Here is a 72,089-nt window from a genome sequence, read left to right as displayed (position 1 = left end):
TGTGTGTTATTCATTATTTCTTTCTTTTGAGATGGGCGCGCCTGGTTAAGAACAATGTACCTTCCCGAACTATTGCTATTCCAAGCTTGTTGTACGTAGGAAATGTTGGGCTAAAACAGCTCAAATACTATTAATATGGTGGGATATGTTAGAGTCCGCATAGTTTTTTTTCAAATACATCATACCACTAAGAGTATTCAACTTTTTATAAGTAGTCTATTTTTCTTTTTTTACTTTCCATGTGGGACTTTGTTCACACAGACCCAACAATCTCCCCGTTGAACTAAGTTTCACATCATCATTTATGAGCTAATTTGGAGATTAACTGTATGCCACCTATATGATCCCACTAATTACTACAAATGTTGTTTATGTGTGGCAAAGGCACTAAACTAGCCCTATGCCATACTTAGTCATCTTTATACTCGTCCCGCCGAAATTATTGTTGGGTTAAAATGGCCCAAAAATACTCTTAAATATATTGTAATATTGTCTGTTTTAGGCCAAGCCCGCATAGTTTCTTTCAAAATGTCTCACACAATTAAGAGTATCCTACTACTTATAATTAGCTTATTTTACTTTTCTATTTTTCATGTAGGACTTTGGTAACACACACCCAACAGAAAATAGAAGAACATTGTTCACTATGCATCGTGTTCTTTTTAATTATCTACCATATTATAGACCACCAATACTGATAATGATAAAGTATTTACAAACGTACAAAAAGAAATTCACCAAGTAAATGAAATGGCTCATGAAGCTAACTAAAAAGTTGAAAAGGAAACGATAAAAACAAGGGAATTTTTTATAGGACCTGAACTCTACACTTAAGTGATGTAAGGTAGAATTACAACCTCGAGGTTGATGTTGAGTAAATATATATAGTGTCTCGCATTCATCATATATTGGCATACGGAGAGGAGTTTATATAGGTTTTTGCTCATCCTTTGTTGGTTAAATAATCATTTATTTTACAGCTCGATATATGTTTATAAGATCAATAACCAATTTATTACCTACATCATACTCTCTTGGGGTGTGAATCTTTCTCGGACCCTGTGTAATGCTTCTTGCACCAATCTTCTTCTTTTTTTGTAATATAATTAGTGTTAAATTTGAATTTAAAAAAAGAAAGAAAGAAATGAAGGTGAGTAGTTGTGAATTGAGCACCTATGAGTTGTTGTATAGCTCATCCCCTATCAAGATCTAATAAGGTTAGAAAGACGTACTTTAGGGAGTACACAAAAAGGGGAAGATATATAATTATGTTGCTTAACGCAAAGACAGCTCCCTGCGGGGGAATTCAAGAGAGAGTTGCATAGTAAAGTTACTTCAACATACAACACTATCGTGAAGCTGCCAATCCAACCACTTGCCTTTTTAGAATCTATATATGCAAAATCCATTAGTCTCTCCTTAAATTCATCATTGGTGCTTTCTCTATTTTATCACTAGTAACATGAATACATATCAAATTATTCATAATTTATAAGTTGTTGAAATATCATTATTGATACAACTGTAAACATTATAGCTAGTTTAAATGCTTAAATTGCCTCTTGGTAGGGAGTATTTCCATTTTCAACTAGAGCAAATTTTCTCCTTTTTATTAGCTTACAGCTAATTAGATGATTTTGAAATAACTCTCGACTGAAGAGTCATGTAGAGGTATAGCTGGAAATCTAGGATGGTATGTTTAAAGGAACAAATTTAACTACGCTTAGCATTCCCAATAAACACATATATACATGCGTCTTCACATATACTATTTTCACTCAAATCTAATTAATAATCACATTTAACCTCAAATTTATTCATAATCATAGTCAACTAGTGTAATTTGGTATAAATATCGAGTATTCCGTCTTTAACTTTCCGTTTCCTTTTCCGTCCTCCTTCCCCCACCCCCACCCCCTCCAAATATAATACTTAAAAAAGTTTGAGGAATCGTAAAAGCCCAAAGCAGAAAAGTGAAACTTCTTTCCTTAAAAAAGACGGACTAGACTAATTGGTAAGCTCACAAACATGGAAAATTATAGATTTCAAATCTTGCCTTTAGGCCCAAAAATCGAAATAAAGGAAATAAGCGACCTTGGCCCATACTAATTGTATACTCTCTGTGAGTGACACAATAAGAGGTCGTTTGATTCAAGGGTTAGTAATGAAAAATTATAATGCATTGTTTATATTATGATTACTAATTTAAGAATTGTTATGTGGGAATTAATAATTAAGGATATTTTTGTTTTTAGTTACTTCTATGAGTCTATCCATGTATTGCAAATATAGATATTCTTATTTCACATTTTATACTGCATAAAATGACATACAAATTCTGGCACAATTTATGCATATATTATGAGTGTGGAGTTTTATAGGACCAACCAAATGATTATGCATTGATTATTTTCTGACCGTGGAGCTCACTGTGGTGACTGGTGACCTTTGAGCTAACCTATTTCTGGGTTTCACTCTTTTGGTTGCAGTTAACTCTAGCTGGCTAAACAATCATTGACCTAGCGCAGGTAGGCCAAATTTTGGGCAAATTCTGCCGAGGGCTCTTTTTGTCAATGATAGTTTAGCCCGTATAAAAACTTCCTACCCTAATTTTAGCAGCTGTCTCCCTTCGGAAAGAAGAGACACTACGGTTGAAGCAAGATTAACCTCGGAAGAGCTTTGAATCCGTTCCAACAATGATTCAACTGAACTTCTCTGATTTTATGTTGTTATGGATACTGCTTTGACACATTTTTTTGAGTATGCACATAGGTAGCAAGGTTCTGAAATGAATCTCTTTGTGTACTAGTAAAATCGGGGGAAATGTTTACCCAGATTCCCCGATGAGAGAGCGGATGGGGAGCATGGATCCGCGAGATTATAATCGAGGTCAGAGTCCTTTCGTATCGAGACCCAGGAAGAGTGAACGATATATCCGACATAAGACATAGTAAAGCAACGCGCCCCTGGCTGAGTATAAATTCTAGACCTCGGGAGACACGGTGAACAGTTATGCATGGTGGATAGAGGGCCGTAATACTCGCCCTCAACCGGATATCACGGCGAAAATCTCGCTCGATGTCAATTATAGATCAACAATTACCGGAAAAGAAAGATTTTTACCTTTTTTAGACGTATACTAGGACTGAAACTCTCTTATTATATAAATGAGAAGTTTTTCTTTAGTCTAACACATTGTAACACGTAATTCAAAGCAATAAAGGTTTACTTTTGTCTTCTATCTACTGTTAAAGACATTACTCGCTTATTCTGTTCTTTATCCGCGATTGGGCTTGAACCGAGGGTCCAATCGAGGACGAGCTCATTATTCAATCTAAATCAGTCATGGTATTAACATTGTGATTGGTTTGATCATTTATTTTCATCTTTAATTTATTTATCTGTTATTTCTTAATTATTCGTATTGAATTAAATCACGTATCCTTTAAACCGCGTATAAATTTAATTATTACCTAATTTTGGGGTAAACAGTTTGGCGTCCACCGTGGGGCTAAGATTAATAGTGGTGATTTGATACGAATCTCCATAACACACCCTATTTTACGTTATTCTTTGAAATCTTAAATCCAAGTCAGCCTAAAAATGTCATACTCTCAGTCGGCTCACTTGAACCTTGACGTTGAATCAGGCCATCAAAGCGAAAATAATAATGTGGTACCCAGCAATGATGCGCTTCCTGCCGATCCCAACGGTGTCCCAGCCACCGACCTGGTTGATGCTAACTTGTAGGTGACCATCAATAACAATTTGCCAACTGATCTCGAAAACAGTATTCGCGGGGCACCCCAACTAACAGCTCGGAAGGTGAAGGTGATGGGGTGAGCCTACGGCTGATTTTTGAGATGTTGCAGGCTTAACAAGCAGCAATAGCACAACTGCAGAATAAAAACCAAGCCCCCAGGGTCGAGCCCGAACAATCCCGGGAAAGCACTCGAAGAGGCTAACAAATTACCGAGAGACCGGATGAAGCCGAGCCCGGGGTAAATTCCGAGGTCATGAAGATGCTCGAAGAGTTGACAAAACGGGTGGAGTCAGGCAAGAAAAAGATTGAGGCTAATGACAAGAAGGTAGAAACATACAACTCTAGGGTCGATCAGATCCCGGGAGCACCCACGATATTGAAGGGATCGGACTCTATATAAATTATCCAGAAGCCCTTTCCTCCAAGCGCGGCACCAAAGTCGATCCCAAAGAGGTTTCGTATGCCCGACATCCCCAAATATAATGGGACCACGGATCCAAACGAGCATGTGACCTCCTATACATGTGCAATCAAAGGGAATGATTTGGAAGACAATGAGATCGAGTCGGTGTTGCTGAAAAAGTTTGGGGAAACCTTGTCCAAGGAAGCAATGATATGGTATCACAACTTGCCCCCAAATTCCATTGACTCATTTGATATGCTTGCAGATGCTTTCGTAAAGGCCCATGCCGGGGCCATCAAGGTCGAGACTAGAAAGTCAGATCTTTTTAAGGTCAAACAAAGGGATAACGAGATGCTCAGGTAGTTCGTGTCAAGATTTTAGATGGAACGGATATACCTACCACCGGTTGAGCCGTTCAAGCATTCACTCAGGGGCTCAACCCCCAAAGCTCCTTGGCCTCTCAACAGGTAAAACAGAATTTGGTGGAATACCCGACGGTAACCTAGGCCGACGTCTACAACAGGTACCAGTCGAAGATCAGGGTCGAGGAAGACCAACTCGGGTCCTTTCTGGATATGTTTACCGCCGGTGATAGACCTAAGAGAGACATTGATCAAGAGCTAAGACCGGTTCGATATCTATATCAACCATACAATGCGGATCGAAGGGGAAATGGATCCGGGCATCACCCAGCAAGGAACAAGAAGCGAAACGATTGAGGACCTAGTGGACGAGGCCTGATGAGCAAGAATGGATTTAACAGGTCGCTCAGAAGTAGGGAGTCACCAAGGTTATTAAAATATAACTTCAACGTAGACGCTGAAAGCATCGTGTCAGCCATAGGGTGCATCAAAGAGACCAATTAGCCCTGACCGTTGCAGTCTGACCCAGCCAAGAGAGATCCTAACTTGATGAGTAAGTATTACGGCACTCACGATCATAGGACCAAAGATTGCTGACAGCTAAGGGAAGAAGTTGCTCGACTGTTCAACAATGGATACCTCCGAGAATTCCTGAGTAAACGAGCCAAAAACCATTTCAGAAATAGGGACGCCAACAAACAGGTCGAACAAGAAGATCCTCAGCACGTGATCAACATGATCATTGGGGGAGTCGAAGTCCCCATAGGGCCAATGATAAAATGCACTAAAGTATCTATTACGAGGGAAAAATGCACCCGAGATTATATTACGGAGGGAGCCATTTTGTTCAGCGACGAAGATGCTGAGGGCATCGTGCAACCTCACAACAATGCACTGGTAATATCCGTACTTATCAATAAATCTCAAGTTAAACGTGTGCTGATTGATCCAGGTAGCTCGGCCAACATTATCAGATCAAGGGTCGTAGAGCAATTGGGGTTACAAAACCAAATCGTACCAGCAGTCCGGGTATTGAACGGATTCAACATGGCGTGTGAGACCACAAAAGGAGAGATAATTTTGCGAGTAAACACCGACGGGACAATCCAAAAAATAAAGTTCTATGTGATCGAAGGGAACATGAGGTACAACGTCCTATTCGGAAGGCCATGGGTCCACAACATAAGGGCGGTACCCTCGACCTTGCATTAGGCGTAAACATTTCCCATATCGGGGGGGAGTCAAAACGGTCTACGGAGAACAGCCGACCGCAAGGGAGGTGTTTGTTATCGACGAGGTAATCCCGGTTCCACGATTTTAACATCAAGGAACACGAAACCGATAAAAAAGAAAGAGATTAAATAGTAATCACTAATACCGGCCTCAGCCGAACCAGAGAAATAGGAAGAACGAGGAGCGGATGATGAGGATGATTACGACATCCTGAGATCATTTGTAGCTCATGATGACACTGATGCCACCAAATCAACGGTTGAAGAATTGGAGCAAGTCATATTAATCGAGCATCTACCGGATCGAAAGGTATACCTGGGCACAGGGTTAACCCCCGAGCTCAGGAAAAAACTTATTGATTTTCTTAAAGCTAACGCTGATTATTTCGCTTGGTCCCATCTAGACATGACAGGGATCTCATAGGAGGTAACCACTCACAAGCTGAGTTTGGACCCAAAGTTCCATCTGGTTAAGCAGAAGAGGAGACCGCAGTCCGAGATCAAACACGCGTTCATCAAGGATAAGGTATCCAAACTTTTAAAAATAGGATCCATCCGGGAAATTAAGTACCCAGATTGGTTAGCTAACGTAGTGATAGTACCTAAAAAAGGAAATAAACTATGGATGTGTGTGGATTATAAAGACCTAAACAAAGCATGTCCACATGATTCTTTCCCTTTGTCTAACATCGATCGAATGATCGACACAATGGCCGGGCATGAGATACTCAGTTTTCTTGACACCTACTCCAGGTACAACCAAATTCGAATGGACCGGAACGATCAAGAAAAGACTTCTTTCATAACTAAATTCGGCACCTACTGCTATAACGTAATGTCGTTTGGATCAAAGAACGTCGGTACAACCTACCAACGCCTAGTAAACCGGATGTTCGAAGAACAAATAGGGAAATCAATGGAAGTTTATATTGATGATATGCTGGTCAGGTCCCTACGAGCAGAGGACTATTTGAAATATTTGCAGGAAACCTTCAACATACTAAGGAAATACAACATGAAGCTAAACCCGGAGAAGTGTGCATTCGGGGTTAGATCGGGCAAATTCCTTGAGTTCATGGTATCCAATCGAGGGATAGAGATCAACCCTGACGTCAAGGAGGTTCAAAGACTGACCGAGCAAATAGCCACATTGGGCCGGTTCATCTCGAGGTCCTCGGACAAGAGCCATCAATTCTTCTCACTATTGAAAAAAAAGAATACTTTTTCCTGGACTCCGGAATGCCATAAAGCTTTGAAATAACTCAAACGGTACCAGTTGAGCCCCCATCTGTTGCACATTCTAAAGGCAGACGAACAATTGTACCTCTACTTAGTAGTTTTCGAGGTGGCGGTAATGGTGTCTTAGTCCTGGAGAAAAAAGGTGCGCAGTTTCCTATTTACTATGTTAGTAGAACCCTAGGCGATGCCGAATCGAGGTATCCTCACCTTGAAAAGTTAGTGCTCGCTTTGCTAAGCGCTTCTAGGAAGTTAAAACCGTACTTTCAATGCCACCCCATATGTGTCGTAACTTCATACTTGCTGAGGAATATCATGTATAAGCCCGAGATCTTGGGCCGGTTAGACAAATGGGTCGTGGAGATTAGCGGGTATGATATCGAGTACCGACCCCGAACTACCATAAAATCTTAGATTTTGGCAGACTTTATGGCTGATTTTATGCCAGCCTTAATACCCAAAGTCGAAAAGAAATTACTGCTCACCTCGGGGGCTAATTTGGGAATCTAGACCTTATTCACGGATGACGTCTCCAATGCGAAGGGGTCCGGGCTCGGTATTGTGTTAAAACTGCCTACGGGAAGTGTAATTAGGCAGTTTATTAGAACTATAAAATTGACTAACAATGAAGTTGAGTATGAGGCCATGATTGCAGGTCTAGAACTGGCTAAGAACATCGGGGCCCAAGTAAGCCAAATGCGACTCCATCCTCATCATAAACCAAGTCAATGGAACGTTCGAAGTAAAAGAAGAAGGGATGCGGAGGTACATGGACAAATTGCATGTGACCCTGCACCAATTTAAGGAATGGACTCTACAACATGTACCCCGAGATCAAAACAGTGAGGCCGATGCACTGGCCAACTTGGGGTCGTCTGTCGACTCCGATGAATTCAGCTTGGGGGCAATGGTACAAGTGATGAACTCGGTGGTAGAAGAAGGTCACGCCATAATAAACTTGACAAGTTTGACTTGGGATTAGATAAATAAATATATAGACTACCTGAAGACAAGAAAATTGGCTTCGGGTCCCAAGGAATCGGCGCACCAAGGCTGCCAGATTTTGCTTAGTCGAAGGGGCATTATTTAAGAGATCCTTTTTCTGCCCACTAGCCAGATACTTAGGGCCGGGAGAGACAGAATATGCCATGAGAGAAGTTCACGAGGGCACTTGCGGGAACCATTCGGGGGTAGAATCCTTAGTTCGGAAGCTAATCAGAGCCGACTACTACTGGAATAAAATGGAGAAGGACACGAAAAACTTCGTGCGAAATGCGACGAATGCCAAAGACACGCCCCGATGATTCATCATCTGGGAGAGATACTCCACCCGGTCCTGTCACCATGGCCGTTTATGAAGTGTGGAATGGACATCGCCGGTCCCCTGCCATGGGCACCCGGTAAGGTTCAATTCATATTATTCATGACTGATTATTTTTCCAAATGGATCGAGGCTCATGCGTTTGAGAAGGTCCGGGAGAAAGAACTCATCGACTTCATCTGGGATCACATAATATGTCGATTTGGAATACTAGCCGAGATCATTTGCGACAACAAAAATAATTCATCGGCAACAAGGTAAGTAAGTATTTCGAGGATCACAAGATCAAGAAGATATTATCAACACCTTACCACCCTAGTGGTAACGGGCAAGTGGAATCAATGAACAAAACTATACACCAAAACCTGAAAAAGAGGTTGACCGGTTCTAAAGGAAAGTGGAAGGAAATCTTTCCTGAAGTCCTATGGGCATACCGTACGACTTCGAAGTCAAGTACCGGGGCGACCCCAATCTCTCTGGTCTACGGAGTGGAAGCCTTAATACCAGACGAGGTAGGGGAACCGAGCCTCAAGTTCTAGTATGCTACCGAAGAGTCAAACGATGAGGGCATGACCACGAGCATGGAATTATTGGACGAAAGGCGGGAGGCCGCCCAAAAGCAACAAGTGGGGAGGTACTACAACCAAAGAGCCAGCCTCCGACATTTTCAAGTCGGGGACTTGGTATTGAGGAAGGTAACACCACACACTAGGAACCCAAACGAAGGGAAACTAGGCCCGAATTGGGAAGGACTGTATCGAGTCATTGGAATAACCGGCAAAGGCTCGTATAAACTCGAATCGGGAAACGGTGTACAACTACCAAACAACTGAAACGTGGAACACTTAAAGCGGTACTACTGCTAAGGTACGAACATAATTCCTTTTAAATTTAGTTACATTAAGGACTAACGTATGCAAGTACTCAGCCAGGGGCAAATATTACTATTAGGACTGAAAGCACGTGTTGTACTCTTTTTTCCTTGAACATATTTTTTCCCGAAACGGGTTTTTTGGCAAGGTTTTTAATGAGGCAACAGTAAAACGTGCTACCTTAGTTTTAGAGACTGGCCTTAAATTGGAATTGAAGGTCGTTTGCTGGGCCATTACCCTCAGATTAAGATCTTTAGCAAAGGAAAGAAAAATTTTATATGTCGAAAGCCAAGGATTGATGGTTAGGATTCATTGTAAGGGTCAAACGGTCATGCGAACCATACCCATGTAGCTCACTCTAGCCACGACACAAGGCTTATGCGCCTTCGATCATGTACCATATATATAAAGCAATGAAAGAAATCTATGATTCCCTTATACTTTGTTACTACACATTTTGCTTCATCGATCCTAGATCCTAAAGTCCACGGGCTACCCCTACTCAGGGACTATCATTCGATAAAAAATTCGAATGGCCCGGGATATCGAATCCCGGAGGCACCAAGCCTATTAGGCAGTGCCCGAATACGAAAGGCTACGACCACCCTAAAAATGGCCCGAAGATGTCCGAAGTCCGTACCCAGAAAGTAAGGCCCTTACGTATAATCAAAACCTATTAAAAAGTTACCCTCAGCAAAAACATCGTCGTATATGACTATAACACTTAAGCATCTTAAAGGCCTTCGATTTTATCAATGACTCGAAGCCACGAGTAATCCGGGGTTGCCATCGAAATCGGGCCCCATTCGGACCTCCGAAGAACGGATGTTCCACACCATATTCGATTTTATGCTAAGGCATTAAAAATAATACACAAGTAAAAAATTGCAAATAGATGTTGAAAGGTAAAGATACGGTATTGCCAAAGGGGAGAATTTTATATATTTCAAAAAATATTTATAAAGGCACGATAAAACGACCCAAAAATGAACAATTAGAAAGTATACATGGGAAAACTAGAAAAGAACTAAGGCATCTACGCATGGTCTTCATCGGGGCTCGACTCGTCACCAGAACCGTCGGAACCCTCAGAGCCTTCGGGACCCTCAAGCTCATAGAGTTCCTTTGACTCAGCCTCGAGTATTTTGGCTTCTTCGATCTCGGTCGATATGTCAAATCCTCGAGCGTGAATCTCCTCGAGGGTCTCTCTCCGGGATAGCCATTTCACATACTCAATTTTCATCTTTAAGCGGGCCTCGGCTATCTCCACACCAGCCTTATACTAGGCCAGCATTTCCTTGACGTCAGAGGAATCAATAGAAGTTGCCTCCAATTTGGATCTCAACCCGATATATTCTTGGCCGAGGGCATCCCGTTCCATGACGGCTGAGTTCAACGGTGCCCGAAGTTCATCATTTAGACGAGACCGCTTGTCGGTCTTGTCCTTTGCCACCCGGAGTTGGTCCTTGAACAATGCCATCTCCTCTTTTGCAACCTCTTTTTTCGAAGCCAACAGGTCAATCCTGCTCTTTCACGACTCGGTTGTAGCCTTGACCTCATCCATCTCAGCCAGAAGCTGGTCGATCACGTTTATCTTCTCTTGGAGCTACGAAGTTGCGTTATTAGTCACCACGAGTAGCTTCTCATTTTTAGCCTCAAATATCCTTACCTTCTCGACCAAGTCGCATGCTCTCGCTTCAAGGATGAGGCCTCTTTCTCAGAATTGAAGCCCAAACTTATTAGGGTCCAAATGTTCTCAACTTTAAAGCAAGCTTGAATACTATATTTCTAGAAACATAATTAAGCATATAACTTTTAAGGACTAATTTATATTATTATTTATAAAATTTAAAGGCAAATAAATAAAATCATATGAAATAAGATAAAAATAACATAGGAAATAATAAACTTTTAAAGCAAAATTTCCAATTAAATGAGTTTTCAGGAACAGGTACAATAACTCAGACGAACGCCAAACAAGCATAAGCGAAGAAGAACATCAAAGCTAGTGAACGGAGCTCCAACGGAATTCTCGACCTCGACTATTAACTCCACTGTTTGGCGTATGAAAAGGGATGTTTTGAAGTATTTTTTGTTGGGTTTTGGGTGATGACTTGCTGGATTTTTCGAAAGAAAGACGAAGAAAGAATTACACGAGTATAAATTCCCTTAGCGTAGAAGAAGAAAAACAATTTCTCTCAATTCCCTCCTCCCTTCTTTCCTTCCCTTTTTCTTTTTTCTTTTCTCTCCTATTTATAGAAAATATTTCGGAATATTTCAGATTTTTTAAAAAAAATTTATTTTATTATTATTTTTTAATTAAAAAGAATTCCCACTTCCCATTTTTCTTCTTTTTTAAAAAAAAATAATTCTCCACTTTTCTTTACTTTTATTTTTTAATTAGCTCGGCTCGGAGAATTGGGAGGTCCTTGAGAGCCTTGTCTTGTTGTTCACTAATAGCCATGTACATGTCCTTCTTCCAGATTTGCTCTTTGAGCTCGAACTCGAGCTGGCTGATTTCCAAGAGGGACCGAATGAAGCTTTTATGATGAAGCATTGAAGCCTGAAAAACAACAAATTCATTAGAACATGTCTAAAATGAAGCGAAATTCGCAAGGGGTACGAAGGATAGACGTCTTAACCGGTTCAGTGCCTGTTGTACCTCGTTGAAGAGGATCGACGTGTCTACTTTATTCATGTTTGCTTGGTCCTCCTCGGTCACCAGGCAACGAAGGTAGCTGGCCATCCCCGAGCATCCGTTGGGATAGTAAAAATGACTGTTCTCTTATGGTCTGGGTCCACGCTCGGGGCAGGGAACAGCTTCACTAGTTTCGGGATCGAGCTCGGCTCGCCCGCTCCTGATGGCACATCCTTCTTTGGGACCTCTAGGTGACCAAGCCCAAAATAATCCTCCAACACGGACATGTCCATGCCATCGAAGAATGTGTTGAGGGAATCATCTGGGCCCGATGTCGTCTCGTTTGATTTCTCTTTACCCGCTTGAGACTCTTCGAGCATGGACTGCGTATAGGACGGCTTCTCCACGATGTCAATGACACCAACTACCTCATTCGGGATAGAAGCGACTTCTCGAGAGGCTGCAGCCTCTGTCTCTCCCTCTGGTTCCCGAGCTAGAGGGGGATCGACCCCGTGGTCACCTTTCCCGGTTGTCGCCTGCTCCCCCTCATTGAGGGATGACTTTTGAGCGATGAACACAAGGTCATCGTCCTTGGGATAATCCCTGAGCCTAGAGGGAATCACAATCCGGTACCCTGGACTTGGTGCTCTTTTTGCTTTTTTAGACCCGGATGGTCACCCTCTTCTTCTTAAACTTGGCGTCCGATGAGCCCGAGGACTCACTCTTCTTTTTCTCTTCCTTTGTGGCAGCCCCAAACTGTCCCGAAGCGGAGGGATCGGCGAGCGAGGACGGATCCTTGTCCTTATCCAGTGACATGAGCTCGGTGGTCTTGGGCAAACCTGTAAAAAGGAAGAAGACTTAGCGATGTATAAGTCAAGTGTATGAATGTAATCATTCGGGAGAGAGCCTCACTATGGGAACGTGCCTCACACTTGCCCTTCGAGAGCTTGCACTATGCATGCTCGAAGTAGGACATATGTTTGCAGATCCTCTCGATCCACTCCTTGAATCGAGGGACTACATTAGGAACCCGAGCAACTACTGCACAACGACAAACACAAGCATTTAGGAAAAGAATAAAAGGGAATGCCAAATACTCGAGAAGGGGAAGATTTACGGGATGCGTTCCATTTTTAGGGGAATGGTAGAAATTCGGAGGGGATAAGGTCTTCAGTTTTCACCCTAACGAACCTCCTCTACTAACATCGATCTCGGTCCTTGTCGATGCTCGAGAACGGAGCCTTACTTGCTCGACGAACGACCTTGATCAACCCATATCGGAAGATTCGGGGAACTATATAGACGAAGAAGATGGTCGAGGGTGAACTGAGGTGCTTCGGTGTTGTTTATGAAGTGTCGGAAGAGGATTACAATCCTCCAAAAGGACGGGTGAATCTGCCCAAGGCAGACCTCGTACCTTTTACAGAAGTCGAGGACTACGGGGTCCACCATGGCGAGAGTGAAGGGGTAAGTGTAAACACTTAGGTACCCCTCCACGTGAGTAGTGATGTATTCGTTGGGCTTAGGGACGACCACCTCATTACCCTCCCAGTTACAGTCTACCCAAACTGTGGGTAGTGTCTCCTCAGTAACGGAGCATATGTACCTCCATGCTCTCTCACCTCAGTCCTGTTGACTCGAGACCTTCTCGACGTTAAAGTCATTCTCAATAGAGCATCCCCCGGGGACGAAGCTCTTTAAGGGAGGCTCCTGGGACATCTCAAGAATGACCACCTTAGCATATGTGTCCGGGTTGGAAGATGAAGGGGTGCTTTGCTGAGGCACGGATTTGGAAGTTTTCACCATCAGATTCTGAAAATATGAAGGTTTGAAGAAAATATATGAGGATTTGAAGGTGAGATGTGTAACACCCCGTAAATTTGGCTTAGGTATGAATGTTTTAAATGAGTAGTAATGTTATATTTTGGACATGTGAAGTTTTATCGGTATGAGTATGGGTGGAAATGGTTATTTTAGAATCAAGACGGAAAGTGAGGTGTATAAGATTCGATAAAATCGACTATGTTTATAAAAGGTCTGTCTTGCAGCATGATGTAGTGAAAATGTGTAAGGAATTTGAGAAAACTCAAAACACGAAAGTTGTATCTCTTTGAAATAGATTTCCAACGATATATTGTGGAGCCCGAACGGATCTCTGTGTAAAAGGTTATGTGTGTTTTATAGATCAATGCGCAATATGCGCGCCAAGTGCACGCCCAGATGGTCCAGTGCATGGCCGCGCACTTGTGGCAGAGTTACTGTCTTTATGCACGTTAGGTGTGCGGTTGGGCCTTCACGTGCGTGGGAGCGCACCTGGGGGGGGGGGGGGTCATGTTTTAAGCCTTACTTTGCCCCCCACACCCCAAAACGTAAAAACTTGCTCTAGAAAGGGAAGCTCTCAAGAACCTACCCTCCCCCAAGGTCCCTCCATCATCCAAGGTGAGTTCTAATGGTGATTCTAAGTTAATTTTAATTCTTCAACACCTTATTAATATGGATAAACCATTCAAATCATTATATATTGGATTGGGACATCATTGTTGAGAAAAAAAACTCTAGGACTCGAATTCAAGAGGATTGAACGTCAAAAAAGCAATATCTTCACCCTTTACTTGATTATAGCATTGGATTAATGACTATAGACTCTAGTTCATGGGATATGAGTTGATGGGTTTGACAGAAAAGCATGAACGGTTATAGGTTTGGGTTGTTGATTATTGATTATTGGTTAAGGGTGTTACTTATCTTATGGGTGATGAAGAATGATGTTGATTTTAACCATTTGAGATTTTAGAATTTATCTAGGAGCAAGAGAATGGATTATTGGGTGTAGAAACATAACTAATAAGGACTGTGAAGCTTTATACCCACTAAGTGTTTGATAAAATACTTAAGTGACCAAAACATGAGTATTATTGCTAATATAGAATCCTTTTGACTTATATTGCTATAGATTAAAGCTGAAAGGGTTGACAAATGTTGTATTACGCTCAAGATCAGGAAGTTAAGATATGTGAGGCTAACTCTCTATGTTGGGAATGTTTATGATTCTCCCTACGTCTTATTCTTTATGACTATTACGAATTCCTCAGCAAGTAATTATGCCCCAGCTCCATGAATGGTTGTAGAACTTATATTCTCTAGATGGCATAGTTTATAATTCATTAATATCTTATAAGCCTTAGTTGTGACAAATCAATTTATTATGAATACATGTCCCAGACTAGTTCTATTCAACATTCCAGTATCATGTAACTCAATATGATTCAGTATTTCAGTATCATGTATTGCAATATGATTTATATTTCTTGATTTTAAATCCCTGAATGTTGAACAACTGTATTTGGCCCTGAGGCCGCAGTTTATACTTTATGCATCTTTAGGCCTGAGGCCACAGTTTATGCTTTATGCATTTTTGGGCCTGAGGCTGCAGTTATGTATACGTATACTTGGGCCCGAGGCTATAGATTGTGCACATATATATATTGGGCTTAAGGCCGCAGTTTAATATTCAGATAAACAGGTGGTTCATCATTCAGAAGAGGGAGTATTCATATCCTTACTTCCTTATCAATTCTCAGTTATCAGTTCAGTTTCAGTATTTATAGTTCTTTCATTCAATTGTTTTTACATACCAATACAATTTGAATGTACTGGCGTCTCTTTTTTCCCGGGGCTTGCATCTCGTGATGCAGGTAACGATTTTCAGGTTGACGACTCTGCTTGCTAGGGCATCTCGTATCAGCTATTGGTGAGCCCCAGTCTTTCGGGCCATTATCCCTTTTTTCTTTCAGTCTTTATAGTATTTCAGTTAATAAGGTATACCGAGGATCTTATCCCGGTAAACAGATAGTATTTCAGTATTCTTTAGAGGCTTCGTAGACTATAGTCCAGTCAGTCAGATAGTAGCAGGTTTTTATGTGTTAGCCTTGTCGACTACTCATTTATACTTGCAGACTTTTTCAGTACTTTCCGCATTTATGATATTTCAGTCAGACTCTTTAGTAGATCGGCATGTTGCATGTTATATTCAGCTTATAGTTATACCATATATTGATCCAGCCATCCAGTTGGTTCGCTCGGTCACATGCAATTAGGCACCGAGTGCCGTGTTACTCATATGCCATGGTTCGGGGTGTGACAAGATGAAGATATGTAGGTCTGGGTTGAAGATTCAAAGAGAAGGTATGAAGGTTTGATGATGAAGATATGAAGATATAAGGAGCAATGTATGAAGATTTGAAGAAGTAAAAGGTAAATAGAGAATTCGAGGGTAAATAGAAGAGCTCTGGAATCGGAAAGTGGAGAAGTGAAAAAGGGGTCAGAGCTTTTATAGAAGAATGACAATCAATGCGTCACGTTTCACATTCGAGGACAGTCAATCGACATCTCACACATGTCCGAAGTCAGAACGACGCGATTGATGGGACGTTTAGTTGACCCGTTATCTCGGTTGTAACATACGAAGGAAGGAACTGGGGTTCATCTATCGCTTCCCGTCATTTCGATAAATATACTCTCCGAAAATGAGGAGACTATCTGTGTACGGGTAAAATCGGGGGCAATGTCTACCTCGATTCCCCGATGATAGAGCGTAGGGGGAACACAGATCCGTGAGATTGTAATCGAGGTCATAGACCCTTCATATTGAGAACCAAGAAGAGTGAACGATGTATCCGACATCGAACATGGTAAAGCGATGTGCCCCAGGCGGAGTATAAGTTATAGACCTCATGAGACACGGTGAACGGTTATGCATAGCGGATAGAGGGCCGTAATACTCGCCCTCAACCGGATATCATGGCGAAAATCTCGCTCGATATCGATTATGGATCAACAATTACCGGAAAAGGAAGATTTTTACCTTTTTAGGCTTATACTAGGACTGAAACTCTCTTACTATATAGTGGAGAAGTTTTTCTTTAGTGTGACACATTGTAACATGCAATTCAAAGCAATACAGGTTTACTTTTGTCTTCTATCTACAGTTAAAGGCATCACTCACTTATTCTGTTCTTTATCCGTGACTGGGCTTGAACCGAGGGTCCAATCGAGGGCGAGCTCATTATTCAATCTAAGATTAGTCATGGTCTTAACATTGCGATTGGTTTGCTCATTTATTTCATATTTAATTCATTTATCTGCTATTTCTTAATTATTCATGTTGAATTAAACTATGTATCCTTTAAATCGCGTACAAATATAATTGTTACCTAATTTTGGATAAACACTATTGAGTGAATTTATCGACAATCTTTCTATTAATGGAACCCTTCTAGTTTATATTTGTTCAAAATAGAAAACTGTTATCAAATAAAGACTGTAAAGTAAAGACAAGTATAGAGAGAAACAGATATATTATTCAAACTTCAAACTTATGTACATAATGAACTGAAATCTCCTCTATTTATAGAAGAAAGAAAGTTGTTGTGTAAGCTGCTACTGTACCCGATATGGATAATTTTCTACCGGGGTGATATTTATCCATAAAGGAGTACCGAAAGGATAAAACTCATTGTACCAGATATAGATAATCTTCTACCGGGGGTGATGTCTATCCTTAATGGAGTACCGAAATGATAAGCTTCTTCACGAGGCTTATTTCTAATAGAGTACTAAATAGATAAATATATTTACGGCGGAGTCTCATATAGATAAGCTTCTTCAGAAAGCTTGTTTACAAAGGAGTACTAAATGAGCATCCATAATATAATATATTTATAATATTTCCCCCTGGATGTTCATTTAAAAGATAATGTGCCTCATTAAAACCTTACTAAAAAAAACTCATGGGAAAAAATCCTAGTGAAGGAAAAAGAGTACACATATTTAGTAATACGCATAACTAGTTGTCTCATTAAAAACCTTATAAGGAAAACCATGTGGTAAAAACCTTAGTAAGGAAAAAAGAGTATAATACGTATTTTACTCCCCTTGATAAAAACTTTGTTTCAAATATTTGAGTATCCGCATTCCAATCTTGTATACCATCTTCTCAAAAGTTGAAGCTAGCAAAGATTTAGTGAATAAATCGGCCGGATTGTTACTTGAACGGATTTGTTTCACATCAATGTCACCATTTTTCTGAAGATCATGTGTGTAGAATAATTTTGATACAATGTGCTTCGTTCTATCTCCTTTTATAAATCCTCCCTTTAATTGGGCTATGCATGCAACATTATCTTCGTATAAAATTGTGGATATTTTATCACATTCCAAACCACATTCTCCTTGAAAAAAATGAATCTTTGATCTCAACCATACGCATTCCCTACTTGTTTAATGAGTAGCTATTATCTCAGCATGATTTGAAGAAATAACAACAATAGATTACTTTGTGGAGTGCCATGATATGACAGTACCTCCACATGTAAACTCGTACCCGGTTTGAGATCGAGCTTTTATGTGGATCAGATAAATAACCTGCATCTACATAACCAACAAGATCTGCACTACCTTTGTTAGAATAAAATAAACCCATATCAAATGTTCCCTTTAAATACCGCAATATATGCTTAATCTCGTTCCAGTGTCTCCGTGTAGGAGAAGAGCTATATTTTGCTAGTAAATTAACAAAAAATACTATGTCAGGCCTTGTAGCAATAGCAAGATACATAAGTGGACCAATTGCACTAAGATAAGGTATTTCGGGGCCAAGGAGTTCCTCATCCTCTTCTGGAGGTCGGAACAAATCCTTATTCACTTCAAGTGATCGAACAACCATTGGTGTACTCAATTGGTGCGCTTTGTCCATGTAAAAGCGTTTTAAGACCCTTTCTGTATATGCAGATTGATGGATAAAGATCTCATCTGCTAAATGTTCAATTTGCAGACCAAGACAAAGTTTTGTCTTTCCAAGATCTTTTATCTCAAATTCTTTCTTAAGATATTCAATTGCCTTTTGGAGCTCTTCTAGAGTTCCAACAAGATTTATGTCATCAGCATAAACAGCAAGTATAACAAATTATGATGCCATTTTCTTTATAAAAATACATGGACAAATAACATCATTTATGTAACCCTCTTTCAGCAAATATTCACTAAGGCGATTATACCACATACGCCCAGATTGCTTTAAACCGTACAAAGATCTTTGTAATCTGATTGAATACATTTCTCGAGATTTTGAATTTGCTTCAGGCATTTTAAATCCTTCGGAAATTTTCATATAAATTTCATTATCAAGTGAACCGTACAGATAAGGTGTAAGTACATCCATTAGATGTATTTCAAGTTTTTCATGTAGTTCTAAACTGATGAGATATCGAAATGTTATGGCATCCATAAGAGGTGAATATGTTTCATCAAAATCGACTCCAGGTCGTTGTGAGAATCCTTGTGCGACAAGGCAAGCTTTGAATCTTTCAATTTTATTTTTATCATTCTTTTTTAGCACAAAAACCCATTTATGACCAACTGGTTTTATACCAGCAGGTGTTTGGACTACTGGTCCAAAGACATCTCTTTTAGCAAGTGCGTTCAATTCTGATTGAATTGCCTCTTGCCATTTTGTCCAATCAGATCTTTGTCGATATTCTTCGACAGACCGGGGTTCAAGATCCTCATTATCTTGCATAATGTTAAGTGCAACATTAAATGTAAAAATATTATCCACCACTATTTCAGATCGATTTAAATTAATTCCTTCACTAGTAGAATTTATTAAAAGCTTCTCACTCACTTGAGTCTCGGGTTCATTGATTTGTTCAGGAATCTCAGAGCTAATCAGATCTTTGGTCTCTTCAGGGGATCCTTTCATAGTATCGTTTTGATCATTTGTCGATTTTCTTTTTCGAGAATTTCGATCCTTAGAACCCAAAGGCCCACCACGCTTCAAGTGTACTTTAGGTTCACTAGCTCTCATGCTAGTAGATGGTCCTGATGGGACATCAATTCGGATATGCACATTCTCTATAGGGAATAATATTGTAAAAGGCAGGGGCGGGGGCGTGAGGTGAGGCATTTTACCTCTAACGAGGCGAGGCGTAAGCCCTGAGACATGAGGCGTAAGTGCCACATATCTTTAAATTTTACTAATTTTAAGAATTTTAAGATAGTATAAAATAAAAAATAATTATAAAAATTACATCAAAATCACAAAATTATAACAAATAATCTATTTAAAATATTTATAAATTATAATTCAACTATGAATAACACGAAAAGTATGACATATATCATAATATGCAAATTAGCTGTAATGTCGTTACAACTCAAACATCAAAAGTAATGTATTCGATACGAAATCTTATACGTATCTCTTAAGGAGTAATGAATTTCGATATTATAATTTGATTTTTTAAATACTCCTTTTATTTAATATGCTTTCTATTTGAAAGAGAATTTATATGAAAACATAATTCACAATTTAAATATGATTCTCTAGCATCATTTATTTTTAAGTTTCAACAAGTTAATTAAGTGACACATAAGTCACCATACAATACCATGATAACTAATTATTTGTAAATAGTTAATAGCTAATACTGAACTATTAAATTAACAAGTATTGTATCTCGTAAACATGAAAAAAATAATATTTAGGAAAATAATTATAAAAATAATTATGGACTATTATATAATAAAGACATAATAAAAGTTAATAAATAAATACTTTTAAACGAAAGGTTTATTTAAAATTTAGTATCATAGCAGTCTTAGTGGATAACGTGCAACATAAAATACTCCCAACTTAATGATTTAAGATTAAAAAAAAAGTAATTTTGAATAGTTAACGATTTATTAAGAAAATTTGTGGATTTACAAGGTTAGTTACACACAATTGCATAAAGTTCTATTAGGCGAGTCCAGTATGCTGGGCGTTGGGCGTGTCCGGGGCGTAAGCCCCGACGACCGAGGCATAAGTTTTACGGAACTAAGCCCCACACATAAGCCCATGGGCATTTTACGAGTGCTCCGCCCTGGGACGAGCCCCGAGCGAGTCCTAATTCTTCTTTTAAAAATAGAGACATGGATATGTGACTTAGTTATCCTTTTCAAATCAGTAAACGCGTCTGGCATTTGATTTGCTATATTTTGTAAATGGATGATCTTCTGGACCTCCTCATTATATATAGGGTTACGTGGATCAAATGGGATAATGATGAAACTTTCCACACAGTTTCTCTTTTGATTTCCTTTTTCTCCCCCCTAATTGTGAGAAATTTGTTTCATCAAACCGACGATCTGAAATTTTCTAACCTTCTCTGCGGGCCCATCTTACTGCGTTGTGATGGTGCTACTGGCACATATACAGCACATTCAAAAAATCGTAGATGGGCAATATTTGGTTCATGACCAAAAACTAATTGTGACGGCGATTATTTATTATAATATGTCGGTGTGAGACATATAAGTGATGCTGCATGCAAGATAGCATGGCCCCAAACAGTAGTGAGCAATTTTATTTTCATAAGTAGTGGTCTTACTATCAATTGCACGCGTTTAATAGATGACTCTGCAAGGCCATTTTGAGTACGAACATAAGCTACATGATGTTCAACTTTTATCCTATTTCGGCGGATATCTATCATTTCATCTATCGTCTCAACATGATACCCATTTCGGCGAATATCTATAAAACTCAACAAGTTTCTTTGGGACTTGGAGGAGAATAATGCATTGTCTATTATAAGTTTTATTCCCTTAGACAGAAATATAGTGGCTCTTCCGGAGCCTTCAATCAAACTTATATTACTAGAAATTGTTGAAACATTTGCTTTTTCCTTATGCAAATAAGAAAAATATTTTTGATCTTTGAATATGGCATGAGTTGTTCCATAATCAATTACACAAATATCTTCATGATTGATATAGATATAGGTAATATCTATGTGTTAGGAAATAAAAACTGTAAAGTAAAGATAAGTATAGAGAGAAATTGATATATTATTCAAATTTCAAACTTATATACATAATGAACTGAAATATCCTATACTTATAGAAGAAAGTAAGCTGCTGTGTAAGCTGCTACTGTACCGGATATATATAATCTTCTATTGGAGTGATATTTATCCATAACGGAATACCAAAAGGATAAGCTCATTGTAACAAATATAGATAATCTTCTACCAGGGTTATGTTTATCCATAATGAAGTACCAAAAGGATAAGTTTTTTCACGAGCCTTATTTCTAATAGAGTACTAAATAGATAAACATATTTATGGCGGAGTATAAGCTTGGTGGAGTATAAGCTTCTTCATGAAGATTATTTAAAACCGGGTACTAAATGAAAATCCATAATATAATATATTTATAACAAAAACTAAATAAAAAAGAAATTTGCTCAAAACAGGCTCACGTACCAGGACCTTTTCAGGCACCCAAAAATCCCTCCCCCTCCCCCCCCCCCCCATACTGCACCACTGCTTCACCGGTGACTCCACCCGCCATGGTCAGGGCACTAGAAGTTCCTCTTCCAAGCCAATTCCCTCGTTCACCGCCCCATTCCAGTTCGCGCTAGTACATGACAACTTTTGCCTTGTTAGTGCCCTAAAGTGCTAAATTCATGCTTGATCCTTGAAAATTGTTGAAGTTGGGTGCTGGTGTTATGGATTAACTATAATTCCCATTGATACTGGGGAGGGAAGTCATTTTTCTTTGCTGGCTTGTTCTCAATGAAGTGCGATGCCTGCTACATGTTTGATTAATTGCCGCAGTGACCTTTGGCTTGTGGGATGAAGTCTGAGTAGCCTACTCATAAGTTTTGATTGAACTTGTGTGCAGTGTAAGAGTATTTGTGGGGCTTTCGCATGGTCACCTTGCTTAGTCATATGTTAGTCTCGTGTTTGTGCTTCTTGAGTTGACGGCTTGTTACGTGTGTCCTAGCACTCTAAGAGCTGCTTTGCTCTCTGCTTATTCTTTTGAGACAACAGTTCAGAACATTTTATGTTGGTGCTGGATCTTAGGTTGTGATTTGAACCGGTGTCGCTCCCGTTTGAGCTCCTACCTTGGAAATATAGTGTTGTGAATGTGTCCTTCATACCTGGCTGCCATTTCCTTGATATATATACACACACACGCACACACATGTTTGATATGCTTAATTACATAAGTGTGGGGTGGCGCTTGTTGAATCAAGTAGGAAGCTTGTGGTAGTTTGTGTTACGGTTAAGTTATATTACCTGCCATTAAGTGTTTCTTTTGCTGTTTTAGGTATTTTCACTGCTTGATACTGTTAAAATTGATTGGGTAGGAAGAAGGTTGAATACTCTTCAATCTTATTTATCTAAACTTGCATGTGTAAATAATCATGTGCTATGGCTCCACTGTCCATGCAATGATGTGTACTATCCTTAAGTTGGTGCAAATGAATTTGTTAATATATGATAGAGCTGTATTTGACTAGAAGAGGGAAGTCTGAGTACCTCTTGACAGAATTTTACTCCAGCTGATTTATGGTTGTTAGTGCTCTTATGTGCTTGATCTTGTGCTTTTCTGTGTAATTACTAGAGTGGTTGGGGACTCGAAAATCAATTAATGTCATATGTGCTTAAGTGCGTGATCTAAGCTTTTAGTTCCATGTATGCTAGTGTTTTCTCTATAATTTTCCTGAAGTATGCTCCCTTCTGGTTGGTTACTGGCCTTCTATAATTAGTTTTGAGCAGTTGTGTTACATAACTTTGTGGCGAGACTTGAAAGAGTAGTATGATACCTGATATGTTCATGTGTATGAACCAACTTCTGTGGGCTTTATGAATCATTGCAAAGGGTTGCGTGTATGGTAGTTTTCTGGAAAAAGCTAACTATTTGGAATTGATTGCACAACCTGAAGTTGAAGTTGCCCGGAACTAGTCGCAGGCAACTAGATAGCTGAATTGTGCACTCTTCCATACTTCATATTAATGTCATTGGTTAACTACGGTGCCTGATAACTGAACCTAATGGGAAAGTCATAGACCTGACTGCTATTGTATTCGTACAGCTGGGGCAACTATCTGAAGTTGTTTCTTTTGCAGGTACCTACTCATGGCTCCAAAAGCTAAGGCTCCGAAAGCGAAAGCCACTCAGGCTAAGCCTTCCACATCCTGAGCTTCTGCCAGAGACAAAGGCAAGACGAAACTTACTCCTGAACAGAAAGCGGGGCAGCAGCCTCTGGGCCAAGAGACAGAAACCAGCAGCTCCTGCTCTTACATTTGTGGATGGTGCCGCCAAGAAATCCTTTAAGAAGTTAGCTGCAAAGAGGTACGTCCTTTGCGGAGGGCTCCTGGGGTGTTGAAAAATCAGAAGGATGATAGGCAATGGAGAGTTTTGCGTGAGGAGGCCATCCAGGCAATCTGACTATGGTGCAGGAATTGTATGCCAACTGGCGCCCTCAATTCAGAGTGCCAGTAGTTTGGGGTGTTGACCTCTCGGTTGCATCAGAGGATCTTAATGCCTTTCTAGGATTTCCAGATTGGATTGGATGGACTACGAATTGCAAAAGGAGCCTAGAGTATACAGACTTGCGACGAGTCTTATACGATGGGAATACCAAAGCAAGTCAGATCAAATCAGTAGACCAGGACCACCACTCCATGCCTTATAAATACTTTTCCAAGGAGGCACACATGTAGTTGGCCTTCGTTAGCAACCACTTATTCGGAATGCTCACAATACGAGGGTTAGCGGAGAGCGGGCGTTTTTGACGTATGGTATTATGACTGGCAGGGCTTAAATGTGGTTAGCATCATACTCCGAGCTAAGAAAGAAAATCAGCCTTGGTTATTCTATGCCAACACTTGACCAGGTATATGAGGCATTTCAGGGGTCTTCAGAAGAAGAGTGACCCTGAAAGGCCTCATATACCTGGTCAAGGTGTTGGCATAGAATAACCGAGGCTTTTGTTCTTTCTTAGTGCAATACATCTTCCGGAGCATGATGCCAGCTTCATTTTGTAGCCCTGCTAGTCATAATAGCATATGTCAAAAACACCCGCTCTTGGCATACTGGATAAGGCTGTTGCTAACGTAGGCCAGCTACATTTAAGCCCAGTGAAAAAGTATTCTTAAGGCATGAAGTGGTGGTCATGGTCTACTGATTTGATCGACCTTTTTTGGTGTAACATCACATAAGACTTGTGTATAGTCTGGGTTTTTTCCAATTCTGGTAGTCCATCCAATCCAATGGGTAGGTGTGGCCTTCTTCCCGGATTAGAGTTTCTAAGTCACCTTGAATCCCTCAAGCTGGTTTCCTACAGCTATCCAGCTAAACTTCCTCACGAGTTCAATTTCCTTGAGAAACTAACGGATTGACTTTGTCAAAGTTTCGTCTATCTTGGACCCAAATCTCGACCATTGTAGAACCACCTAACTTGGAGATCCTAAAGTTATTCCTCAAAGCCTTTGAAGGGGATCACTGGAAAGTGAAAGATTCAGACTTTCCTGAACTTAAATATTTAAAATCTAACAATCTCATCATCGCACATTGGTTTGGTTTGTCTCCGTGGATGCTTTCCTAAGCTAAAACGTTTGGCTTTAACTAAATGAAAGAGGCCTAAGGAAATCCCTTCTCATTTTGGTGATGCAACACCTCTAACACGCATGTAAGTAAACTGGTGCACCTAATCTGCTGCCAAGTCAACCAAGGAAATTCAATGAATGCAACATGAAGATATGGAAAACCATGCGTCCACAGTTACTATACAGCCTCCAGATCGGGCTAGAAGATCTTTTTCTTTGGCTCTTATGTGGTATGTTCATGTAATTTACTTTCCCACACTCATTTTCCTTTTTTTTTTTGTTAATATCAGATTTGTCAGTATTGTACTTACATCTTTCAAACTGAGATGTGAAGATTAATCGAAATTTTTATGATGGTTCGATTCCCTTTCTTGCTCATAATATTGGAAGCGGTGCACTCAGGTTTTAAGGTTTTTGATATACTTTCTATATGTTCTTCTTGTGAAATTTTCTGGTGAGCAAGAAAATTCCTTTCTTTTATGTACATTTATTCAAGTTTGCAAGTTGAAAATGGAGGATCTGAGCTAAGTGGATAATCTGCTGAAGGATTTTCAACAATAAATTGGTAGAAATAAACAATTTAATTTTGATGAAACCTGTAATGGCTTTATTAGCTAGAGCTCACATATTTACACATCTCCCTCCCTCCAAATAATAAAAAGCAAGAAAAAGGTAAAATAAAACTCTTTGTTACTAACTGTTGCACTATTAGTTGCGGGACGATAGTGTTTGTTTCTTGGTCATATAAGGATTTCAATCACTATATAAAGGTGTCTGACAGTGGGGCTCACGACCCAATTTCCTCCAATATAAAAGGAACTTTATTTTCTTTATTGTTTTTTTCCCGTCTTTTGCAGTTTTGCCTTTTTTCATACTTGCCTTAAAGACTCAACTCTTGTGAGACATCCACTACAAGAAATGAAACTTTTTATCGCGACTAAAGTTGCTACAGAAAGTAAAAAAATACCCAAAAAAGACTTTTGTGGCAACTTGAGCGTCGCCGAGAATAGTCCCAATAGCCCCATTTTTGATACTTATTCATAGTGACCCCTAAAAGTCATCACTAAAAGACTTTTCATGGCGACTTTAGTCGCCCCACACTAGTTGGACCGATAATGGTAAATTTGAAAAAAAATATTTGTTTTTTCTAAAATGTCAAATATTTCAAAGCAAACTGTTAGTCCCTTAAATTGTCCCGATGCAATCTCGACCATCTACTAAGTTCATATGCTGACAATGATGAATATATAAACATTAAAAAATAAAAGTCAACTCTTTTGCTGGCCTTTGCAAGAGCTTGAAAAGACTAATTAAGCTAGTTGGTCAACTCTTTTTTGTCATAGTTTGTTGCTTCTAATCTGTTATTTCACATAGAGAAGGGCAGTAATATATTTAATAAAATCATTGAATGCACAAGATATGTCAGCTAGGCAGGGCAGACACTGAACAATTCTTACTCTCTTCTTCCAAAGTGGTTTTACTTAATCTCATTCTTGTGAACTTCAATGGGTGAGCATTTCTCAAGGATGGTTAATTCTCTATGATTTTGCTCTGCATTAAACAGGTAGATTTCCCACCCTCCTCCCCTCCTCTCCGCCCAAGAAGAGAGAAGAAAAGCAAATTGAAACCATTTTTTTCTCCTTTTGCTTTATTTGTTGCAGGACACTGGTGTTTGTTTTTTGGACGTAACGAGGACTTGTAAAAAGGTGTTTCAAGAGGGCTTCGAAGTTATATTTCCACCATTATATAAAGTAAGTTGCGTGGTATATTTCTTTTTCTTTATTTTGCTTTTATTCATTCTAGTTTTTGGTTCTTTTATTCTGATATTAATACCTCAAACCTGATCGCCAATGGGTTATCAGGAAAATGAGTTAATAGCCTTGGGTTCCAATGATGAAAAGAAAAGAGAAGATGATGAAGTCAAGTCTGTTACTTAACTTTCATCCAAAATGATATTTATAGGCCTAACTATTTCACTTTTTTTCGTCTAAGTTGGAATTCGAATCTTGATTACCAATGTTGTTTTTAGACCATAAGGCCCTTCCTTGGGGATTAAAATAAAAATTTACTACTTATCCAAATAATACCAAAAAGTTGGCTTAATTAAATGTAAAAGTTACGATGTTAAAATCTTTGATTGAATCAAATAATTGTTTTTTATGAGTTTGTTTGTCAAGGGAACATCATATAGGAAGAAGAAGGAGGAGAGAAATGCGGAGATCGAAGCGGTCGTTTGTTGTTGGATCTATATTTAAAAAGTTTACTAAAATGGAATAAAATATAAAGAGTGGCTTAAACAAGGGACATACAATGACATTTCCTGGTGCTGAACTACCTATAAAATATTGGTTTGAGTTTTTTCCTTATTTTGTTTTTCTTGAAATCAGCTGGTTGCACAAGACATTTCAGAACATGTGGAATGATGGAATTTGAAAGTAGTTTGCGTATTTTCATTTCTGAACTTATTTTGGAAGTTTCTGCTTGTCACTAGTTTTGGATTAATACAAATGAACTTTTGTCAAAGTAGTTCATGCAATAGCCCATTAGCTCAGTTGATTTTTCTGCTGCCTCTTAAGATTCTTTGTTGGGTTGGGGTCAAACAAATGCAATGTTCAAGCAGAAAAAAAAGGCAAAAAAATTCTTACCGTAAATAGGAGCTGATTCTCTGCCACTGTTGCACCTTAACATGGTAGCTTCGAATAATTGACTAAGCTGTTGGTTGGAATTCGAATTAGAGTTTTGATAATATGTTACAGGAATTTTGACTAAGCTCTGAATATGTTCATTTCATTACTTACAGGAATTTATCTCTAATCAACAATTAAATGGCCAAGGATTCTTGCTCTGCAATAAGAAGAACCATCAGAGAGTGTGTAAAGACGAGACATTTAGATAGTTCGACCAAGGATCAATTGGAATATGCTAAAAGTATTCTATATCGTTTATATCATTTTCTGGACATACTGGAGAAGCATAGCTCTGAGAATTGGATATCTACACAGCTTAGTCCCCTATTAATAGAAGCTTATGATGGCTTTTCTAAGATACTTTCTCTCTTGAATGATCAAGGCCTGACGAGTGATGCAATGAGGATGATTTCAGAGGTGCTGCAAATAATTAAATCTGAGATTATTGCTGAGCAAATCAAAGCTTCAAAGCCACCATCTAGTCGACTCACTATGGATATGGTGAACCTTGTCGCAGCAGTTTGCCTTGATGGTGTTTATACACTGTCAGGAAAATTTTACCAATATCCACTCCTTTCGAAAAAGCTGAAAAATCTAGGAGTCTTGCTCAAGTTTACAACAAGGCAGTGCATTGAGCATGAGAAAATGAAGGATCTCTTCACCCTTGCTGAGGATATAGCTTCCAATGCAGCATCCCTATCTATCTTATGTTGGGAGAAGTATGACGATTACCTGGCACGTGTGTCATCGCCTGCATGTCCTAAATGGGAAGAGGATGTGATTCCTGGTCCTGACTTCGAGTCCAAGTTTTCTAAATTTATGGAAAGGATAAGTCCTATTAGGCCTGAATGGAGGAAGCTGTATATCAGTGTTCTGAAAGCGTCATTTTCATCAGTACCAAAAGCTCCAATACTGGATCTGGCTAGTGAGTTTAGTAATTCTGTCAGAGGTGATCTGGAAGAGCTAAAAATTGGTGATGCTAGCTTGAGAGATGCCTTTTCTCATCAATTTCGATGGCTCGAAGATGGAGTTGGTTACCTTTCTGGATATCTCTTGATGCATCGAAACTCAGACATCTTGTGCGGAGGATTGAGTTCTCTACTATCATATATAGAAGCTCTGGCCAAAGAGGCAGGAATTGGAATCTACTCCTTGTGTGATGTGGATTTGGAGAAGACTACAGAAGTAGACCATATGCTTCTTCCTTTGCAAGTGAAGTTTAACCATTTCCTTGTCGAGGTCATGCAGATAAGGATTCTATATTCTCAAAACACCATGATGGTTCATTCTCGGGAAGAGCTGACTTTCATGAGAACCTTTCTCATGGATTCACTGGAGCAGCACAAAGAGCAAACTCAGTTAACTGATGTTTTGACCCTAATTCAATCTGTGACTGCACCAGCGGCTATGCTCATGTCTTACTCTGTTGGCGACGAATTGGACGAAGGACTCGATACATCAATTGATTTCGAGAGGGCAATTATACTATCTATCGAAAAAAGAGAAAGAAAAATAAACATGAGAATTTATCTGTCATTGTCAATTTCTTCTTTTGTATAAGTTTTTTAAGGCAGCGATTACACAGATGTGTCCCAGTATTTCTGCATCATCTACACCAGATCATCGTATGATCAATCTATTGAACTTTCTTCCTATTAACTTTGAAACAGTTAATTCTTATTTCACCATGCTGAGATCCTCACCGAAATCATCCTCTTTTGATAGCTCGAAGATCGATGAAGTTTTTATGGCGTTTTATGAATATATTCTCAAAAATCTGCTGCTAAATGATGAAGCCAACCTGAAAATTAATGATAAAGATAAGGGGAAAAGGTTTTTACCACGGGTTGTTGGTCCTGGTAACATTTTTCGTTAATCCCCCAATTCAGTACTGTGAAAGCAAGAAGCAAAATGATCTCTTGGCAGATATGGGTACTCTAGCAACTGAGGCCGAAGCTGCTCTTCGTTTATCTTATGAGGAGGCTTTGGATAGCAGCAAAAGCAGGAAGGTCAATCTTTCGCTTCAGCTTTTGACTTTGGCTTTTATGCTAATCAAATATGAGAAAAGCTTGACAAATCTGCTAGAACACAAAGCCACACTGGAAGCTCCAATTTGGGATCTGATGGAAAATGCTTATGACGAGCTTATTTTCTTTAGAGCCTTTCTCATAGATCTTCTCAGGCAACAAACGGAGCTTGAAAAATTGGATGATCTGCTGATGCGTGCCGAAGTGGCTGCTCACAAGGCAGCACTGATTAGCAGTTTTAGCTATGAGAGTTTTATGGATGGAATCAACACCCGGAAAATATTTGATTTCCTACAGGAGATCGAGTCTGTCAAGGTAGCAGTCAGAGAAGTATGCTTTCAATTTCTGGATGCATCATTGTGCAACACGAATTTGACAGATGTCGAAGGCCTTATCAACTTCTTATTGAACCACCTGGACAGAGTGCTTGATTGCGATGCTGGTTCAATCTCTTTTCTGAAGAACCGAATCCCAATAATCAAAAAGCAACTAGTGTACTTGGGCTCATTTATTGAAGATATTGTACAATACCACAATATGCGTCAAGAACTCCACGACCTCGTGAAACGTATTCAAGGTGTCAATGACCGTACAATGTATGTCTGTTTCTTCTCCATTAGGGGTTACAGACCTGCTTGGTATTACATGTTACATCTCTCTGATGTCAAACAATTGCTCAAGTTTGTGGAGGCAGAGGTCAAAATGATCATTCCTAAAGTTCCAGATTGGTCTAATAGCTTGCACAAGACAAACTGATTAGGATTTCTCAATTGCTTCTTGGGAAAATTGGATGAGCTGTTGTGTTCTAAGCTCGATTGTATAATTGAGATGAAGTGTCAGATCGGATCAGTTAAGGAGGTCTTATTGTGTCTATCTGATCATTTTGCAGAAAACTATGACGAGCATGATGAAGTTTATGACCTTGTAACAAGTGTTACTGAAATGGCATACAAGGCGGAGTTCGTCATTGACTCTTGCTTAGCCAGTTCTCATCCACTCTGGTACAAATTTCTTTGGATCTCTAAAGTTGTTGACAATATTAAGCTTGTAAATGAAGTTGTTAGTGAGACTTGTGAAAGAAAGAAGTTAGATGTGCCTGTGCACAAAGTTGCAAAGACCACTGATCTTGTGCCGTCTTTATCAGCCAATACACCAAGATCAAATGAAGAAATGAAGTGTTTACAGGAGGCAATGGATCACATAAAGAAGCAGCTACTTGGAGGACCGTCTCAGCTAGATGTCATCTCATTGGTGGGCATGCCGGGAATCGGTAAAACTACTCTTGCTGAGAAGATTTACAATGATTTGATAGTTACGCGACTCTTTGATGTTCATGGTAAGTGTCATGTGACTCAAGTGTATACATGGAGAGAGCTGCTGCTTACCATTTTGAATGATGTTCTTGAGCCTGCTGATCGCCCTGAAAAAGGAGATGGGGAATTAGCTGATGAGCTGCGTAAATTTTTATTGACCAAGAGATTCTTAATTCTCATTGATGATGTGTGGGCCAAGGAAGTGTGGGACAATTTACATATGTGCTTTAGAGATTCTCAGAAAGGGAGTAGAATTATTTTGACTACACGGCTGAGTGACATTGCAAGTTATGCTAAATGTGAAAGCAAACCCTATCATCTTCGTTTATTCAGAGATGATGATAGTTGGACATTGTTACAGAAAGAGGTGTTTCAAGGAGAGAGCTGTCCAACTGAACTTAGAGATGTGGGATTTCGGTTAGCAAAAAGTTGTGGAGGGCTGCCTCTCTTCATTGTGTTAGTTGCTGGTATTTAGAAAGAGAAAAAGAAGAAAGCATATTTGTGGGAAGACGTAGAAGAAAGTTTAGGTGCGCAAAACATGGATAGCTTGGGAGAGAGCATGCCTATAATTGGATTCAGTTACAAGAATTTACCAGACCGTATAAAGCCTTATTTTCTCTATTTTGGAGGACTTTTGAAGGGCAAGGATATTCGAGTCTCCAAATTGACTCGATTGTGGCTATCGGAAGGATTTGTACAAGCACCAGAAGATGTTGCACAAGTTCTTTTGGAAGATCTTATTAGCAGAAATCTTGTGATGGGCATGAAGAAGAGACCAAATGGCAAGGTGAAAATATCGAGTCTCCAAATTGACTCGATTGTGGCTATCGGAAGGATTTGTACAAGCACCAGAAGATGTTGCACAAGTTCTTTTGGAAGATCTTATTAGCAGAAATCTTGTGATGGGCATGAAGAAGAGACCAAATGGCAAGGTGAAAATATGCCGCATTCATGATATGTTGCATCAATTCTGCTTGGAAAAGGCCAAGCAAGAGAATTTCCTGATGCGGATTAATAGGTATAAGAACTAAACTGATTCTGTTCTATTATTTTTTATCCGAACTTTCATTTTCATGGGCTTATATTATTGTTTTTTCTGAATTAGATTCAATTGAGAGGATATGTTTCCTGAAAAGCCTGAGGAATACCGGTTATTTGTTCATTCTTCCCAGGATCAGATTGATCTGTGGCAGACATCTCGCTCGAACATTCGCTCTTTAATATTCAATGTGATTGATTTGGACAGCTTGTCATGGCCGCGTGATATCTCCTTCATCTTCGACAACTTCAAACTTGTTAAGGTGTTGGATTTAGAATCATTTAACATAGGTGGTACTTTTCCCGGTGAGATACAGTATATAATTCATATGAGATACTTTGCTGCTCAAACTGATGCAAATTCAATTCCTTCATCCATAGCTAAGCTTTGGAATCTTGAAACTTTTGTGGTAAGAGGATTGGGTGGAGAGGTGATATTACCTTCTTCTCTTTTGAAGATGGTTAAATTGAGGCATATACATGTAAAACGTCGTGCTTCATTCAGTCTGCATGAGAACATGAGTGAATCTCTTGCTAATTACCAATTGGATAATTTGGAAACGTTTTCCACTCCACGTCTCTCTTATGGTGAAGATGCAGAAATAATATTAAAAAAGATGCCAAATTTGAGAAAGCTAAGTTGCATATTTTCGGGGACATTTGGTTATTCAGAGAAAGTGAAGGGTAGGTGTGTTCATTTCCCCAGATTAGAGTTTCTAAGCTGCCTCAAGTCTCTTAAGCTTGTTTCCAACAGCTATCCAGCTAAACTTCCACATGTCTTCAGTTTCCCCTCAAGACCAAGGGAATTGACTTTGTCAAAGTTTCGTCTGCCTTGGAGCCAAATTTCGAGTATTGCAGAACTGCCTAACTTGGAGATTCTAAAGTTACTTCTCAGAGCATTTGAAGGGGATGAATGGGAAGTAAAAGATTCAGAGTTCCCTGAACTCAAATACTTAGAACTGGACGACCTCAATATTGCCCGGTGGTTTGTCTCTGAGGATGCTTTTCCTATGCTTGAATGTTTGGTTTTAACAAAATGTAAGCAGCTTAAGGAAATCCCTTCTCCTTTTGAAGATGCTGCATCTCTAAGAAGCATTGAGGTAAACTGGTGTAGCTGGTCTGTTGCCAATTCGGCCCTGGAAATTGAAAGAATGCAACACGAAGACATGGCAAATGGTGCGTTCACAGTTACAATACAACCTCCAGATTGGGCTGGAAGCAGTGGCGGAGCTACAGTGTTCAAAGGGTGGTCAAGCGAACGCCCTTTGCCAGAAAATTAACTGTGTATATAGGTCAAATAGCACTGTATATAAGTATATAATATAGGTCAAATACCACTGTATATAAGTATATAATAATTTTTGAACATCCTTGACACAGATGAATATCACAGCCTAGCGCCTAAGTGTGTTCAAATTGGGGATGGAGTGCAGAGGTTCGAGTCTCGTTGATAACATTTTTATCCGCCCACTATTTTTCCCCATAACTGAATGTTCAAAGTCAAACTCTGCAAAATTTCCTTAACAAATGGCTCTCTACCGACTTACAAACCCTCTCGACTATCTCTTTCTCCTTTGGTTCTAGGCTTCTAACGTTCTATTCTTCGGCAGCTGCAATTTTGCCTCCGCCAGTCCCACCATCGCAGCCGTCACCGACCACCACAAGGTTGCCTCCGCAACCGTTTCTCTTCTTTCTCTCTCTCTCTCTTTTGGTTGGTTTGTTGCTCTTCACTTCATGTTGAATTAAATATGAACGAATTTATGTTGCTGATAGTGGCTTTTTTAGCTAAACCGTTTAGCTAAATACTGCATGGTTTGACTTAAAATTTTCGCTGCACCCCTTCATCAGGAAATTTTTAAAAAAAGTTGAACACCCTTGGCTTGGCGTGATTCCTGACTACACCATTGGCTGGATGACCATCTCCTTGACTCTTATCAGGTTTGTTCTTTCCATATTCATCTGAATACATGTCCACTCATTCAGTTTTCTTTTACACCTGAGCATGTTCATTTGTTAGTATCATACTTGGTGTTGGTTGCCTGCTCTTATACCAGTAAAAAGAAGGTTATCTGCTATACTATTAAACCTAAGAGCTACTAAGATTTTGATTAATATGGGTTAATTCCTTTGTTGCTCATAATTAAGGGGAGAGTACCACACTCTTTAAAGTGTTTGATATAACCTTCTAGATCTATTTCTTATGAAATTTTCTGGTGAGGTAAGGAATCCATTTTGTAGTGTATGATTGTATGTATCGATCATTTAGGCTTGGAAACAGAAGATGGAGGAGGACCTCAGCTGGGGAGATTTCCTATTGAAGGCTTTTCAGCAAGAAGTGAAGTGTTTGAATAAATGTCATCATTGATTTGTGATGAAACTTGTATTGTCTTTATGAGCAAGAGCTCATATATTTTCATCTGATTTCTCCTGGAAACATTAGAAATCTGAAATGATTGTTCTTGGATACCAAACAACTTGAAGTTTAGAAGTTTGTGTTTCAAGTGTTTGAATGAATGTCAAGATTGATTTGTGATGAAACTTGTAATGATTTTATGAGCAAGAGAGCATTTACTTCTTTTTTTATATAATAGTATCACTTCGTACAAAACTGCACTAGGAATTTTGGTTGCTGATTATACATTCAATTTCTGGACCTATTTGCTTCTCAAACTGTAGCTCTCAAAGCAACCAATTGTTGTTTATTCCATCTGTTGTTACCAAGTAGTTGGTGTTTATACAGCCTATCACAAAAGAACTAGAAGCCAATATTGACATTTTGCAGGCCTGAGGACAAATCAAATCCACAAGACGAAGAAGATGATAAACTTAGATAATTTCTGTTGTGCTAAACCAGCTTAAAGATACTCGTAACATGATGTGATATTGTTCGATTTGCGCCAAGCACACATGATTTTGCACAAAATGCCTCACATCATTAACCCTTTTATGTGGTTTCCTTTTCTTTTCAGCTACAAATGTGGGACGTTATTCGCAGATCCAACAATTTCAATGCTCAGTCTTACTTAGAAGTTGGAACTGATCTGGTTAATGTCTTTGCTGCATTTGATCTCAAACTTTTCTTGGTTCGTAAAAGCTCCGAGTATTCCCTCATTGCATCCGAGCTTATCCTTGTTTTTGAAGGACTCATTAATTAAATTTAACTTTCAAATGTCATAGCTGGTGTTTCTCAATTAAAATTTTCAAAATTTTGTTGCAATCTTCATTTTGTTATCTTGCAACCTTGGAGCAATGATAAAGTGTCTTCGTGTGACCTATAGGTCACGGTTTGAGCCATGAGAGCAACCACTAATACTTGCATTATGGTAAACTGTCTCCATCGCACCCCTTGATGTGCGACCCTTCCCCGAACCCTATGTGAAAGCGAGAGCCTTGTGCACTGTGCTGCCTTTTTAACATGTAATTACAGCTCTGTGGAAGCACCAAAATCAGTAAACAGAAAAAGCTAAAGTATAAAGGCAGCGGCATGAGAAGTAGTATTTAATAACTAGTGAGGAGAATGTGCAATTATCAAAATAACAAGACTTCAGTTTTTCAGAACAAAATTTTATAAAAGGTCCACTCAAAAGTAAGTTACCAGTTACAACTTCAATGATCACAAGAATGTAATCCATGACTTGGGAACCTATGTTTTTTTGCCTCAATACACGACCAAAGTGAAAAAGGCTATGAATGTTAGTCATGATATAATATATACATTTGTGAATAACATGGGTGAATTGCTACTCCCTCGGGATCACTTTAATTGATTTTTTGCCTGTTTTTACACATATTAAGAATTCATCTTTTAGCATTAATTAATAATGAAATTAACCATATTAACCTTAATTTGTTCATTGGAAATACAACAAATATTCCTACGCTCTTTACTCCAAGGATAACTTTGGAAAAAAGAAGTTAGTTCCTTCTTGATATCTAAAAAAATCAAATATTGTAGACCATAAAAAAAAATCAATTAAGTAGATCGGAGGGCAGTGGCGGATCCACCCCTTTAGAATGGGGTGGCATGGCACCCGCTAAGATGATAAAATTATCATATCCTTATGTTAAAATTTTCCTAAACTAGGTTAATATTTGATCCTGCCACCCGCAATTGTAAACTAGATAAAGGTGCCATGGCTGGTAGACCTTTTTGAAAGCTTTTCTCAGGTGTAATTCAAGTTGCAATTTATCTTGAATCTTGTTCGACTTTTCCTTTTCTTTGTGCTTTTTATTTCTTTTTATCCGAGTCAGTTATCTTTTCGGCTACCTCCCAATTTTCTATTTGTCGTTTTGTTATTTTTTATATTTTTCTTTCCTCTATTCTATTATTTATATGTGGTCTCTAGCAAGAACACTTAAAAAAAGAGACTCAAAAAAATTAAAATTCTATAAAAAAACATTCCTCTTAATCTCAAATATATGGGTTTTCTTCTTTTAAATCTGAGAAACTTGGGTCTTGATGAAAATTTTGGATTGAGATCAAATTCATTTTTCATCTTTTTTTTTATATCATAACAATTTGTGTTATTCTATCGTTATTAAATATAATTTAAATTTATTTACTATTAAATTATGATAAGAAGTAAGCATTGCTTAAAAAAGATATGAGATTTATGATTTTGATTTTTGGGAACTTGTAATTTATTTAATTTCATACTTATGGGGTATAATTTATCTATTGAAGATATATTTTTTAATTTTTTTATTCCGGTGTGATTCCCTTAATGAAGATGTTCTCTTTCTTGTGTGAATTTATTTTTCACATACAGAAAAAGACGTAATTTCCTAGTAAAAATGTTGATTTTACTTTTATTGTTATATATAATAAAGGTTTATTTTCTTATTTAAAATGCTAATTCTGTTTGTTTTTTGATCTCTAAGATGTAATTTTCGTATTTGCAAATAAAAAATACCTATTAAGTTGACCCGAATAAACTAAAAATAATCCAATAAACGTTTCTACCAAACTTTGTTTTAATCATTATAAGGTGTACATTAAAAGAAATTATGGCACCCGCCACCTTCAAATCCTAGATCCGCCTATGTCGGAGAGAGCAGTATCAATTAGTTTCATCAATTGAGTGTGCTTGCATCTGCACGAGCAAATCTTATGTGGGTTACACTTTTCAACTCCTCGGATGTGAGCACCTAATTTTTGACTATGCGTGAATTATTTTCCACTCATATCACCAATACCTAACTTCCCACTTCTCCCACTCTTACTCTTTAACAATTCACACTTCCACTCTCTCTTACTAATATAAACACATACAACAAAAAGTCAAAAGGAGGAGGAGAAAAATAAAAAAAAGGGAGGAGGAAAGTCAAAAAAGAGGGGAAAGAAAACATAAGGGATCGGGGAAAAGTGAGCATTTCTCCTCCTTCTTTGAAAAAGAGCAGGGGCATTATTTTTTCTCGATTTTCCATCCGAAAATGCTGCCCTCAACCACCCCAAACCAGTCCCTCTTTTTAGTCCAGAAAACACACCCTTTTACCCCTAAAAAAAATAAAGCTAAAAATAACAGCTGAAATGTCCTCAAAACTCACTTGAAAAATGCCATAAAAATCAGCAAAAAAACAACCTATTTTTTCAGCAAAAATCAGCTGCGAAAATAGCCAAGAAAAAGCTTAAAAAAACGGGCAGCAATTTTAGCCATTAAAAGAGCCAAAAAACGCAGCAACTGCTGCTTATCTTTTCCTGGAAAAAATGACCTCCCTCAACCCGAAAACTAGTTGAGAACTCAGCTAAAAATCAGTTCTTTTCCACCCCAAAACTAACCCCGAAATAGCCAACAAAACACGCTCAAACTGGCCTTTAAAACATCATTTTTAATCGAGTCGAGGTTCCAGTGCGGTCTCCTGTCGCGGGTCTTGTTCATGTTTTTTATCCAGATGTAGCTTCGGGGTTTCATGTATTTTTGATGATGACAGAGCTTCATGTTTGGATTTATTGAAGAGGCTTATTTGCTGAACGTAAAGGTTCATTCTTACCATTTTTTATTGAAGTTCTTTAGTCGTTCTATTAATTTGTTTATTGTTCATGAATCCTTGTCTATGTGTTTTGCTTGTCTTCTGTTGATGCCATGAGTATAGGATTTCTTCGAATGTCTCATTGTGAATTAATTCTGTTTAGAATATTGGGGAAGGCAGTAGCTGCGTGAATATTGGCCATATGATTTTGGGGTATATCAGATAACAAATAATGGGCCATGTGTTTGTTTGGCAGCAATTAATAGATTGTGGGTTTAAGCTAGTAGTAACATTAATGGGCCATAGAAATTTAATTAATTTTTTATCCTTAGTTTGTTCTACTCCACATTATTAACTAGTATTTAATATTATGCATATAGTAAATTATTTGCTTGTGCTTTTAGCCTATCCCTCATGTTAGTGTTTAAACGGGGCTACGAGAAATATGTTTGGCCAAATAAATTTATTTTGCTGGCCCATTTTTTATAATAAATCAATATAAAATATAGTAATTATTTTGAGAGTAATAACATATTAATAATCCTTTATCATGATTGCGGATTCGCTTGTGTAACGCTGTTATAACAAAATTAATAAACTTCATCTCGATCACGCATTCGCTTGCGTAGTGTGGTTACGACATCTTATTTTATTCAAAACTTCATTTGATAATTCTAATAATCAAGCATTAAGAGCGGATATGTAAAACATGGAAATTCATTAAAATACAGTTTGTTCAAAAATAATATAAGCCAAATATAGTCAATAAAGCGACTGTGCTAGAACCAAAGGACTCGGGGAATGCCTTACACCTTCTCCTCGATCAACAGAATTCTTTACCCGGACTTTATTTTTGCAGACCAATAATGATAGAGTCAAACCTTCCTTTGACTAGGGATTCTAATAAAAGGTGACTTGGAACACCAAAAATCAATTTCAAGTGGCGACTCTGATTGACAAAATAATCCCTATTTCAAAATTGTCACTTTAATTGGAAAAACTCTTTAACCCAACCTTTGTGGGGTAAAAAGGGGTGTGATAGCTCTGGCGACTCTGTTGGGGACAACTAGAATTCGAGCTTGTACATGTTGACTTTTATTTGGCTTTATTAATTTTGTATATACTGTGATTTATTTGGGTCTAATGTGCTACTTGCCTGCTTTTTACTGCTTTGATATTGTTGAACTATACATATAAACTGTCTTCTCACGTACCCCCTCTGAGTCTTCTTGAAATTAAAAATTGGGCATTTGCTTGACATAGCCCGCTTTCTTTGAGGTAGCCGAAGTGCTTGTCACCCGGTGAAGGATTTTAGTCACACATGTTTTAGGCGGGGAGCACCACCAGCTAAGCCGGAAAGCAATGCTACCGGTACGCTGACCCTATTCGGCTCGAGTTGTCCACTCGAGTAAGCCAGTCTAGATACCTTCTCCAATAGGATTTAAACCTAGAAGAACAAACATCATGGTTGGTTTGTTGGTTTGCAATGGTGAATCATGAAAATAATCCAGGATCACTCTATCATCATCTTCTCAACCGAAGGAACAAGAACCACTATTGTTGATCCAATTAAGGTCACGAAAAGGCAAGTAGACAAGTTGATGATAAAAATGGAGGCAAATGTTGGCTGACTTCTACCAGTTTTGAGCAGCAGGACATGCTCTACTTGGATGATCTGTGATGATAGGGAGACATCAGAATTCGTCCAAGTCATTTGACAAATTAGTTACTGTGAAAGTTCCCATGCTGTAAGTCCTAAAATTCGATAGCCAATATGGTGAGCGGTTTGATCAAAAGTCAAAATTTGAGTTCTGAATCCATAGCAATTAAAATGGTTGAATGCCAAAGTAATGCTGATGTGCAAGTCTGTGGCTAACATATCGCCTAGTAACTGGAAAGTCACTCCTCTTTTAGCCATTAAGGAGACATGGTAGCTTATTTTGTCCTCTTTTCTTCTTCTTTTTGTGTTATCGGACTCTACTATCCTTTATTCAATAAAAAACAAAACAATCAGTCATTTTATGTCCATTTTTTGCATAGTTCTTTTCACGCTAGTTCTAGTGATATGACATGGATGCAGATCTTTGGCCAGATCCTAGAAAACTAATTTAGTCTTGAACTGGTTAACTGAGAACAAGACACTTTTGAGGATGAATACACAGTCAAAACACTTTAGAATTAAGCTCGGTTCAAATTCATGTGGAACTAGAATAATCATACCCGTGGGGTTAATGATCTTTACCTACAAATCATTGTGAAGATCGAGTTTGAGGAAGAATTAATTAAAGTTTGGTGGAAAATTTGACATTAATGGATGGAAAATGTCTTTTGACCACTATACACCAAGAAGACAGATATGTTCATCAATGTTGTGATCACGAAAGGATACTATGTTCGGCATTCTCGAGGCTGGGAGGCCCCTTTTCGGCTATCCAAATACTTTATACCCTTTGTTACCCCTTTTGAGCCTATGTTATTTTGTTTGACCACCCTCTTTTGGAATCAAGTGTAGAGTCAAAAGACAAAAAAAATGAAATAAAAAAAAAAGTTCATGCCCCAAGAGTACAAACTGGGGCAACTCTTAGAAAGTTCAAGTGAAAAAAGAATAAGAAAAGAACAGTCAAAGATCCATGCCCCCAGGAAATAAAAGTTGGGGCAATTTGTTTTGAAAAAAGAAAAGAAGAAAAAATAAAGAGATAAAAAAAATAGTTAGGTAAGATGTTTGAACTACGTTTGACCCAGTTCCATAAAAAAAGGATACGTAGGCATCCTTACACGGTTCGGTCCAACCAAATAAGAATTTCAAAAATAAAAATTAAAAATATCCAGTATCTAAAACTGGGGTATGAGTTTGTTTTAGTTTTTTGAAAGAGTCGATTCCAAGAGTTGTAAGTGTAAAACCCATCATATTGAGTCTACTTTAAGCCTTCATGCCGTCCTTTCTTTCTAACCATATCCAAAAGCCTTCCAAACAAGACCTCCTGATCAGTTTTGAGAATGCCAAGGGAAATACGCAATGAGTAATGGTTGTCATATGGAGGACATGGTCATGTTCTCACTCAAGGAATCAAGAAAAGAGAATAAAAAAAATGAGAGAGTCTTACTAGTGAAAACCCTCACACGCACTGTAAGACGACGGTAAGTAGAGATAAATAAATGAGAGAGTCTTACTAGTGAAAACCCTCACAGGCACTGTAAGACGACGGTAAGTAGAGATAAATAAATGAGAGAGACTTGTTGATGAAAATCTCTCGGGGCACCACTAGTCGAAAGTAAGTCGTGAAACTGATGCAAAGAATTAACATAAACAAGACCGACTTCAAGGCCCGAAGGAATAACGAAAGGAATGATTAGATCAGTTTGATAGATCAGGCCGTTGAGTCCAAAATGCATGTCATGATCATTATGGCTAGTTTTCTCATTAAAAAAAAACCCAGTTCCTTCCTGATGAAGGGATCTCTTGTAAATATTGTTTATTCGCATCATTATATCCTTTGCTTTGAGTCAGTCCTTGTTAAAACAAGTAAGAAAGGATTTCAAAATCTGCTACCAGCCTTTCAGTTGCACAAAGCAAATTCTGTCCAGAACATTCAAGATAACATTATCGGAGAAGTAACGTGCACACACAATTGTTACAGTTGACAAGTCTTGAGGATTCGTGCAGTACAAAGGTTCCCTCGAAAGATATTTCTGTCTAACTACTTGTCAAAAACAAGCAAAGAAAAGACTGCAAGATTGATTACGAGTTCCCTGTATTACTCAACAAAGACTATGAAGTGTGCACATCACGCAAAAGGCGCATACCCAATTGCGATTCTCTCTGACAAATAAATTGCTAAAAAAGCAAGAATCCATTCAAGATATCAGAAAATGTAACCTAAGTAAAGATCTCCAATTGGGATAAGGCTTATTGAGACACAAACACAATCATGGTTAGTACAGAGATCAAAAGTCTCTTGAAAGCAACAACAGAGTCTACCAGTAATGTACCCAACTACCAATACAGTCGGTCTTCCTGAAGCTAATGGGCACAAACGTCAAGCTGCCAAAGACACCAAGGGCACAAACCGACCACCACTTTTACAACTCACAAATTTTCTTTGTTTGAAACAAAAACAAAGCAGTGCAGGATGACGATCCTTAAAGGACGAATATCACCAAAGGTAAGTTTTCGCAAAATCTCCATTTTTTTCCAGCATGTATCACTATTGTTCATACATATCATTTTCGTAGCTTAACCCAGGTAGAATCTTTCGCCTAGGCGGATCTAGCTCATAATTCCGAGTAGAAGTACTTTTCGCTTAGGTTGTTTTATGTAGTTTAACCCAGGTAGAATCTTTTCGCCTAGGGGGATCCAACTCATATATCCAGGTAGAAGTACTTTTCACCTAGAATGTTTTTTGTAACTTAACCCAGGTAGAACCTTTTCTCCTAGGGGGATCTAGCTCATAGTTCCGGGTAGAAGTGCTCTTCGCTCAGGATATTTTGCGTAGCTCAACCCAGGTAGAACCTTTTTTCCTAGGGGGATCTAGCTCATAGTTCCGGGTAGAAGTACTTTTCGCCCAAGCTGCTTTACGTGGCTTAACTCAGGTAAAACCCCTTCGCCTACGGGGATCCAGCTCATAGTTCCTGGTACAAGTACTCTTCGCTCAAGATGTTTTACATAGCTTAACTCAGGTAGAACCATTTCGCCTAGGGGGATCTAGCTCATAGTTCCGGGTAGAAGTACTCTTCGTTCAGGATATTTTACCTAGCTTAACCCAGGTAGAACCTTTTCGCCTAGGGGATCCAACTCATAGTTCCGGGTAGAAGTACTCTTCGCTCAGATTGTTTATGTAGCTTAACCCAGGTAGAACATTTTTACCTAGGGGGATCCAGATCATAGTTCCGGGTAGAAGTACTCCTCGCTCAGGATGTTTTACCTAGCTTAACCCAGGTAGAACCTTTTCACCTAGGGGGATTTAGCTCATTGTTCCGGGTAGAAGTACTCTTCGCTCAGGATGTTTTACCAAGCTCAACCCAAGTAGAACCTTTTCGCCTAGGGGATCCAGCTCATAGTTCCGGGTAGAAGTACTCTTCGCTCAAGTTATTTTACGTAGCTTAACTCAGGTAGAACCTTTTCGCCTAGGGGGATCCAGGTCATAGTTCCGGGTAGAAGTACTATTCGCTCAAGATGTTTTACGTAGCTTAACCCAGGTAGAACCTTGTCGCCTAGGGGGATCTAGCTCATAGTTCAGAGTAGAAGTACTCTTCGCTCAGGATGTTTTACATAACTTAACCCAGGTAGAACCATTTTGCCTAGGGAGATCCAGCTCATAGTTCTGGGTAGAAGTACTCTTCGCTCAGGATGTTTTACGTAGCTTAACCCAGGTAGAACCTTTTCGCCTAGGGGGATCTAGCTCATATTTCCGGGTAGAAGTACTATTCGCCCAGGTTTGTTTTACGTAGCTTAAACCAGCTAGAACCTTTTCGCCTAGGGGGATCCAGCTCATAGTTCCGGGTAGAAGTACTCTTCGCTCAGGATGTTTTACGTAGCTTAACCCAGGTAAAAACTTTTTGCCTAGGGGGATTCAGCTCATATTTTCGGGTAGAAGTACTATTCGCCTAGGTTTGTTTTACGTAGCTTAACCTAGGTAGAACCTTTTAGCCTAGAGGGATCCAGCTCATACTTCCGGGTAGAAGTACTCTTCACCTAGGATGTTTTATGTAGCTTAACCCAAGTAGAACCTTTTTGCCTAGGGGGATCCAGCTCATAGTTCCGGGTAGAAGTACTCTTCCCTCAAGTTATTTTTCGTAGCTTAACCCAGGTAGAACCTTTTCTCCTAGGGGGATCCAGCTCATAGTTTCGGGTAGAAGTACTCTTCGCTTAGGATATTTTTTGTAGCTTAACCCATGTAGAACCTTTTCTCCTAGGAGGATCTAGCTTATAGTTCCAGGTAGAAGTACTCTTCGCTCAGGATGTTTTACGTATCTTAACCCAGGTAAAACCTTTTTTCCTAGGGGGATCCAGCTCATAGTTCAGGGTGGAAGTACTATTCGCTCAGGATGTTTTACGTAGCTTAACCCAAGTAGAACCTTTTCGCCTAGGGGGATCCAGCTCATAGTTCCGGGTAGAATTACTCTTCGCTCAGGATATTTTTTGTAGCTTAACCCAAGTAGAACCTTTTCGTCTAGGGGAATCTAGCTTATAGTTCCGGGTAGAAGTGCTCTTCGCTCAGGATGTTTTGCGTAGCTTAACCGAGGTAGAACCTTTTTGCCTAGGGGTATCTAGCTCATAGTTCCGGGTAGAAGTACTTTTATCCCAAGCTGCTTTACGTGGCTTAACTCAGGTAGAATCTCTTCGCCTACGGGGATCCAGCTCATAGTTCTGGGTAGAAGTACTCTTCACTCAGGATATTTTACGTAGCTTAACTCAGGTAGAACCATTTCGCCTAGGAGGATCTAGCTCATAGTTCCACGTAGAAGCACTCTTCGTTCAGGATGTTTTATGTAGCTTAACCCAGGTAGAACCATTTCGCCTAGGGGGACCTAGCTCATTGTTCCGGGTAGAAGCACTCTTCGCTCAGGATGTTTTACGTAGCTTAACCTAGGTAGAACCATTTCTCCTAAGGGGATCCAGCTCATATTTTTGGGTAGAAGTACTCTTCGCTCAGGTTGTTTTACATAGCTTAATAGAGATAGAACTTTTTCGCCTAGGGGGATCCAACTCTTATTTCCGGGTAGAAGTACTCTTCGGTCAGGTAGTTTTATATTGCTTAACCCAGGTAGAACCTTTTTTCCTAGGGGGATTCAACATTTTTTTAGTAATATAGGGCGCCAACCCCTGATTATATTTCATATCAGTAATACAGGGCACCAATCCTTGGTTACATTTCATTTTCAGTAATACAACGATCCAACCCTTGGTTACATTTTCTTTTCAATAATATAGGCCACCAACCCCTGGTTATATTTTCTGCTCACTAATACAGTGCGCCAACCCCTGGTTACATTTCCTTTCAGTAGTATATGGCACCAACCCCTAGTTACACTTTCTTTAAGTAATACAAGGCATCAACCCCTGGTTAAACTTCCTTTCAGTAATACATGGCGCCAACCTCTGGTTACAATCCTTCCCAGTAATACATGGTACCAACCCCTAGTTACATTCCTTTTCAGTAATACAGGGTACCAACCCCTGGTTATATTCCTTTCGGTAATACAGGGTACCAATCCCTGGTTACACTCATTTCGGTAATACATGGTACCAACCTCTAGTTACACTCCTTTCGGTAATACAGGGCACTAACCACTACTTACATTTTCTTTTCAGTAATAGAGGGCACCAACCCCTGGTTATATTTTTTTCCCAGTAATACAGGGTACCAACCCCTGATTGCATTCCTTCCTAGTAATACATGGCACCAACCCCTAGTTATATTTTCTTTTCCGTAATACAGGGTACCAACCCGTAGTTACATTTTCTTACCAGTATCAGGATACACCAATCCCTAGTTGTGTTTTTCGACATAGGGTCACCACTCCCTAGTCTCCTTACCAATATAGGGTACACCAATCCCTAGCTATATTTTCCAATATAAGGTCTCCACTCCCTAATTGAGAGCTTAAATGCAGGGTCCACCACTCCCTGATCTCCTTTTCCAGTATAGGGTATACCAATCTCTAGTTGTGCTTTCCAACATAGGGTACACCACTCACTAGTTAATTTAAGCTTAAATGCAGGGTACACCACTCCATGACATCTTTATAAATATATGGTACACCATTCCTTAGTCGCATTTCTCCAACATAAGGTACACCAACCCTTAGTTGAGACATCATTTTGATAAGAATGGTACACCATTCCAAAAATTTTAAAAAAATTAAAATCATCTTCATGTTTTCCCAGGGTACACCATTCCCGACACTTTAGTGCTTTTAATAAATAAATAGTTTAGAATTTTGTTATAATAACTCACGAAATTTTCCTAGTGAAAAGTGAGGCAGAAAAAATTCGTCCGTTTGTTTGTTTTGGTGTCTGGGCAGGCTTTACCTCGAGGCACAGGGTTCGAGATGACAAAAAGAAGAATTCTCAATCCAGAATAAAGAAAAGAAAAGAAAAAGAAGTGAATCAGAATGCAGAAGCTGATAAAAAGATGTGAACTGCTCAATACATGATCGAAGTCACGAGCATTGCATTTTCCGTCTTCATCAGAAGAGGCCGTAGAAGAATGAACCGTCACCTGCAGCTAGCAAGCATCAAAGTTCAGATCAGAGTCTGCGTGAAGAACCAGTCAAGATTCAAGATCAAGTTTTAGAAGACTTATAAATAGGAATCTTGTAATTCATAGCTGATAGGCTTGTTTAGTTTCTTTTGATTTTGATATACTAACAGGATCAAAGACCGGAGCCTCGACGGAACCCCACTCAATTCTCCAACTCAGCATTCCATCTTTTTTCTTGAACTACACGTGACTTGATTCCCTTATAACCCGAGATATGTAGGCTGCCCAAAACCAGGACTCGGTTATATTCTTCTCTTATCTTTTACCTTTTGAATAATGGTATAGCCAAAAATTAGTCATATCGCTCATCTTTTCTTTTCCTAAAAACTCTTCATGTTTCCAAGCAAAGAAGGACATGCTGTGATCACCTAATTTTTGACTATGCGTGAATTATTTTCCACTCATATCACCAATATCTAACTTCTCACTTTCCCCACTCTTACTCTTTAACAATTCACACTCCCACTCTTTCTTACTAATATAAACACATACAACAAAAAGTCAAAAAAGGGAGGAAAAAAATCAAAAAGGGAGGAGAAAAGTCAAAAAGGGGAGGAGGAAAGTCAAAAAGGAGGGGAGAGAAAACAAAGGGGATCGGGGAAAAGTGAGCCTTTATCCTCCTTCTTTGAAAATAAGCAGGGGGATTTTTTCCCCTCGATTTTTCATCCGAAAATGCTGCCCTCAACTATCCCAAACCAGTCCCTCCATTTATTCCAGAAAGCACACCCTTTTACCCCTAAAAAAAATCGAAGCTAAAAAAAACAGCTCAAATGTCCCCAAAACTCAGCTGAAAAACGCCATAAAAATCAGCAAGAAAACAACCCATTTTTTCAGCAAAAATCAGCTGCGAAAATAGCCAAGAAAAAGCTCAAAAAACGTGCAGCAATTTCCAGCCATTAAAAGAGCCAAAAAATGCAGCAGCTGCTGCTTATCTTCTCCAGGAAAAAATGACCTCCCTCAGCCCGAAAATCAGTTGAGAGCTCAGCTAAAAATCAGCTCTTTTCCACTCCAAAACTGACCCCGAAACAGCCAACAAAACACACACAAACCAGCCTTTAAAACACCATTTTTAATCGAGTTGAGGTTCCGGTGCGGTCTTCTGTCGCGGGTCTTGTTCGGGTTTTTTATACGGATGTAGCTTCGGGGTTTCATGTATTTTTGATGATGACAGAGTTTCATATTTGGATCTATTGAAGAGGATTATTCGCTGAACGTAAAGGTTCATCCTTACCATTTTTTATTGAAGTTCTTTAGTCGTTCTATTAATTTATTTATTGTTCATAAATCCTTGTCTATGTGTTTTGCTTGCCTTCTGTTGATGCCATGAGTATAGGATCTCTTTGAATGTCTCATTGTGAATTAATTCTATTTAGAATATTGGGGAAGACAGTAACTGCGTGGATATTGGCCATATGATTTTGGGGTGTATCAAATAACAAATAATGGGCCATGTGTTTGTTTAGGAGCAATTAATAGATCGTGGGTTTAAGCTAGTAGTAACATTAATGGGCCATAAAAATTTTAATTAATTTTTTATCCTTAGTTTGTTCTACTCCATGTTATTAACTAGTATTTAATATTATGCATATAGTAAATTATTTGCTTGTGCTTTTAGCCTATCCCTCATGTTAGTGTTTAAACGGGGCTACGAGAAACATGTTTGGCCAAATGAATTTATTTTGCTGCCTCATTTTTCATAATAAATCAATATAAAATATATTAATTTTTCTGAGAGTAATAACATATTAATAATCCTTTATCATGATTGCGGATTCGCTTGTGTAACACTATTATGACAAAATTAATAAATTTCATCTCAATCACGTATTCACTTGCGTAGTGTGGTTACGACATCTTATTTTATTCAAAACTTCTTTTAATAATTCTATTAATCAAGTATTAAGAGCGGATATGTAAAACATGGAAATTCATTAAAACACAGTTTGTTCAAAAATAATATAAGCCAAGTATAGTCAATAAAGTGACTGTGCTAGAACCACAGGACTTGGGGAATGCCTTACACCTTCTCCTCGGTCAATAGAATTTCTTACCCGAACTTTATTTTCGCAGACCAATAATGATAGAATCAAACCTTCCTTTGACTAGGGATTCAAATAAAAGGTGACTTGGAACATCAAAATTCAATTTCAAGTGACGACTCTGAATGACAAAATAATCTCTATTTCAAAATTGTCACTTTAATTGAAAAAAATCTTTAATTCACGACAATCCAATACTTATCTTTTGTGAGGTAAAAAGGAGTGTGACATCGGACATTGTGGACTGTCTCATTCAAAAAGCTTAAATGGTTAGAAATGTGACAATTTTATTTATCTATTGTAATTTTGCAACATGTCCCATTGCATGTCTGATTTCTTCTGTTTGGGTTAAAAAGGTGACCTAGCTATTTTTTTTTCCCAAGGATTCCACTTTTTATGTGCAACCATCTTTAATTATCTTTAGTATATGAGAATTGTTTTACGTTGTGGATATGCACAAGTTTGATAGTTCAAAGCACCTTTGAGTAGTTCGTGATGAATGAACCTTGGTAATGTGAGGGTTCACCAAAAGAATATATATATATATATATATATATATATATATATATATATGTGCAGAGCTGATGCATCCATTGAAAAGTAACAGGTCTTCCCCACGTACACTTTGTGGAGTCAGAATAGTGTCAAAATATAAAGAAGCAAACCGACAAAAAAAGCCAAGAAAAATCAATAAGACGGAATTGGTCAGAAACTTATTGAATGTGGGGTTGAAGTCAAACCCTCTGCTGGTAATTGGAGTACTAATGTCAAAAAGACGGAATTGGTCAGAAACTAAAAACTGAACAACAGTTTTTGACAAAAGGAAACACAATTAAATGGGGGGATTCACTTAAATAGAGATGAAGCAAAAAACATAGTCAGGCTGCAAAATTAACTTGGGAAAGACACCAATAGAGCATATGGAAATTGGAAAAAACAGCAACCCCAAAGCAAAGAGACTGAAGTGGGGATTTTATGCAACAACAATCCCAGAAGAAAGCGAGCAAAGCAGAAAAATCAGAGAAGATCATTTTAATCCTTAATAAAATTTATTAGCTTGTCAAGGAAAATATAAAATCACATACACAAACGTGTGAATTAAGGGCATCATGTCTATTTTGTCTTTGTGTTACAACATTTAAATCGTAAAGAAAAAGTAATGACTCATTCTAACAAGAATACTCTCTTATAATAAGAGCAGTATGTTTCCACAATATGGGGTGACATTGAGACTTTATTCTTCATATGGATGTTTGTTTCTTGATTGGAAGATATTTCTTTCAAGCTTATTATCATGGGTTATTTGCAAAGCAGAGAAAAACTTTACATTATTTTTTCTTTCTATTACTAAGGCATATTCAAAGGAACCTGCTGATGGACTTCACTGACACTGTAATTACATTGTTCAAAACTGCTTGAGCAAGATTTTAAGTATAATCAATACTTGGGATGACAATGAAATCGGTGCCAGAATAATAAGAAGGATTAGAAATATGCCTTGAATTTATGGCTACTATCTCAATTCCAAAATAATTCAAAATACAATAAAATAAATCAAGCAGAGTGTGGCGCGAGATACAAAGTGTTAGGATCGGGAACCCGGATAGTGCGGAATATAGCCAAACAACGGTATAATGACAATAACAAAGACAATGGAAGTTGATAACAACGACAATTAAAGTAGATAAAGAAGACACAAATTTAACGTGGTTCGGTCAAAGTGACCTACGTCCACAAGCGGAGAGGAGCAATTTACTATAACAATAAGAGTACAAAAGAGAGTACAAAATTAGAGTAAATACTCTAATTAATCCCAAATACCCTAAGATAATAACCTCACAAGATCACTCCAAAGAAAGGGTTCACACAAGTGCTTCCCAACAATAACTCTCATACAAAACACTCTTAATAAATGAAGAAAGGAAGAAACAAGAATTGAAGACAAGTCTTGTTGGTATGTCTAAAATAAACTAATGACCTTCCGGCAAAAAAGTCTTGGCCTCTTAGGTGTAAAAGAAGAAATACAACTTGTGCAAATGATGTCCAACACACAATTCAATATTTTTGGGTCCCAAAGAATATTACCAACAAAGTCTACACTTTGCAAAGATGCTTATGCTTATGTGAGATGGACTCCATTAGTCAAAATATTGGTCATAATTACAAATCTCCACCTTGGCCTAATTTTGGCTGATATAGTAAATTTTCTCCACCTTCTCCGCAAAAGCCCCAATGGGCACATGTCAAAATTTAATGCTATCAAAATCAGACAAGTTGTCTGATACTGAAACTGTAGTAAGGTCTATAACAGTGGATCCCAATAAAGTATACAACGAACCAGATCTGTGTGCTTTCATGATCACAAGAGCATCTTGAAATTTTTTTAAAACTCCACCTTCACTAGTGTATTTGTACCCAAGGGATTCTAAAGTGCCCAAAGATATGAGATTTTTCTTCAACTTAGGAACATATCTAACATCGTTGAGAGTTCTCACTACATCATCGTGCATTCTGACCCGAATTGTACCTTTGTCAATAACGTTACAAGTAACATTGTTACCCAGTTGGACAACTCCACCTGTAATGAATCATATGTAGAAAATAAGTCTCTGCTAGGACACATATGATATGAACAACCGGAATCTAAAATTCACTCATTGTCTAATCTGAAACTAGTTTCAGTTGCTAAAAATATAGTTCCCTCAATCTCATCAGTTGCTACACTAGCTTCGGCGGTGTCAGTATTTTTGTGCTCATTTTTTCTTTCTTTATGCTTTTCTTTATTTTTAAGTTTATAGCATTCAGAGATATTGTGACCTTTCTTATGACAATAGCGACACTCTATTATTGTATCTGGATATGGAGTCGGGTTTTCCCCTAACAAACAAGCCAACTTACACTTGAGTTCCACTAGCTTCCCCAGTAATATCACTATCTATCTGTACTTTTGATTTTAAGATAGATTTAATATCCTTATAAGAGATATTATCCTTTGCATAAAGTATAGTATCTCTTATATGCTTAAAAGATGGGGGTAGAGAACAAAGCAATAATACAGCTTGATCCTCATCTTTAATTTTAGCATCTATATTACTCAAATCCATAAGAATGGAATCAAAGATGTCAAGATGAGAAAGAATAGAGGTTCCTTCACCCATACGAATTGTATAAAGCTTTTGCTTCAGGTAAAGTCTATTTTCCACCGTCCTCTTCATATATAAGGTTTTCAATTTTTCCCACATTCCTTTGGTTGTGGTTTCTACAGAAACTTCACGTAAAATCTCATTTGAGAGATTTAAAATGATACTTGCTTTTGCCCTTTTGTCTATGACGGCAAACTCCTCATCCGTCTTTTTATCCGGCTTCTTCTCCTTTCCTTGCAACGCCAAGTCTAAGCCATCCTGAATTAGGATAACTTGCATCTTTAATTGCCATATTTCGAAGTTTGCACTTCGATCAAATTTCTCAACATAGGTCTTTGTTAGAGTCATTTTGGCTATTGAAACTAACCCGGTTAGATCTGGCTCTAATACCAATTTGTTAGGATCGGGAACCCGGGTAGTGCGGAATATCGCCAAACAACGGTATAATGGCAATAACAAAGACAATGAAAGTTGATAACAACGACAATTAAAGTAGATAAAGAAGACACAAATTTAACGTGGTTCGGTCAAAGTGACCTACGTCCACAAGCGGAGAGGAATAATTTACTATAACAATAAGAGTACAAAAGAGAGTAAAAAATTAGAGCAAACACTCTAATTAATCCCAAATACCCTAAGAGAATAACCTCACAAGATCACTCCAAAGAAAGGGTTCACTCAAGTGCTTCCCAACACTAACTCTTATACAAAACACTCTTAATAAACGAAGAAAGAAAGAAACAAGAATTGAATACAAGTCTTGTTGGTGTGTCTAAAATGAACTAATGACCTTTCCTTTTATAGGCAAAAAAGTCTTGGCCTCTTAGGTGTAAAAGAAGAGATACAACTTGTGCAAATGATATCCAACACACAATGCAATATTTTTGGGTCCCAAAGAATATCGCCAACAAAGTCTACACTTTGCAAAAATACTTATACTTATATGAGATGGACTCCATTAGCCAAAATATTGGCCATAATTACACAAAGTCGATGTGAACTTCCGGTGACTCGTTGGCAAGTATTCCTTGTTTTAAGCTGACAGAGATTGGACTCCTAACAACTGGCAACATAGTTTTGATTCTCCCCCTCCAAGTACAATGGAGAAAGAAGGATAGTTCAGCTCCGCCTCAGACGTGGGCTAAGCTACATCCTATTACATTGTGTATATACATAAATTTTATATTTTAAATATATATAACATTAATTGAACATTCTTTATAAAGGAATTTTTCTTGCTTCTTTCAAGTTTGAACATTCCATCGGCCTCAGAGATGCTTGACAATAACGAGTAATTGACACTTTGATGCACAATATAGTTCACACCGGCAGATAGCAAGGTGCTTGGGAGGACAATCGATGTGAACTATATTGTTTGTTGAATTATAAGCTCATGATATCAAATCACGTGACCGATCATTTGGGACCAAACCATATATATTCTCTAAAATAACAAATCATGATAACTAAGGAAACTCATTAAATTGCAACAAAATAAGCGTACTGCAATGCAACATAATTTCTGCGAGTTGGGCGTGGTGTATAAACATCACGAAGGTTTGCATTTAAGTATGTCTTTTTTCTCGTTTCCTGCTCAGTATACAGTATCGAGACCCACTAAATTCGAATTTACATCGGAAAGTCCCATATTAGGAGGGATAGGGGAGGAGGGGGTAAAATACTTTCTAACCGGAAGTTGTATTTTCCGGTCACTATAATTTTTGTGTGAGTTAGTGAAAGTTTTATGATTTTTGTGTGAAAAAATATAGTTATATGTAGGGGTGTATATAGGTCAGGTTGGTTCGGATTTTTCAATTACCAACCAAACCAATTGTGTCGGGTTATTAAACTTAAAGACAAAATCAAACCAATACAAGTCGGGTTTTTTATCTCGATTTTTCTCGGGTTTTTGAATTTTTTTGGGTTTTTCCCCCATAAAGTCTTCATAACACAAAACAAAGAATATGTGCTCCAAATATTTCTTTAATCCTAGTAAGAGATAATTATATAAGGTGTTTTTCAAGAAAATAACATAAAATATGAGATGCGCCATGGCATTGTATATATTAAAATATTCAACAATAAAGATAATAAAATCGCATACAACAAATATTATTAATAAGCCATAGTGAAAATAAACATAATCTAAAATTACTAAGTTGCTAAAATAAGTACGACTAATAAGTACTATTATTTATATGACTAAATACTAAAATTAATAAGTTGCGCATTTTATCTAAACCATGGAAAAACTAAAAAAAAATAGATATCCAACACTATTATCATTCTGAGTACAATTGAATTGAATGTCTTTTGTTGGCATTAATATCGATTTGATTTTGGTTTGAGATTTGTTTGAGTTACTAACATTTATGGACTATAAAATTTATTGGAGCATTAAAAAATTATAAGTCCAAACTTGAAATAATACGTTAGATAAAATTATGAAAAAGTTTAAGAAATATTTATAAACTACACTGCAATAAATATTTTCATATAGTGAATATATTTAAAACTTCTATACATGTAATGTCGGATTGGTTTGTTTCGCTTTGACTTTTTTTAGTTAAAACCAAACCAAATCAATTATGGTCGGGTTGTTTTTCCCAATACCAAACTAAATCAAACCAAACTTTAGTCGGATTTGTTTTCTCGGTTTGATTCGGATTATCGGTTTGGTGCGGTTTGTCGATTTTCTTTGTACACCCCTAATATGACTTTGATGATAAAACAATTATAATTATATGACTATTTGTGAAATTTACCCGAAAAGAAAGGCACTTGGATTGTTTCTATTTTTTCCCATTGATATTGAACAACCGAGTCAAGATTTAGAGTAATGAGATTTCATAAGTGAAGCCTTAATCTGCAGTATTTCCTATAATGTTTAGACAATCACAATAAATGAGAGTGCTCTTTTGATCTAAACAACAGTGTGAATCGTGTCATGTGAGTCCAATTCATTCAAGGTTACTTCATTTGTTTCTTTTCTGTTTTTAGTGTAAAGCAGACAGGTTTCTTAGTCCAATTAATGCAGAGTTTGGTATACCTTTTTCTCATATAAGCTGAGAAGGTAAGGCATGACGTCCGAATTCCCTATATTTATTTTGTTCTTTGTACATCTATTGACAACGTCTGATGAGTTGTAGTCTATCCCATAAGAATTTGACTCATTTTCTTTTCAAACACTATTTATTTTACTATTTCGTTTTATTCTTAATGACATAATTTATTTGCTTCATCATTTTCGCTCATTTAAATGAGAATACATGTGAAACTCTCGCTCTCTCTATCGTTTAAAAATATTTTCATACTTTATATATATATATATATATATATATATATATATATATATATATATATTTGACTTACATATCAAAAGTCTTTCTTTAATCTTTTAAACTTTCTGTTCAGTCGAACTTAGTCATATAAAATGTGTTACATTTTTAAGGGGTGTGAATGAGAAATGGAAGAGACACTTCTTGGATTGCACCTCTTCATCTCACCCATTCATTGGCGTGTGAATGAGAAATGGAAGAGGCACCTCTTGGATTGCACCTCTGCATCTCACCCTTTAATTATCTATAAATAGAGAGGCTTAGCCTCATTTTTCACCACTGAAAAATCTGAAATCTCTCCCCTCAATTTTCTGCATACTGCATTGGTTTTTCAAAAGCAAAACGTAAGTATTTTGTGTGATTTGCTCTGCTATTTGAGTTCGCCGAAATTCTGTGATTTGAAGTGCCGTTATCATATAATAGATATTCCGTTCTATCTTGGGAGGAATTAATCTGCAACCTTGGGCATTGTGAGGGGATTAAATTCTTTAAGGAAACACAAGAAACTTGTGGGCTCGGAATTTTTCCTGCTTTATTTTTTTTCTTTAAACTAACGTTTATCGATTTACTGGTTTTGAATACAGATTGATAACAAGCTTAAGGAATTTAATATTTATTTCTGTATTCATCTTACTTTCTGCTTTGGGAGACTAAAATCTTTTTAATTTTCTACTCCCGTTTTGGAGATTAAAATCTTCGAATTTTCTACTCCAGTTTGAGATTAAAGTCTTTGTGACTTTTTACTCAATCCGAGATATAAAAACTCAGTTGTTTGTATTCGGTTTGAAGATATAAAAACTTCACCGAGATACTAATTTTGTTTGTCAATTTCTTTTACAAGACAACAAGTGCGGAACAACAAAATAGTTCTGTTGGGACTACTACTGAAATGGCAACTGCGTCTTCAAGTCGCACAACTCCTGCACCGGCGATGACACCAAAAAAAAAAATTTCGTAAAGTTTTCCGATGTGGACTTTAAGCGTTGGCAGCAGAAAATATTCTTCTACCTGACCACACTCAGTTTACAGCTCTTTATCAGCAAAGACATTTCAGTTCTGAGAGAAGAAATTCTTGAAAATGAGCAATTTGTGGTCACTGAGGCATGGAAACATTTTGACTTCTTATGCAAAAACTATATTTTAAGTTGCTTGGAAGACGGCTTGTACAATGTTTATAGCGTCATGAAAACATCAAGAGAATTGTGGAATGCTCTTGAAAAGAAGTACAAGACTGAAGATGCTGGACTAAAGAAGTTTGTGGCCGCCAAATTTCTAAATTTTAAAATGGTTGACGGTAAATCTGTCATAACGCAAGTCCAAGAATTGCAAGTTATTGTTTATGACCTCTTTGTTGAAGGTATAAACCGAGTCAATATTTTTATTCAAGATATTGATTATTTTACTAATTATAAATTTATGATTGAAGGTATGGTCATAAATGAAGCGTTTCAAGTTGCGGCATTTATTGAAAAGCTGCATCCGCTGTGGAAGGACTTTAAGAATTACTTGAAATATAAGCGCAAGGAGATGACGCTTGAAGACCTTATTATTCGTCTACGGATTGAAGAGGACAACAAGGCTGCTGAGAAGAAGTCTCGTGAAAATTCAACAATTATGGGTGCAAATATTGTTGAGCAAGCTTCAACGAGCAAAAAGAGAAAGAAGTCATCTGGTCCAAAGAATTACCCAAGCAAAAAAAGTTCAAAGGTAATTGCCATAACTGTGGAAAGGTTAGACACAAGGCTACTGAATGTCTTGCACCAAAGAAGGACAAAAAGAAAAGTCAAGCAAACATGATTGAGAAAAATGATGAAATAGACGATTTATATGCCATGCTTTCAGAGTGCAACCTAGTCAGAAATCCTAGAGAATGGTGGATTGATTCGGGAGCAACTCGTCATGTTTGTGCTAACAAGGAGTTGTTTACTTCTTATGCTCCCGCTGGACCCAACGAAACAGTTTTTATGGCAAATTCCGCTACTGCAAAAATTAAAGGAACAGACAAGATAGCTTTGAAGATGACTTCTGGCAAGATTGTGACTCTAAATGATGTCCTTCATGTTCCTGAAATGCGGAAGAATTTAGTCTCGACATCACTTCTAGTCAAGAATGGCTTTAAGTGTATTTTTATTTCCGACATGGTTGTAGTTAGTAAGAATTAAATATATGTAGGAAAAGACTACCTTACGGAGGGCCTTTTCAAACTCAATGTACTTGCCATTAATATGAATAAAATTTCAGCTTCTTCTTACTTGCTTGAGTCAAATAATTTATGGCATGAACGTTTAGGCCACGTCAACTTCAAAACTTTGTGAAAAATAATTAATTTGAAAGTATTGCCTAAGTTTGAATGCAATAACTCGAAATGTCAAATATGTGTGGAATCAAAGTATGTTAAACATCCTTATAAGTCAGTTGAAAGGAATTCAAATCCTTTAGACTTAATTCACACAGATATTTGCGACATGAAGTCAATACCATCTCGCTGTGGGAAAAAGTATTTCATAACTTTTATTGATGACAGTACTAGATATTGCTATATTTACTTACTTAATAGTAAAGATGAAGCAATTAAGGTATTCAGACAATACAAAAATGAAGTTGAAACGCAACTAAACAAAAAGATCAAAGTGATAAGAAGTGATAGGGGTGGTGAATATGAATCTCCTTTTGAAAAAATATATTTGGAATATGGCATTATTCACCAAACAACTGCCCCTTACTCACCGCAATCTAATGAAATTACGAAAAGAAAGAATAGAACATTAAAAGAGATGTTGAATACCTTATTGATAAGTTCGGGTTTACCCTAGAACTTGTGGGGGGAAATATATTCTTACAGCGAATCAAATACTCAACCGATTCCTCATAACAAAACGCAATCTATTCCATATGAAAAATGGAAAGGTAGGAAACCCAACTTAAAATATTTTACAGTGTGAGGGTGTTTAGCTAAAGTGCAAATTCCTAAACCCAAAATGGTGAAGATTGGACCGAAAACGGTTGATTGCTTTTTCATAGGATATGCAAGAAATAGTAAAGCATATCGTTTTCTGGTTCATAAATCAGAAAATCCTGACATTTATATTAATACAGTAATCGAATCTGATAATGCTGAATTCTTTGAGAATATTTATTCATATAAAAATGAATGTGAGTCGTCTAGTGAAAATTCTAAGCGACCTCGAGAAGAAGAAAAGGAAAGTACGTTTAATGAGAAAAATCCAAGAAGTAGTAAACGTCAAAGGACAACTACTTCCTTTGGACCCGACTTTCTGACATTTTTGTTGGAAAATGAGCCTCAAACGTTCAAAGAAGCAATGTCTTCCTCGAAAGTACAATATTGGAAAGAAGCAGTCAATAGTGAGATAGAATCCATATTAAGTAATCATACTTGAGAATTGATTGATCTTCCTCCGAAAAATAAATCTTTGGGTTCTAAATGGATTTTCAAAAGGAAAATGAAAGTTGATGGTACTATTGACAAATATAAGGCAAGATTAGTTGTTAAAGGGTTTAGACAACGAGAAAGTTTTGATTACTTTGACATATACTCGCCTTAACAAGGATTACATCTATCCAGGTGTTAATAGCGTTAGCCGCCATGTGTGGCCTTCAAATTCATCAGATGGATGTAAAGACAACCTTCTTAGATGGAGATTTAGAGGAAGAAATCTATATGGAACAACCTAAAAGGTTTGTAGTTTCCGAAAAAGAAAAGAAGGTGTGTCGACTTGTTAAGTCACTTTACGGACTAAAACAAGCACCAAAATAATGGCATGCGAAATTTGACCAAACAATGTTATCAAATGGTTTCAAGAACAATGAGTGTGACAAATGTGTTTATATTAAGAATACTCCAAATTAAATAGTCATTGTTTGTTTATTTGGGGATGATATATTGATAATGAGTAATGACATTGCTAACACAAATGCTATTAAGCGCATGCTTACTAGTAAGTTTGATATGAAAGACTTAGGAATTGCCGATTTAATTTTGGGAATTAAGATCCTTCAAACTCCTGAAGGTCTAGATTTGTCTCAATCTCATTATATTAAAATGGTACTTGAAAATTTCAAATATTTGGACTTTAAAGAAGCAAAAACGCCAATTGATTTAAACCATACTCTTGTAAAGAATAAAGGTCAAAGCAAGTCTCAATTGGAATATGCTCGAGTGTTGGGAAGTTTGATGTACATTATGAATTGTACACGACCTGATATAGCTTGTACGATAAGTAAACTTAGTCGATACATAAGTAATCCCAACCAAGCTCATTGGGTAGCAATGAAACGAGTTTTGGGATATTTGAAATATACCCAAGACTATGCATTGTATTACAATAATTATCCCGCAGTTGTTGAGGGATATAGTGATACAAATTGGATCACCGGATCAACGGAATCAAAATCCACAAGTGGATACGTTTTTACCATTGGTGGAGGAGTAGTGTCTTGGAAGTCGTCCAAACAGACATTCATCGCGTGCTCTACAATGAAGTATGAGTTTATAGCTTTAGACAAGGCCGGTGAAGAAGCTGAATGGCTCCGGAATTTCGTAAAAGACATTCCATTTTGGCCCAAACCTGTGGCACCTGTATGCATACATTGCGACAGTCAAGCAGTAATAGGAAGGGCTGGGAGCGTTATGTATAACGGAAAATCTCGTCACATTCGACGAAGGCATAATACCGTTAGACAACTACTCTCTAGTGGAATTATTACAATTGACTATGTAAAGTCAAAAGATAATGTATCAGATCCGCTTACAAAAGGCCTACCTAGAGAGGCGATTGAGAAGTCATCAAAGGGGATAGGACTATGGCCGAGGACAAGTCACTGTGGCGATAACTCTACCTAGAAGACTGGAGATCCCAAGATCTAGGTTCAAGAAGATCAAACAAAGTCATTAATAACGGTTCAACATTGTCAAATAAAATTTTTTTTTGGTCCATTCTCGTGATGAGAAAATGTTCAGTACCAAGGATAAATCGTTAAGGCTTTTTAATGGTTTTTAAATTTGATACGGGGTATATCAAATAGTGTATCTACGGGATAACACGCTTAGGAATCACCTATGTAAGTGTGAAGTGTAAGCCGCTTCAAGGAGAATTCTGTAAGGCCAGTTCTCTACGCACTTATGAACCAGGTGGTGTTCATGGCTGAAACGAACACAACAATGAGAACCAAAGACGGTTAAGGGTTGATTGTGTGACTTATGGTTGTCTAGGTATACACTAAAGTTCGAAGGTTCAAAGATATCAAATCTACCGATTGACTGAGTATATCCGACATAAGCTCACTACGGAAAGTTCAAAAGGAAACCTACTTATCTAGATGCGATTAATCTTTAATTGCGAATTACACAGTATTTTCATGCATGTTTTTCCACATATGTCCATTCCCCATTCATGTGGGGGATTGTTACGTTTTTAAGGGGTGTGAATGGAAAATGAAAAAGGCACCTCTTGGATTGCACCTCTTCATCTCACCCTTTCATTGGGGTGTGAATGGAAAATGGAAGAGGCACCTCTTGGATTGCACCCCTTCATCTCACCATTTCATTGTCTATAAATAGAGAGGCTTAGCCTCATTTTCCACCACTGAAAAATCTGAAATCTCTCCCCTTAATTTTCTGCATACTGCATTGGTTTTTCAAAAGAAAAATGTAAGTATTTTGTGTGATTTGCTCCGTCATTTGAGTTCGCCGAAATTCTGTGATTTGAAGTGCCACTACCACAGAATAGTTATTCTGTTCTATCCCGGGAGGAATTAATCCGCAACCTTGGGCATTATGAGGGGATTAAATTCCTTAAGGAAACATAAAAAACTTGTGAGCTCGAAATTTTTCCTGCTTTGTTTTTTTTTCTTTAAACTAATGTTTATCGATTTACTGGTTTTGAATACATATCGATAACAAAATGGACCCTGCTACATTAACTTTGTTGTAACTTTCTTTATTTGGGTTTGGAGATAATATGCTTGTGAAGTTGTTTTCTCTTTTTCCCTTTCTTTTTGAGACTCATATTCCTACACTCATATCTGAATAAAGGACGTCTTTGCCTTTAGCTCAATTAAAGTGCAAGAACTTTCCCTTTCATTAAACGCATCTAGCAATCTCCAAATAAGATTACGTGTAAATAATAATGCAATAAAAGTAGGACTATGATTACACGATAGGTTATTATGAGTTCTAGCACTTATTTCAGTGTTTTGAGACCTCGATTAACTCCATTTAATATTTTTCGATTTGCGTGTGAGGTCCGTGTCTTTTTCCGAAATTTTTTTGTGTGAAAAATTAAAGAAAATATGAATTTTAGCTTTAAAATGATTTGAGTTGACTACGGTCAATAGTTTGTATAAACGACCCCGAACCGATATTTTAACGATCGTGGTGGGTCCGTATTGTAATTTTGGACTTGGACGTATGCTCGAAATTGAATTCGGAAGTCCCTAACTTGATTTGATGTGATTTGTTAAAAACTTGTAATTTGAAGGTTTAAAGATTTTCGAAATTTGACTGTATGTTGACTTTATGGGTACCGGATTCGGATTTTGGTTCCGGAACTTGGTAGAGGTTGATTTTACTATTTAAGATTTGTCTGCAAAACGGAGTTGATTTGATAGGATTCAGACGCTCGATTGTGAATTTGAAAGTTCTTGAGTTTCTATGAAAATTTCATGCATTTTGATGTATGATTCGTAGTTTTAGGTGTTATTTTAGTGTTTTGATCGCGCAAGTGAGTTCGTATGATGTTATTACACTTGTGTTCACGTTTGGTTTAGAGTCCGAGGGGGTCAGACGAGTTTCAGATAGGCTACGTATCATTTTTGGACTTATGGAATCTGCTGGTTCAGCTGTTGCTGGTGTCTAAGATTTTGTGCTTCGCGATCGCGAAGGGGAATCTGGACTATGCATGAATTCATTCATTATGAACGCAAGGACCTGGTCGCAAATGCGAAGTAGTTTGGGGGAGGGGGGGTTACTCTTCGCGAACGCGACCTTTCTCTCGCGAACGCGTAGTGTTAGGGAGGGACCTGGGGGAGCTGGTCAGTTGCTCTACGCGAACGCGAAAGCCCGGCTTGCGAATACGAAGGCCGGGGGGACATGCCATCTCGAACGCGTACAACATCTCGCGAACACGAAGGCCAGTTAGGCTACAATGCTTCGCAATCGTGTCAGGTGTCTCGCGAATGCGATGAACACCTGACACCCAGTCTTTAAAACTTCTAAAAATCGGGAATTATCCCATTTATTACCATTTTCAAGTTTAAGTTCGGCCTAGAGGTGATTTTGAAGAGGTTTTTCATCTCAACTTTATAGGTTAGTAGATTTTAAGTTGTTTCCTTATATTTCAATAAACACCCATTGATTTTAACCTTTAATCTATGATTTTTCATGGTAGAAATTAGGAATTTGTGTAGAAATTAGGAATTTTGAGAAATTAAGATTTAGACCTCAAATTGAGGTCGGATTTCGAAACTAATCCCATAATTGGGCTCGGGGGTGAATGGGTAATTGAGTTTTCATCCGAATTTTGAGTTTTGACGAAGCGGGCCTGGGTTGAGTTTTATTGAATTTTTTTAAAAAACATTAAAGATTGAATCTTTTTCACTCGTGGGTAGTTTCTAAAGCTTATTTTAAATTATTTGAACTATATTTGGTTATATTTGATTGGTTTGGAGGCTAATTCTATAGGAAAAGCCGTGGTTGAGCATTGATTTGGTTGTGGAGTGAGGTAAGTATCGTGGTTAACTTTGACTTGAGGGATTGGGACTTGTTGGTATATTTACTACGTATTTTATATGTTGGGACAACGTATATGTAAGGTGACGGGTACTTATATGGGACTTATTGGGTTAAAGCATACAGGTGAAAATTATTTCTTTGTATTATATGGTTCCGTTAATTATGTTATCTATGCTTAGGTTAGATTATTACTTCTTTGATTATTCGTTTCGTATTTAAGTTTATTTTAAAGTTGTTGAATATTTTGAAAGTTGAAGTTTGATATTATGGCACCATATTTGAAGTTAATTTATTCTCCGCATTATTTATTATTCGAATTTATATTATTACATCATGAGGACGCGAGTAAAAGCACGAAGGGTGATGCCGTACCATTTCATTCATATTATTACACGGTGAGGACGGGAGTAAAAGCACGAAGGGTGATGCCGTGCTATTTCATTCATATTATTATATGATAAGGACAAGAGTAAAAGCACGAAGGGTGATGCCATTTCATTCATATTATTACATGGTGAGAACGAGAGTAAAAGAACAAATGGTGATGCCGTGCCATTTTTATATTATTGAGTTAACTGATTTCCGTTTTTGGTGATTTACTTGGTTATTTCGTGACTTCATACTTGCCGTATTTACTATATTTTCCCCTTCTCGCATGTCCCCTCCCAGTTAGTAGTTTATCATTCTTTGTTATTATTACTTCTTTATATACACTTGTACAAGTTTATTTACGTAGGTGTCTTTTCATATCCTAGTCACTACCTCGTTGATGTTAGGCTCGATACTTAAGGAGTATATTGTGTCGGTTGTGCACATACTATATTTCTGCATTTCTTGTGCAGATACTAGTATTGGTCCCAACGGTTCTTGAGGTACGTCAGCTCGAATCATTTCATACGGAGACTCGAAGTAGATATGCTGGTGTCCGTAGACCTAGAAGTCCCCTTCTGTTTCCCACTTTTACTATTTATCTCTTTCGAATAGTTGTATTTATTTCAGACTTAGTTTGTAGACTTTTAGTTGCTCGTGTACTTGTGACTCCGTATTTTTAGGAGTAAATATTATCACGTGGTTTATATTAGCACTGTGTTAGACTTGGCTTTTATTTCTTGTTGAATATCATTATTGTATTTTTAACTGTTAAAATTGGTTAATTAATTATTTCACGCCGGCTTGCCTAGCAAGTGGATGTTAGGCACCATCACAACCTCGAGATTGACATTCCGGGTCGTGATAAGTTGGTATCAGAGTACTAAGTTGCTTAGGTCTCACGAGTCATGAGCAAGCTTAGTAGTGTCTGGAGGATCGGTACGGAGACACTTGTACTTATTTTCTAGAGGCATGGAATTTTAGGAAAAAAAAGTCACTTCTTTCTTTCCCCTATCATGCGATTTTATTCTATCATTGATGTTTGAATCAATCCATTCTTGTTCTGTCGCAGATGGTGAGAACATGCACAACATCTACAGACACATAGGAGCGGGGAGCCCCCTGTTGCAGCCACTACCAGGGGTAGAGGCCAAGGCAGAGGTCGAGCTAGAGGCAAAGCTCAGTCTAGAGCTCGATCAGCAGCACCCACAGTGGAGCCTCAGATTGATCATGAGGAGGAGATCCCAGCTCAGACTGTACCAGTCGGACCCCCTTAGGTTTCAGTGGGATTTGTTGCCACTCCCGTACTTCAGGATGCTCTAGTCCGTTTAGTGGGCCTGATGGAGAGTGTGCTCAGACCGGTGCATTATCGGTGGCACCAACCGTTTTAAGGATAGGGGAGGAGCATAAACTCCCGCTACTCACACTCCAGAGCATATGTCTCCCATATATCAGACTCCATCAGTTCAGCCCGTTAGAGTAGTTCAGCCGGTTGTTGCTGCACAAACCGGGGAGAGGCTCGCGATGTCTACTGAGGGATTGATGATATTGGACAAGTTCACAAAGCTCTTCCTTATTTACTTCAGTGTGCACCTTCTAAGGACCTACAAGATTACTTGGACTGTTGTCATGAGGTGTTGCGCAACATGGGTATTTTTGAGACCAATGGGGTCGACTTTTCAGTGTTCAAGATGACCGGTTCTACCAAGAGATGGTGGCGGGATTATATGCTGACCAGACCGACTGGTTCATATTCACTTACCTGGGATCAGTTTTCGCAGCTATTTCTGGAGAAGTTTATTCCTTTCACTCTAAGAGAGGAGTATCGTAGGCAGTTTGATCACCTTCAGTAGGGTAGCATGACCGTTACCTAGTATGAGACCCGATTTATGGACCTAGCTCCCCATGCAATTATCTTAATCTTTACTGAGATGGAGAGAGTGAGGTGATTCATTGATGGTCTTACTTTTAGTGTTAGGCTACAGATGGCCAAGGAGATCGGAGATGATATTTCTTTTCAGAGGGCTGTAGAGATTGCTAGACAGATCGAGATGGTTCGTGGTTAGGAAAGTGGTCCGATATCTAAGAAGAGGCCTTGTCATTTCAGAGGTTTCAGTGGTGCTTCATCTGGAGGCAGGGATACTTTTGATAGAGGCCATCCTCCCAATCCATTTTAGTCAGCGCTTCAGGCATCCCACAGTGCTTCGGGTAGTCATGGTCCTTATATATCTGATCTTGAGCAGTTACCTACAGTGCACGATCAGCTCCTATTAGTGCTCCTCCGATCCAGAGTTATTAAGGTGGTTATCCAGGTCGATAGGGCCAGTTCCAGGGTCAACAGTCATAACATTCGAGGGCTTGTTATACTTGTGGAGATTCGAGGCACATTTTCAGATTTTGCCCTAGTCATAGGGCGGCGTGCCACAACAGAGTTTTCGTGCCATGGTTTCGGCACCGCTTGCTTCACCACCTACTCAACCAGCTAGAGCCGGGGGTCAGGCTGCTAGAGGTGGAGGTGGAAGTCATGCCAGTAGAGGTGGAGGTCAGGCCATTAGAGGTGGAGGCTAGCCAACTAGAGGCCGTCCGAGAGGCGGAGGTCAGAGTGGTGGGGCCTAACCCCATTTTTATGCATTTCCAGTTAGACCTGAGTCCGATTCATCTGACACCGTTATCACATGTATTGTTCCAGTTTGCCATAGAGATGCTTCAGTTCTATTTGATCCGAGCTCTACTTATTCCTATGTGTCATCCTATTTTGCTTCATATCTAGTTATGCCTCGTGAGTCTTTGAGTGCTCCTGTATATGTGTCCACGCTTGTGGGAGATTCTATTATTGTAGATCATGTTTATCGCTTAAGTGCGGTTTCTATTGGGAGTCTTGAGACTAGTGTAGATCTCCTACTTCTTGATATGGTGGACTTTGATGTTATTTTGGGTATGGATTGGCTGTCACCTTATCACGCTATATTGGATGGACATGCCAAGACGGTCATCTTAGCCATGTCGGGGTTGCCCCGATTAGAGTGGAAGGGGACTCCTGACCATTCTACCAGCAAGGTTACTTCTTATGTGAATGCTCAACGTATGGTCGAGAAGGGATGCCTAGCTTAATTGGCCTATATCCGTGATTCTAGTGCGGAGGTTCCTTCCATGATTTCAGTACCAGTTGTGCGTGAGTTCCCAGAGGTATTTCCTATAGATTTGTCGGGGATGCCACCCGATAAAGATATCAACTTCTGTATTGACTTTGCCCTGGGCACTCAACCCATTTCTAGTCCATCATACCGTATGGCCCCACCTGAATTGAAGGAACTAAAGGAGCAGTCGCATGATTTTCTTGATAAGGGATTCATTAGACCTAGTGTCTCCCCCTAGGGTGCACCAGGTTGTTTGTGAAAAAGCAGGATGGTTCGATGAGGATGTGTATAGAATATCGGCAGTTGAACAAAGTTACCATCAAGAACAAGTATCTGTTGCCGAGGATTGATGACTTATTTGATCAACTTCAGGGTGCCAAAGTATTTTTGAAGATTGATTCAAGATCTGGATATCATCAGTTGAAGATTAGGAATCAAATGTCCCTAAGATAACTTTTCGGACTAGGTATGGGCATTATGAGTTTCTAGTGATGTAATTTGGTTTGACACATATGCCAGCAACATTTATGGATTTGATGAATCAGGTATTTAAGCCATATTTGGATTCATTAGTGATCATCTTCATTGATGATATTTTGATCTACTTCCGCAGTCGAGAGGAGCATGAGCAACATATTTGGGTTGTACTTCAGACTCTGAAAGATAGTCAGTTATATGCTAAGTTTTCAAAGTGTGAGTTTTGGTTGGACTCGGTTGCCTTTTTGGGGCATGTTGTATATGTCGAGGGCGTTAAAGTGGATTATAAGAAGATTGAGGCAGTTCAGAACTGGCCTAAACCTACTTCATCTATAGAGATTCGGAGTTTTCTAGGATTGGCAGGTTATTATAGCCAGTTCGTGGAGAGGTTTTCATCCATTGTAGGCCCATTGAGTAGATTGACCCAGAAGGGTGCCCCATTCATGTGGTCCGATGAGTGTGAGTTGAGCTTTTAGAAGTTCAAGACTGCCATGACTATAACCCCCATGTTGGTGTTGCCCATAGGTTCAGGATCATACATTGTGTATTGTGATGCATTGCATATTGGGATTGGTGCAATATTGATACATGATGGCAGGGTGATTGCATACGCATTCCCATAGTTAAAGGTTCATGAGAAGAATTATCTTATTCATGACGTAGGGTTGGCAGCTATTATTCATGTATTGAATATTTGGAGGCATTACCTCTACGACGTGTCGTGTGAGGTATTCATAGATCATCGGAGTCTACAGTACTTGTTTAGGCAATAGGATCTCAACTTGAGGCAGCGGAGGTGGTTAGAGCTGTTGAAAGACTATGATATTACCATTTTGTATCATCCCGGGAAGGCCAATATGGTGGCCAATGCCTTGAGTAGAAAGACTGCGAGTATAGGTAGCCTTGTATGTATTCTAGTTGGAGAGAGACCGCTAGCATTAGATGTTCAGGCCTTGGCCAATCAGTTCATAAGGTTAGATATTTCAGAGCCTAGTCGGGTTCTTGCTTGCACGGTCTCTCAGTTTTCCTTGTACGAGCGCATCAGTATGATGACCCCTATTTGCTTGTCCTTGAGGACACGATGTAGCATGGTGATGCCAAGCAGGTTTCTATTGGAGATGCTAAGGTGTTGCGGATGCAGGGTCAGATTTTTGTGCCCAATATGGATGGGCTTCGTGAGTTGATTCTTAAAGAGGCCCACAGTTCACGGTATTCCATTCATCCGGGTGCCGCCAAGATGTATCAGAATTTGAGGCAGCATTATTAGTGAAGAAGAATGAAGAAAGATATAGTTATATATGTGGCTCGATGTTTGAATTGCTAGCAGGTGAAGTACAAGCATTAGAGTCTTGGCGGTTTGCTTGAGAGACTCGAGATTCCTAAGTGGAAATGGGAGCGTATTACCATGGATTTTGTTGTTGGGCTCCCACGAATTTTGAAGAAATTTGACGCAGTATGGGTCATTGTGGATAAGTTGACCAAGTTGGCGCACTTCATTCTGGTAGCATCTACTGATTCTTCAAAGCAGTTAGCAGAGATCTATATCTACACGATTGTTCGTCTTCATGGTGTGCCAGTGTTCATTATTTCTAATCCGGGCATGCAGTTCACATCGAACTTCTGGAGGGCCGTACAATGTGAGTTAGGCACACGGGTTGAGTTGAGTACAACATTTCACCCCTAGACAGACGAACAGTCCGATCGCACCATTCAAATATTGGAGGATATGCTTCGCGCATGTGTTATAGATTTTGGGGGTTCTTGGGATCAGTTATTGTCGCTTGGGGAGTTTGCCTACAAAAATAGCTACCAGTCGAATATTCAGATGGCTCCTTATGTGGCCTTATATGGGAGGCAGTGTTGTTCTCCAGTTGGTTGGTTTGATCCAGGGGAGGCTTGGTTGTTAGGTACCGATTTGATTTAGGATGCCTTGGAGAAGGTCAAGATGATTGAGGATCGACTTCTTACAATACAATCTAGGCAGAAGAGTTATGCCGATCGGAGAATTCGTGATGTTACATTCATGGTTGGAGAGAGGGTTTTGCTTCGGGTTTCACCCATGAAGGGTGTGTTGAGGTTCGGGAAGAAGGGCAAGTTGATCCCTTGGTATATTAGATCCTTGAGAGAATTGGTGAGGTGGCCTACAAACTTGCATTGCCACATAGCTTATCAGCAGTTCACCCGATGTTCCATGTCTCCATGCTTCGGAAGTATCACGGTGATCCGTCCCATGTATTAGATTTTAGCTCAGCCCAATTGGACATGGATTTGACTTACGAGGAGGAGCTGGTGGCCATTCTAGCATGACAGGTCCATAAGTTGTGATCTAAGACTTATCCTTCTGTTAGAGTGCAGTAGAGAGGTCAGCCGATCGAGAGAGCTAAATGGGAGTCCGAGTTCGATATGCGGAGTAGATATCCATACCTTTTCACCAGCCTAGGTACCTTTCTATGTCCGTTCGAGGACGCATGTTTGTTTTATATGTAGAGAATGTGATGACCTGATAGGTCATTCTGATTTCTAGCACTTATTTTAGTGTTTCGAGATCTCGATTAACTCCATTTAGTATTTCTCTATTGGAATGCCCAGTACGTATTTTTTTCCAAAATATTTTATGTGAAAAATTGAAGAAAATATGAAGTTTAGCTTTAAAAATGATTTGAGTTGACTACGGCCAATATTTTGTGTAAACGACCCCAAATCAGTATTTTGATGATCCCGATGGGTCCGTATCGTGATATTGGACTTGGGCGTATGCCCGAAATTGAATTCGGAAGTCCATAACTTGATTTGACGTGTTTTGTTGAAAACTAATAATTTGAAGGTTTTACGATTTCTGAAGTTTGACCGTATGTTGAATTTATGGCTACCGAGTTTGGATTTCGGTTCCGTAACTTAGTATAGGTTTATTTTACTATTTAAGATTTGTCTGCAAAATTTGGTGCAAAACGTAGTTGATTTGATAGGATTTGGACGTTCAGCTGTGAATTTGAAAGTTCTTGAGTTTCTATGAAACTTTCATGCATTTTGATGTCCGATTCGTAGTTCTAGGTATTATTTTGGTGTTTGATCGCGCGAGCGAGTTTGTATGATGTTATTACACTTGTATGCATGTTTGATTTAGATTCTGAGGGGCAAGGGTAAGTTTCAGATATGCTACAAAATATTTTTGGACTTAAGGAATTTGCTGGTTCAGCTGTTCCTAGTGTTTGAGGTTTCGCACTTCGCGATCGCGGAGGGGAATCTAGACTGGGCAGGAATTCATTCGTCGCGAACGTGAGGAGATAGTCGTGAACGTGAAGTAGTGGGGGGGGGGGGGGTTTACCTTCGGGAACGTGACCTTCCTCTCGCGAACGTAGTGTTAGGGAGGGACCTGGGGGAACTAGTCAATTGCTTTACATGAACGCGAAGGCCAGGGGGGACATGCCATCACGAACGCGTACAATATCACGCGAACGCGAAGGCCAGTTAGGCCACAATGCTTTGTGATCGCGTCAGATGTGTCGCGAACGCGATGAACACTTGACACCTAGTTTTTAAAACTTCTAAAAATCGGGAATTATCCCATTTACGATTTTGAAGAGGTTATTCATCCCATTTATCACCATTTTCAAATTGAGGTCGGATTTCGAATCTAATTACATAACCGGGCTCGGCGATGAATGGGTAATTAGGTTTTGGTCCGAAGTTTGAGTTTTGACCAAGCTGGCCCGGGGTTGACCTTTATTGACCTTTTTCTCAAAACATTAAAGATTGAATCTTTTTTACTCGTAGGTAGTTTCTAAAGCTTATTTTGAATTATTTAGACTATATTTGATTACATTTGATTGGTTTGGAGGCTAATTCTAGAGGAAAAGCCATGGTTGAGCATTGATTTTGTTGCAGAGTGAGGTAGCATGCATGTGAAAATTGTTTCTTTGTATTATATGGTTATGTTAATTATATTATCCATGCTTAGGTTATATTATTACTTCTTTGATTATTCGTTTCGTATTTATTATTTATTTTAAAGATGTTGAATATTTTAGAAGTTAAAATTTGATATCATGGCACCATATTTGAAGTTAAATTATTTTCCGCATTGCTTATTATTCGGATTTATATTATTACATGGTGAGGATGAGAGTAAAAGCACGAAGGATGATGTCGTACCATTTCATTCATATTATTGCATGGCGAGGACGAGAGTGAAATCACGAAGGGTGATGTCGTGCCATTTCATTCATATTATTACATGGCGAGGACGAGAGTAAAAGCACGGAGGGTGATGTCGTGCCATTTTATTCATATTATTACATGGTGAGGACGAGAGTAAAAGTACAAAGGGTGATGCCGTGCCATTTTTATATCATTGATTTAACTGATTTCTGATTTTGGTGATTTACTTGGTTATTTCGTGACTTCATACTTGTCGTATTTACTATATCTTCTCCTTCTCGCATGTCCCCTCCCAATTAGCAGTTATCATTCTTTGTTATTATTGCTGCTTTATATACACTTGTACATGTTTATTTACGTAGGTGTCTTGTCATAGCCTCGTCACTACCTCCTCGATGTTAGGCTCGACATTTACGGTGTGTATTATATCGGTTGTACTCATACTACACTTCTGCACTTCTTGTGCATATACTGGTATTGGTCCCAGCGGTGCTTGAGGTGCATCAGCTCGGATCATTTCATATGGAAACTCGAGGTAGATCTGCTGGCGTCCGCAAGCCTTGAAGTCCCCTTCCATTTCCCACTTTTACTGTTTATCTCTTTCGAACAATTGTATTTATTACTTTGTTTGTAGACTTCTAGTTGCTTGTGTACTCGTGACTCCGGATTTGTGGGAGTAGATATTATCACGTGGTTTATATTAGCACTGTGTTAGACTTGACTTTTATTTCTCGTTGAATATCATTATTGTGTTTTTAACTGTTAAAATTGGTTAATTAATTATTTCACATCGGCTTACCTAGCAAGTGGATGTTAGGTGCCATCACGACCCCGAGGTTGAGATTCCGGACCGTGACAAGTAAATATATCATATTTCACATAACAACCATCCCTTATTGTCTGGGCTTATTTACACCAAAATCGCTACCCTATTATTTACCTATCAAGACTTATTCATTATCAAGGGCAATGCATGCTAACTACTGCTCATAATTGTTATGAATTAATTGCTTAACTATAAGTGATATATTGAAAGAAACCCCTTCTACCCCTCCCTAAGAAAGCGTCACTATAAGATTGAAATGATATTTTAGTTAAGATGATTAATTAGC

The 72,089-nt window shown here is 38.4% G+C and overlaps 2 protein-coding genes and 1 pseudogene across 2 annotated transcripts; all 3 read left to right on the top strand.

The window, feature by feature from the left end:
* Window positions 1-22,179: 22,179 nt before the first annotated feature.
* LOC104090045 (putative late blight resistance protein homolog R1B-12) lies at window positions 22,180-33,750 on the top strand (annotated as a pseudogene).
* Window positions 32,416-33,612, top strand: LOC138891377 (putative late blight resistance protein homolog R1B-13). The gene has a single exon (XM_070186920.1). It carries the CDS (start codon window positions 32,416-32,418, stop codon window positions 33,610-33,612), a length of 1,197 nt encoding a protein of 398 aa, XP_070043021.1.
* Window positions 33,751-34,613: 863 nt separating the features above from the next.
* Window positions 34,614-56,883, top strand: LOC104090050 (uncharacterized). Its single transcript, XM_070186919.1, has 3 exons — window positions 34,614-34,667; window positions 35,302-35,415; window positions 56,068-56,883. The coding sequence occupies exons 1-3, from the start codon at window positions 34,614-34,616 to the stop codon at window positions 56,881-56,883; spliced, it is 984 nt and encodes a 327-aa protein (XP_070043020.1).
* Window positions 56,884-72,089: the final 15,206 nt, after the last annotated feature.

This window comes from Nicotiana tomentosiformis, chromosome 10 (assembly GCF_000390325.3).
Source record: "Nicotiana tomentosiformis chromosome 10, ASM39032v3, whole genome shotgun sequence".
Lineage (NCBI taxonomy): Eukaryota > Viridiplantae > Streptophyta > Magnoliopsida > Solanales > Solanaceae > Nicotiana > Nicotiana tomentosiformis.
Note: the sequence above shows the minus strand (reverse complement) of the source record. Positions and strands in the feature narration are given on the sequence as shown.

Excerpts from the sequence above, each read along its gene's own strand:
- LOC104090050 (XM_070186919.1), top strand. The coding sequence starts at position 34,614 with ATGGAGGAGGACCTCAGCTGGGGAGATTTCCTATTGAAGGCTTTTCAG. Across the intron at positions 34,668-35,301 it reads TGAAGGCTTTTCAGCAAGAA|CTACAAATGTGGGACGTTAT; the intron begins GTGAAGTGTTTG and ends TTTTCTTTTCAG. Across the intron at positions 35,416-56,067 it reads TTGATCTCAAACTTTTCTTG|CGTTGGCAGCAGAAAATATT; the intron begins GTTCGTAAAAGC and ends GTGGACTTTAAG.
- LOC138891377 (XM_070186920.1), top strand. The coding sequence starts at position 32,416 with ATGTTTCCTGAAAAGCCTGAGGAATACCGGTTATTTGTTCATTCTTCC.